The following is a 72,089-nucleotide window of genomic DNA, read 5'->3' as shown; positions in this document are numbered from 1 at the left end:
AGGACGCAGGCTCCCTGCCAAGCAGAGAGCCTGATGCAGGGCTCGATTCCAGGACCCTGGGATCATGACCCAAGCCAAAGGCAGAGGCTTTAACCCACTGAGCCACCCAGGCATCCCTTGAGTATCTTTTCATGTGGCTGTTGGTCATCTGGATGTCTTCTTTGGAGAAGTATTTATTTATGTTTTCTGCTCATTTTAATCAGATTATTTGTGTTTTTTCGGTGTTGAGTTTGTAAGTTCTTTTATATGCTTTGGATATTAATCCCTTATCAGATTTATCATTTGCAAATATATTCTCCCATTTTGTTTTCTTAATGGTTTCTTTTGCTGTGCAAAAGCTTTTTATTTTGGTGTAGTTCCAATAGTTTAATTTTGCTTTTGTTTCCTTTCCTCAAGGAGACATCTAGAAAAATGTTTCTACTACTAATGTTAAAGAAATTACTGCCTCTGCTTTCTTCTGAATGTTTTATGACTTCAGGTCTTGAATTTAGGTCTTTAATTAATTTTGAGTGTATTTGTGTGTATGATGTAAGAAAGCTATCAAGTTTCATTGTTTTGCATGTAGCTATCCAGTTTTCCCAGCACCATTTGTTGAAGAGACTATCTTTTCCCTATTGTATAGTCTTGCCTCCTTTGTCATAGATAAATTGACCATGAGAGTGAGTTTATTTCTGGGCTCTCTATTCTCTTCTATTGACCTGTGTGTCTGTTGTGCCAGTACCATGATTTTTTGGTTATTACAGCTTTGTAGTATGTCTTGAGATCTTGGAGTGTAATACATCCAGCTGTGTTCTTCTTTGTCAAAATTGCTTTGGCTGTTTGGAGTCTTTTGTGGTTCCATATAAATTTTATTATTCTTTGTTTTAGTTCTGTGCAAAATTGTTGTTTTGACTCTGTAGATTGCTTTGGGTATTATGGACATTTTATCAATATTGGTTCTTCTAATCTATGAACATAGTATATCTTTCTATTTGTTTGTATCCATCTTCATTGTCCTTCATCACTGTTTTATGATTTTTGGAGTACAGGTCTTTCCCTTCCTTGGATAAGTTTATTCCTAAGTATTTTATTATTTTTGGTACAGTTGTAAATGGGTTTGTTAATTTCTCTTTCTGCTCTGTTTAATAAAAGCCTTCTTAACTTCAAGGTGGAATGGCTTTTTTATATTTGGTTTTGCCATTAATGTCTAGTTTTTTTACATTGTGATTATTTTATGAGACTGATGCGCTACCTAATGCACTAACGAGGCACTTACATTGTGATTATTTTAAATCTCTTTTCAAATAGTATCCTTCTTTTTCTCCATTGATTTATTGGAGAAACCAGGTTATTTATCTCATATGATGTTACATATCTAGGATTTGGTTGCTCGCTGCCTCATATTGTCATTTAACCTACTTTCTTATATTCCATATTTTCTGTAAATTGCTAATTACACCTCAGTCTTGATTAGATTGGGTTCATTATTTTATGCAGTAATACTTCATGGGGATGCTATATACTTCCCATTGCAATAGATCATGAAACATGTAATGTCTTGTTCCACTTCAGTGATACAGACATTATTCTCTGGGTTTAGGTGAGTAAGCCTGGTCCTCCATTAGAAACCTATCAGGCTTTAGTGTAATAGTTTTAACATTCACTGATGTCGTACCCTTGACCTATTAATTTATTGGGTGTAGGAAAATGATGATTTTCTTCTCATTTCTTTTGCTATTTTTGGTCGTGATTATTTTTATTTTTTGATAACTTTATTGATGTCTAATTGGTATATCATAAAATGTACATTTTTGAGGTATACAATTTAATTAGTTTTGATGTACTTATATACTTACACTGATGATTATATAATGCATTATTGTATATTGATAACTAAATTGTTTTATAAAGAAGAATTTTTCAGTAACTATTTTTCACTAACTATTAGATTACCCTGAAATTCGGTTGGTTCATATAGGAAAAATCAGACTAAATGCTTGATTCTTTCCCTTAATTTATCAGTTAACAGATAATGATTTGAAGCCCTGGAAACTTCCACTGGTAACAATTAGTTTTTTTTTTTTCCAATGCCTTTTTTTGGGGGCGGAGGTTGAAGGGTATTATTATGAACTCATGCATTTTTATGTATCTGAAATGTTTCAGTCAGTAACCATCATTATCTTTTTATTGGTGCTTGTGTTATGCCACATATATCTTTTTGATGGAATTTCAGTAGTTTTTAATAGTTTCTTTGCTTTTTTGGCACAAAAAGATGTCATAGATTGATCTTGTATATTTTCTACCACAGACCTGGAATCAACTATTTTTCTATAAGTTTTTCTTTATGTTTTCATTTTTAATCTTTCTAAAATGATATATTGGTTCATTACTAATGGTATACATTAATGACCTACATTATTTAATTAATGTTTTTTATATTGTTTAAGTTAATGGTGTTTAATTAGGCTTGTTTTTTAAATATCAGAGCTAAGAAATAATCTATAGTTATTTAAAGTAACATTATTATATCTTGCCTATTATCTTCCTCATGTAGTCAGATTTTTAAAAAGATTTTATTTATCTATCTATCTATTTAGAGTGTGCAGGTGGAAGGAGCAGAGGGAGAGAGAAAATCCCAAACAGAGTGTAGAACCCTATGGGGTTCTTGCTCTCATGTCCTTGAGATCATGACTTGAGTTGAAATCAAGAGTTGGACGCTTAACCAACTGAGCCACTTAGGTACCCCTGTAGTCAGATTGTACTTACCACAAACTATATAAAAACTATATAAAAAGGGCCCTGGTACCAACAAGTTGGAAGACCTGGGGACTCATGCTCACTCTATGGGTCGTATGAACTTTAATGAATCACCGGCTCTCTTAAATTTCTGACTCCTCTTTACCTATGCAGGGGCAAAGACAATGGCCTGCCTCTGAGGACAGTTGATGGCTCTAAATGCTATTGGTATATATTATCCATTTATTGACATTGACAGTCACTTTAGCCAGATAAGTGAAGGCAGCCAAGAGAGGATGATATGAGTGGCCAGATAAGTTAGAGACACTTGTTACTTTTCACTTTTCAGATCAAGAAGAGGGAGAAGGGTAGGAGTGAAAGAACAGACCGTAGCTATTTCTCATTCTGAGTCTCTCAAGCCAAGGTTGGCCTGCTGATGGGATGAGGAAAATGTGTGATCATTAAATTGGATGTGAAATTCAAATTTTACTAATACTAGAATTTTTAATAAGTAAAAGTGACTGGAAATACAGATTCTGCCCAAAATGTTGTTAAGGGACGGGAAAAAAAGATTCAGCAAAGCCTGGTCAAAGATAGTGAGGGATGGGAGAAAAGCAAAGCTATTTGAGTATGTAGCCTATTGTGTTCAGAATGTGCAATAAACCAGGTCTATTTGGTAAACATAATGGGAGAAGTTAAATTTTTTTGTGCATCAGTATAAGAAACAGAGATTCTGGAATAGAAAATTTAGAAGGATTTTTCATGCTTTAAACTAGATATTGGTAATCTCCCCTACGTACTTATCGCAGGGTTTTCCTGTAATTCAGTCATTTCTCCACTAGGTGACAGCAGATATCTTGGTTATGCTATCCATGAGCTCAAATTTTAATTTTCTGCTCAGATTTCATTGTAGATTTTAGCTGTACATTTTTCAAATAAAAATCAACAACATCATGGGGCGCCTGGGTAGCTCAGTGGGTTAACGCCTCTGCCTTCGGCTCAGGTTGTGATCCCAGAGTTCTGGGATTGAGCCCCACGTCAGGCTCTCTGCTCAGCAGGGAGCCTGCTTCCCTTCCCCTCTCTCTGCCTGCTTCTCTGCCTACTTGTGATCTCTGTCAAATAAATAAATAAAATCTTTAAAAAAAATTAACAACATCATTTGAATATTTTTTTAAGGAAAGACTTTTTTTTTTTTTTTTTAAAGATTTTATTCATTTATTTGGAGAGAGAGAGAGCACACGTGAGAGAGCTGCAGAGGGAGAGGGAGAAGCAGACTCCCCAGAGAAGGGAGCTGGATATGGGGCTCGATCCCAGGACTCCGGGATCATGACCGGAGCCAAGCTGAAGGTAGCCATTTAACCAACTGAGCCATCCTGGTGCCCCTCATTTGAGAATTTCAATAAAAACTTTTATTGCTTTAATACAAATAGGAAATGTTTATCAATCGTATTTTTAAATAAAGTGTAAAAGACAAACTACATAGAAGTATTTTTCATTGTATTGCTAGCTAATCCTGTACTTATCTCTATACTAACTAGAATGGTATTTCTTAATTCTCTCTGATGTCGTTTTATAGTAATATGTCAATAGGAAATGGCTGGCACAGTTCTGAGACTTTAGTTAAATTGAATAACACAAATTTATTGTAGTTTCCCTCTGCTACTGGTTCTAGGATGTTGGGTTTAGGGAATAATTTTTGTGTTTGTCTTTTTTTTTTTTTTAACTTTCCATAAGTTTCCATTTCTTATTTTCAGAGTTTCATTTTTATCCCTTGTCTTGGCAAAAGCAAGAAATGAAAATCTCTGAACTGCTGAGACCAAAAATCCCCATTCTACCAGGTTGCTTTCTTCAATTACAGGGCAGTAATTTTCCACTGATTCATAGAATGACATCACTTTTTTCCCATCAGCTTTCTAACTGGAAACTCATTTAAACTACTTTACATATGATAGTACTTATCTTGCCATAGCCTAGCCACAAATCTAAGTTCCTACAAATAATTTTAGAAAGTTCTATACACAAAAGGCATATTAAGATAAAATGTAAAGTTTCTGAGCAATAGTTCAACAAACATTTAAAAGCAGTTCTAAAAAATAAATTTCAAAAAGCATTCCCAGCTTTTTATTGCAAAGTTGTTAAACATACAGGAAAATTGTGCAATAAATACCTGTATACCACCACTCAGATTAAATAATTAATATTTTGCCACATATTTAAATATATATCTCTTTTTGGTGAAACATTTTAAAATTACAGATACTGTGATCATTTACTTACCCCTAAAGAGTATCCCTAAAAAAGAGGACATTCTCTGACATAACTGTATTATTATCCCTGAGAAAATTAACAGTACTTCCTTAATTTTATCTTATAACCAGTCCATATTTATACTTCCCAAATTTCCCTCAAGTTCAAATTTAACATATTACTTTAGGCACTGTTTAGAATATTATATAATTATAATTTAGATTATAATTTAATTTTTTAATATAATTTAATTTTTAAAATCTTTCTAAATTATAATAATTTAGAAAGATTTAAAAAATTTGTGTGTGTGTGTGGAAGATAAAGTTTTATTTATTTATTTATTTATTTAATTATGTTATGTTAGTGACCATACAGTATAGTTTTTGATGCAATGTTCCATGGTTCATTGTTTGTGTATAACGCCCAGAGCTCCATGCAATATATGCCCTCCTTAATACCGCTCACCGGGCTAACCCATCCCCCACTCCTCCCCCTCTAAAACCCTCATTTTGTTTCTTGGAGCCCATAGTCTCTCATGGTTCCTCTCCCCCTCCGAATTCCTCCCCATCATTTTCCCCTTCCTTCTCCTAATGTCCTCCATGCTATTCCTTATGTTATACAAATAAGTGAAACCATATGATAATTGACTTTCTCTGCTTGACTTATTTCACTTAGCATAATCTCCTCCAGTCCCATTCATGTTGATGCAAAAGCTGGGTATTCATCCTTTCTAATGGCTGAGAAATATTCCATTGTATATATGGAACATATCTTTATCCATTCATCTGTTGAAGGACATCTTGGCTCTTTCCACAGTTTGGCTATTGTGGACATTGCTGCTGTGAACATTGGGGTGCATATGGCCCTTTTTACCACTACATCTGTATCTCTGGGGTTGATATCCAGTAGTGCAATTTCTGGGTCATAGGTTAGCTCCATTTTTAATTTTTTGAGGAACCTCCACATTGTTTTCCAAAGAAGCTATACCAACTTACATTCCCACTAGCAGTGTAAGAGGGTTCCTTTTCTCCACAGCTTCTCTAACATTTGTTGTTTCTTGCCTTGTCAATTTTTGCCATTCTAACTGGTATAAGGTGGCATCTCAATGTGGTTTTGCTTTGAATTTCCCTAATGGCTAATGATGATGAACATTTTTTCATACGTCTATCAGCCTTTTGTGTGTCTTCTTCGGAAAAGTGTCTGTTCATGTTTTCTGCCCATTTTTTTACTTGAATATTTGTTTTTTGGGTGTAGAGTTTGAGAAGTTCTTTATAGATCTTGGATATCAGCCCTTTGTAACATCAGTTGCAAATATCTTCTCCCATTCGGTGCGTTGCCTCTTTGTTTTGTTGATTGTTTCCTTTGCTGTGCAGAAGGTTTTTATCTTGATGAAGTCCTGAAAGTTCATTTTTGCTTTTGTTTCCCTTGCTTTTGGAGACGTGTCTTGAAAGAAGTTTCTGTGGCCAGTGTCAAAGAGGTTACTGCCTATGTTTTCCCCTAGGATTTTGATGGATTCCCTGTCTCACACTGAGGTCTTAAATCCATTTTGGGTTAATCTTTGAGTATGGTGTAAGAGAACGGTCCAGTTTCATTCTTCTGCATATAGCTGTCCAATTTTCCCAGCACCATTTATTGAAGAGACTGTCTTTTCCATTGGATATTTTTTCCCGCCTTGTCGAAGATTAGTTGACCAAAGGGTTGAGAGTCCATATCTGGGCTGTCTATTCTGTTCCACTGATGTATGTGTCTGTTTTTGTGCCAGTACCATGCAGTCTTGGTGATCATAGCTTTGTAATAGAGCTTGAAATCAGGCAATGTGATGCCCCCAACTTTGTTTTTCTTCTTCAACATTTCCTTGGCGATTCAGGGTCTTTTTTGGTTCCATACAAATTTTAAGATTGTTTGTTCCAGCACTTTGAAAAATGCCAGTGGTGTTTTGATCAGGGTGACGTTGAAAGTGTAGATTGTTCTGGGAAGCATAGACATTTTAACAATGTTTATTCTTCTGATCCATGAGCATGGAATATTTTTCCATCTTTTTTGTCTTCTTCCATTTCTTTCATGAGTGTTCTGTGGTTCCTAGAGTATGGATCCTTTACCTCTCTGGTTAGGTTTATTCTAGGGTATCTTATGGTTTTTGGTGCTATTGTAAGTGGAATCGATTCTCTAATTTCTCTTCCTATAGTTACATTGTTGGTGTATAAGAAAACAACTGATTTCTGTGCATTGAGTTTGTATCCTGCCACATTACTGAATTGCTGTATGAGGTCTAGTAATTTGGGGCTGGAGTCTTTTGGGTTTTCCACATAAACTATCATGTCACCTGTGAAGAGAAAAATTTGACTTCTTCTTTGCCAGTTTGAATACGTTTTATTTCTTTTTGTTGCCTGATTGCTGTTGCTAGGACTTGTAGTAATATGTTGAATAATAGTGGTGAGAGTGGGCATCCTTGTCGTGTTCCTGATCTTAAGAGAAAGGCTCTCAGCTTTTCCCCATTGAGAATGGTATTTGCTGTGTGTTTTTCATAGATGGATTTTATGAAATTGAGAATGTTCCTTCTATCCCTATACTCTGAAGAGTTTTAATCAGGAAAGGATGCTGTGTTTTTGTCTAATGCTTTTTCTGCATCAATTGAGAGGACCATGTGGTTCTTCTCTCTTCTCTTATTAATGTGTTCTACCACACTGATTGATTTGCAAATGTTGAATCACCCTTGCGTTCCAGGAATAAATCCCACCTGGTCGTGGTGGATAATCTTTTTAATGTACTGTTGGATCCTGTTAGCTAAGAACTTTTTGAGAATTTGACATCCATATTCACCAAGGAAATTATCCTTTTTGCTGGGGTCTTTGCCTGGTTTGGGGATCAAGGTAATGCAGACCTCATAGAAAGAGTCTGGAAGTTTTCCTTCTGTTTCTAATTTTTGAAACAGCTTCAGGAAAATAAGTATTATTTCTTCTTCGAATGTTTGGTAGAATTCCCCAGGGAATCCATCAGGCCCCGGACTTTGGTTTTTTGGGAGATTTTTTGTTGTTGTTGTTGTTGTTTTTAATCATTGCTTCAATCTCATTACTGGGTATTGGTCTATTCAGGTTGTCAATTTCTTCCTCTTTCAGACTTAGAAGTTTATAGGTTTCCAAGAAGGCATCCATTCCTTCTAGGCTGCTTAACTTATTGGCATATAATTGTTGATAATAATTTCTGATGATTGTTTCTGTATCCTTAATGTTAGTAGTTATTTCTCCACTTTCATTCATAATTTTATTAATTTGGGTCCTTTCTCTTTTCTATTGGGTAAGTCTAGCCAGTGGTTTATCGATCTTATTAATTCTTTCAAAGAACCAACTTCTAGTTTTGTTGATGTGTTCTACTGTATTTCTGGTTTCTTTCTTTCTTTCTTTTTTTTTTTTTTTGTATTTCTGGTTTCTAATTCTTTGATCTCTGCTCCAATCTTAATTATTTCCCTCCTCATGCTTGGGTTAGGCTTAATTTGTTGTTGATTCTCCAGTTCTTTAAGGTATAAAGTTAGTTAGTGTATTCGGGATTGTTCTATCTATTTGAGTGAGGCTTGGATGGCTATGTATTTCCCCCTTAGGACCACCTTTGCAGTATCCCATAGGTTTTGGACCAATGTGTTTTGGTTCTCATTGGTTTCCATGAATTGTTTAAGTTCATCTTTGATTTCCTGGTTGACCCAAACATTCTTGACCAGAACGGTCTTTAGATTCCAAGTGTTTGAATTTCTTCCAAACTTTTTCCTGTGATTGAGTTTTAGTTTCAAAGCATTGTGGTCTGAGAATATGCAGGGAATAATCTCAATCTTTTGGTATCAGTTGAAACCTGATTTGTGACCCAGTACATGGACTATTCTGGAGACAGTTCCATGTGCACTCGAGAAGAATGAGTATTCTATTGTTTTAGAGTGGAATGTTCTGTATATGTCTATGAGGTCCATCTGGTCTAGTGTGACATTCAAAGCTCTTGTTTCTTTGTTGATTTTCTGCTTAAGTGATCTGTCCATTGCTGAGAGTGGAGTGTTGAGGTCTCCTACAATTAATGTATTATTATCAATATGTCTCTATTTTGGTTAATATTGTTGGCTTATGTAGTTGGCTGCTCCCATGTTGGGGGCATAGTATTAATAATTGTTAGATCTTCTTGTTGGGTATACTCTTTAAGAATGATATAGTATCCAAAAAAAAAAAAAAAAGAATGATATAGTATCCTTCTGTATCTCTAACTACAATCTTTGGCTTAAAATCTAATTTGTCTGATATGAAAATTGCTACCCCAGCTTTCTTTTGTGGTCTGTTGGCACAAAAGATGGTTCTCCATCCCTTAACTTTCAGTCTGGATGTATCTTTAGGTTCAGAATGAGTCTCTTGTAGACAGTATATAGATGGGTTCAGTCTTTTTATCCAATCTGGAAACCTGTGTCCTTTTATGGGAGGATTTAGGTCATTGACATTGAAAGTGATTATTGAAAGATACGATTTTATTGTCATCATGTTGCTTGTAAAATCCTTGTTTCTATAGATTGTCTCTGTAAATTTCTGTTCAGCATCACTCTTGGGGTTTTTCTCCTTGTATAGAACCCCCCCCCCTTAATATTTCTTGCAGGGGTGTTTTAGTGGTCATATATTCTTTCAGTTTTTGCCAGTCTTGGAAGCTTTTTATCTCTGCCCATTCTAAATGAGAGTGTTGCCAATAAAGTATTCTTGGCTGCATGTTCTTCTCATTTAGTGCCCTGAATATGTCTTGCCAGCCCTTTCTGGCTTGCCAGGTCTCTGTGGACAGATCTGACATTATTCTGATGTTCGTCCCTCTGTACATAAGGAATCTCTTCCCCCTAACTGACCTTAAGATGGTTTCCTTGGTTTTAAAATTCACGAGTTTTACTACTACATGCTGGGGCATTGGTTTATTCTCCTTCATCTTGGGAGGGGTTCTCTCTGCCTCTAGGACACGAATGTTTGTTTCATTCCCCAGATTAGGGAAGTTCTCAGCTAGGATTTGCTCAAACATATATTCTAGACACCCCCACCCCCCGCCCCAGAGATCCCAACAATTCTGACATTGGATTATTTCATGGTGTCATTCATTTCTCTAATTCTGTTTTCATGGATTCTAAACTGTTTGTTTCAGGCCTCCTCCTGTTCCTTCTTTTCTATCAGTTTGTCTTCTGGATCCCTAATTTGTTCCTCTGCCTCATTTATCCTAGATGTTAGAGTAACTAGATTAGATTGGATCTCATTGATAGCATTTTTAAGGTCTGCTGGATCAGCTCTCTGCCCTTAGAGAATCTATGTTGCTGTTTATGGTTTTCTCCATCCTAGCTATTGTTGCTGCATAATGTTACCCTGAAGTCTATTTCTGACATCTTGTTTATATCCATATCTGTTAGTTCTGTGGCAGAGGTCACAGTCTCTGAATTTTTCCTGTGTTGGGGTTCCTCCATTTAGTCATTCTGTTGAGGGGTGGTTGAGGAAATGTACAGATTACAGATTACAAATTATTGACCACAACTTTTATAAGGACTTATAAAACTTTTATAAGTTTTATAAGGACCTTAGGGTTGTTGGCCTCTTATTCTTTCAGTCTGTCTTCTGGGGGAGGGGTTTGCCGTGCTGTTGCTCAGGCAACCTTGTTTGGGCAGAGTTGCCCTGCCCCTGTTGTAGGGGGGGAGATGAGCTCAGTGAAAATCGGTTTGGGGGGACTTTTGTTCTCTGGCAGCTTTTCCTGGTGGCTTTCCATATCTCTTCTGAGAGTCAGAGCAGAAATGACCATATCCAAACCTCTGTCTCAGAACAGAGAGATCACAGCCTGTTCTTCAGTAAGCACTACAAGCTGCACTGTCTCTGCTTTTGTCTGTGCTGCCAAAAACTGCAGTGTCCTGGGTTGTGCACCCCATGGCAGCACTCCCATCCCTTGCTTCTAGGTCCAGGCACATCTCTGCCTTTTGTGCTTCTAAAACCACCAGCTGCCCCCAGTTCACACACATACCCCTGCAGCTTCCAGTTTCAGTCTGGGGAGCTGCCCTAAAGTCCTTTCCCTGCTACTGCCCATCTGTGAGTCTGTTCCCAGTCCCCAGCATGGGAGACTTTGCCCTCCAGGAGTGCAGGATCCTAGAGGCTCTCTCCCCTTTCCATTTATCTTCCAATATCTGCCTTCAGAATTATGGCTCCCCGCTTCATACATCGAAACCAACTGCCGGAGATATTCTGTTTGTAGAGATCCAGATATACCTTCTTACATCTCAGGCTAATTTTGTGGGTGTTCAGAGTAGTCTGGTAGATATCCAGCTCAATTCAAGGGACCAGTTGAAATAGGGTCCCCTACTCCTTCTCCATCTTGTCCCATCCCTAAAATTTTTTTTTTAAATAATGATACTAATGTTTTGAAGAGACCAGGACAGTTGTGTTATAGAACGTCCAATATTTTCAATTTGTCTAACTTTTCTTTATAGTGTCACTTGAATTTAAGAGTATATAGTCAAATTAATTTGATGACAACCAATTCCTATTATCATGTGAAAGTTTTCAGAAGTTGCAGTGATTTGAAGCCACAAAATGATTTTACTGTTTCTTCTATCACTCTGGAAGCCTTGTAACCAGAGAATGTCAGAGCAGGAGAGCCAGTCCCAACTGACATGTTAAAAAGGCTAAATATAATAGACTTCTATTGCTCCTGTAACAAGTTACCACAAATATGGTGGCTTCAAACAGCACAGATTTGTTACCTTACAGTTCTGGAGGTCAGAAGTCCAACATGGGTCTTGGCTAAAATCAAGGTGTTGGCAGGACTGCATTCCTTTCTGAAGACTAAGGGAAGCTTTATTCCTCACTTTTTCCAGCTTCTCTAGGCTATCCCTTGGCTTCTGGTCCCTTCCTTCATCTTCAAGATGTTACCAGTAGTGTAACATCTTCAGATATCTCTCTGACACTGACCCTGACTTTCCTGCTTCCCTCTTCCATTTTTAAAAACTACTGTGATTACACTGGGTCCACCTGAATATAATCAAGGATAGTGTTCCTTTTTCAAGGTCAGCTAATAAGAATCTTAGTTCCATATATAACAATTCTTTCTTGCTATGTAATATAACATATTCAAAGGTTCCAGGGGTTAGGACGAAGACATTATTTGGGGCCACAATTCTGTGACAGGTGGTGACCTGACAAGAATTTTTAGTTACTCTCAAGAGTCTTTCCAATACACTGCAACCTTATATGTTTGTTTTGCATTGGAATTCAATAAAAGGTGATGCTGTATTGAACCCTGATATATCTGAAGTCAGATAGTTTCATTTGCTAGTTTTCTTTTATTTTGATAAGGAAATTAAGTGTTTTCTCTGATTATAATTGGAGGATCTAAATGGCTCAAATCTTGTAATTCACCTCAACTCAACCTCTTAAATTCTAGTTTTCTTTTTCTGTCACTTGAAGGTATGGTGAAAGAATCCTTAAACATAGGTGGGTCACACATACCTGGTTCTGGGTTATCTGTTCAAATGAGAACATCCAGACTCATGTAGTGTCAAGACTTCATACTTTACAAAAATGTGAAGTTCTGGTGTGGTGTACAGCCACTTAGCATCTACAGGCCCCTCTGGGTGCTGACTTCTTATTTTGATAATTTTTATAGCTCTTAATGCAATGGAAATTGTTTCTGGCTCAGCTATTTTTCTCAGACTTAAGAAAAATCAGACTTATTGGTGTCTCATTAAATACAATACAATCTGTCCCACTCATGTTGGTGGGGTTTTCTGAAATGGCAAATGAAAATTGTTGGATATTATTGATTAGGTAGGGAAATCTAGGGAAAGGAAAATGATGAGGTTTTAGTTAGTAGAGTGAAATGTTTTAAATTAGTGAGTTTAGGTGGATTTTGGGGGCAGTCAGACAAAATAAGAAGGAAAAAACTACAGAATCTTGGGTATACAACAGTTTGTTGAACCAAGAAAATATCTACAGTTGAACCAGGTGTATTAGAGGCTTCAGTTTAAGTCAAAATCTCTACTCTTGAGGCCTACTCTAAGTTAATGATGTTATAATGGGAAAATCTGCAACCTCCACCTTGGAGAAGGTCTGGAAGGAGATTGGGAGGGGCTTGTGCAGTAGACCAAGAAGTGATTTTGAAGGCATGGTCTTGAATTCCAAATAACAGTTATTATAGAAGCCTGTGAGCTTAAGAACATCTTGGGAACCTCAGCTATGTGGTTGTGCCAAGTTTTAGCAAACTAGTGTTTTTGTATATCCACACTATGTTATTTATTCTTCCCAGTGGCCATTGCTACTTAGGAAGGAATCTCAGGGCAATGGGAACCTAGAGCTTATCTTCAGCATGTTCTTAGATCCTGACTAAGAGGGCCACCTGCGTGAGCAAACAGAGAAACTAGAAATACTGTGGAATATTTGGGAGTGAGGAGAGTGCTCACTCTTCACCCACATTAAGGAACCTGCAGGAGAGGGGACCCCAGCAATGGAGGGGGTCTCTAAGGAACACATGGAAATACTCATGAGCAAGAGTAATCTGTAAACACCTGCTGGGTATGAATCAGTATGGGAACTTTCCTGCCCAGTTTACTTTTTCTTTCTCTCTGTGCCCCATCCTTGAGAGGATAGCCATATATGTAAGGAGGAGAGGGCAGAGCACTTGTGGGATAAATAGGGAAATGGCTGACCAGAGCCCCTTCCCTGACTAATGGCTTCTCTCTCTGCAGGAAGCTGGAGATGAGGAATGGGAGGGGGACTAAATTAAACCAAGAGTTTGACTATAACAAGAAACTAGACATTTGAATTACTGAATAGGATCTTGTATCACCTAACAGTTACCAGAAAAGTCATACCCAAGTTTTTCACTTAGGGAAAAGAGAATTAGGCCCATGGAGCAGATTTAGGTGGATAGGGAAACAAAAATAAAGTTACTTTAGGATTATAACCCCTGAGTTTTGCTTTTTTGATAGGTCTGTTAGAGTTGTGAAAGATCAGGACATAGATGTCTGGTGCCATAATTAGCATGCTGGGGGAGAAGGGAAAGGTCAAGAGACTAGAAAAGAGATTGAGAGATGCTAATAATATTTTGTTTGTTTTATATTTGGGTTAAATTTACTTACCACATCTTTGTAACAAAGATGTGTGTTTTAAAATTATTCTTTGATACAGAAATAAATTGAATGGAAAAGGCCATTCAAAAAAAATAAAATTATTTTTTGAATGTTTTATCTTCCACTTAAAACTTTTTTAAAAACTTAGAAGTTTTTTCTTTTCTTTTTTAAAAAAATTGTTTATTTATCTTTAGAGAGAGAGAGAGAGCACACATACAAGCAGGAGGGGCATAGGGAGAAGGAGAGAGGATGCCCAGCAGACTCTGCAGTGAACATGGAGCCTGACATGGGGCTTGATCCCATGACCCTGACATCATGACCCAAGCTGAAACCAAGAGTCAGGCGCTTAACAGACTGCACCACTCAGGCACTCTAACCTTTCACTTTATTTAAGGTCACTTAATATGGGCCAAGATGTAGGGAAATGGATTAACATGGTCCATAGCTTATCCAGTCAAGAATTCTGATGGATTTAGCTCAAGAACTCACAAATGGTTTCTTCTCATCTGCTGTCCACTATAATCTTGGCTTTATTCATCCTTAAATTGTAGATAAAATACTACATGTAGTCTCGTTTTTTTCTATTTCCCTCCTTCCTTTTTTCTTTCTGTCCCTCTTTTCAATGATGTTATATAACATTGAAAAAGAAAGAAGCAAGCAGACAATACTCTGTTTTCCTTCCCTGTATTTTCTCTTCTTCCTTTTCAATGAAACTTCATTTGTGTTATTCTGCTCTCCCCCCTAACCTTCTAAACTTGATGATGTGTTTTGATATAGTATACACGCTTGTCCTATCTGTTGTTTGTGGGCTCTCCCGCAATGGGATTATAGTGTAATTTCCTTAGCCATGCCCTGGATGTTGGGCATCTGGATTCTTTCTTCTTTGTATCCCAGAACCTCAGCAGTGTGTTAGTGCTCCCTTGGGTGCAGGCTCCGGGCATGTGGCTCAGGTGGGTTCTCATGTCGCTGGAATATGGTGCTGCTTAATTAATTGTTTCTTGTTGGATTATTTTCTTAGGGGTGTATACATAAAAGAGAAACTATTGGCACGAAGGCTGAGAAGGATCTTTATAAAAACTTTAAACCTTTTGCCAAAGGACAATCCAGAAAATGAAACCAGCCTGAAGTTAATTTACCTAAGGATAGATCCTAATAGAGGACGTCAGAAGATCCAGAGGGACTGGTCTTTATCAGCCTCCAAGAAGGCCTTTCTGATATGCTTCAAAGAATTACTTTTTGAAATTTGTTATAAATATCTTAATTTTATGTAAATATTTTTGCTTTTCAACTAACATTTCAGCTGCTTGGCAGACTTTCAGGTTCTTGTTTGTTTGATGGACTGACTTCTCTTGTGACAAACTGGGACCAGTCAAATCACTGAATTTCTATTGTGTGATCTTTTTGGCTGATGAATTCTCACTTTTTGGAATGATTTTTAAAAACATCTTCTATTATGGAAATTTTAAAAACGTAACAAAAGTAAAAGGAGTAGAAATATAGAGCCCCATGTACTCATTACCCAGCTTCACCAACCATTAACTTTCTGTTGTTCTTTCTTTTCTTCCTATATACTTATTTCTTCCTTACATTATGATATTTTATTTTATTTATTTATTTTTGAAGATTTATTTTGGAGAGAAAGTGCACATGAGTGTAGGGGCTGAGGAGGGGCAGAGGGAGAGAGAGTCTTAAGCAGACTCTGTGCTGAGTGCAGAGCCCAATGCAGGGGATTAATCTCATGACCTTGAGATCCAAACTGAGCTGCAACCAGTGGGTTGGATGCTTAATGAACTGCACCACCCAGGTGTCCCAACACATTATGATATTTTAAAGCAAATCCCAGACATCATATGATTTCACCCGTAAATACTTCACCCTACATCACATCTTATTAACTGACCGTAGTACATATGGCAAAGCCAATAGAGTAAAACATTAACAGTAAGTGAATCTGGGTAAAGGGTTATATGTAGTACTTGCTTTTACACATTTTCTCTAAGTTTAAAAAATTATTTCTAAATAAAAAGTAAAACAAATGAAAGAAAAAAAAAACCCAGCCAAACAAAAACATGACCATGATAATATCACATCTGATAATCTAAGAACACTTTTTTCTAGTTTTGCTACAAACTATGATTTTAGAAAGAAATTAATGGAAAAACCCAGATAAATATTAAAAGGAAAATAAGAATCACTCATAATTCTAACACCCAGCATAATCACTATTTAACGATTATGTATTTTTCTCCAGGCTATTAAACAGACACAGATACACACAGACAGATACACACAAAATATGCCTATCATTTAGAAAGTCAAATTGTACTAATGGGCTTAGGATCCAGCACATAATTCCCTCATCCCATCCCCTCCAGTATCCCCGCCTGAAGTACTTCCCACGTGCTCTCTCTTATCTGCTGGCAGCCTCTAATGGCAAAATGCCAGCTGCAGCTCTATTTTCAGGGTAGTAACTTTTTATCTATCATAGCTGTTAAGATGAAAGGGAATCCTATTTTTCTTGCTTTTTCTCAGAAGAATGTGTTTTTCATTTTCTGTTTGATCTTAAAAATGCCTTGTTTGTGAGCATGGTGTACTGCAAATTGGCTTGTCCATCATCCTCTTGACCTTGTCCTAGCAGGTCTTCCTATACTGTAGAGGCTGGACAGCAAAAGCCACATTTCCAGACTCCCAGAGCCAGTGGGAGGCCTGGAAGGTTGAGGTGAATGGGGCCAAGCACAGTGGTAGAAAAGTTTGGTTCCTCCAACTGCAATGAAGAGTCCAGTGTCCACTTCCCTGTGCCATGGGTGCTAAGTGGAAGGCAGGGGAAATAGGCTTTTGCTAAAAGAACCCCGTGGAGGGATTAGGTATTTCTCCTGGCTGCATTGTTCCTGACTGTGTAGCATCCAAGCTTGGATGATCATAATTTTATAAGCATTTTAATATCCTATAACAGATTTTTTTTTTTTTGCTTAGACTAGCTAGAATGAATTTTATTGTGTCCAACTAAGAAACCTGATAGAAGACATTATTGAACTCTTTGAGATTCTGAAAGCAAAACTTCTAAACTTCAGTCATCTGTGGTTTTAATGATTTTCTGTCTTTTTCCTATACTCCTGAAGGGGGGAGGGATACTTTTATGTCAGTTATTTTATTTGCCAAATAAACAATTATGGCAGGTAATATTGTATCCTCTTTACATAAGAAACTGAGACAAATGAATTGGATACTTTGCCTAAGGACATATATAGTTTATCTGTAACGCTGTTTAGAATTCCACTCCTGGTGTTTCACTACTCCAGTATTCGACCTATTCATGACTAACAATAAAAAACAGTCCTGACAATGAGAGACTATGGACTCTGAAAAACAATCTGAAGGGTTTGAAGAGGTGGGGGGTGGGAGGTTGGGGGAACCAGGTGGTGGGTATTAAGAGAGGGCACGGATTGCATGGAGCACTGGGTGTGGTACAAAAACAATGAATACTGTTATGTTGAAAATAAATTTAAAAAATGATTTAAAAAAAAATAGTCCTGAAGAGTACTTGAACTAATTATAGCTTGAGCAAAACTTTATAGGGTGACAATTGACCTAATTGGATAATTCTTATCTAATATAGTTTGCTTATCTGCTTTAAACTTCACTCATGGCAATTTTAAATTCTTTTCTTAATTTTTCTGATACAATTTTGTGCTTAATATACAAAACTTGAGAACTATAGATAATTCTAAAGAGGTAGAAATGATCGGTCCACCACAAGCAACAATGTCTAAAAACATCTGAATATTTTTATAGGTCAGATAGAAACAAAACATTTAAAGAAAATTGGGAGATTTTGAGCAATAACCACATCTTTGGGTTGATATCAAGAATCACATTCTTCCAGAAACGCTTCCTGATAATTCTATCAGGGATCAAATCCTGTTCCAACCCTGAGGGTTATTCTTGGGCTTTGATCCATTATACTCACAAATATTTGAACTCCATCTGCTGGGAAATCAGTTGTAGAGTTAATTGTTGTATTAGTTCTAGCCTCCTACTCTAGGTAGTTATCCAGGTAGCTAATGTCCCAGTTTCAGAGGGAGATTGCTGGTAATAATTTCTATTGCTCCCCCACCCACTTCCTCTAATTCAGCTCTTGTTATAAACAGGTATCCTTACCTCCATTCCAAACTCTCCCCACTCTTGTGCATGATTCAGGGGAGGGGACAAATATGGTGGTCATTTCAGCACAGGAGGTGGTCCCCCTTGCCCACTTGATGCCTGGGTCACAGTTGTCCCGCTAGTCCCAAAATACACTTTCTGCTTGTTCTGCCCAGTCTCCTGCCCCTATTTGGTCTTTTCTAATTGTTCTCCACTTATACCATTAGCTGAGCAGCTCCTCTCAAGGCTAAAATTCTTCTCTCTGTCCTTGGAATTCACCTTTGTTCCGTGACTCATCCAACCCTGTACTTGTTGTATTCCTGACCCCTACCTCATTCTTTGCAATGATAGCAAACTTCTCATGGAAGGGGGAGGCCTCTGAATCGATTCAGAAAACTCTGAAGTTACTGAGAAAACCCCAATTTAATTAAGATAAATTGGGCTGTCACTAGGCTGAATGGGAATTTGAGATAGAAACTAGGTTGTTACAGAAAAATAAAGTTCATGTTTTACCCCACTGATTTTGTCTGAGAGTTGTGCCTGCGGCATGTAAATGAGGACAATGATGTCGAGTCTACCATTCTGACAAGAATATTGGGAAATACTGTTTTATTTGTAAGCACTTGGTGAAATGGAGCTTAATGTAAATGTTGCATGTTTTCTTGATGAGCCCCCTCCAGATCAGCAACATGGGTGAGCTGCATGTTGAAGGATGAAGGGGTGACATTTTGCACAGCGAAGTGTGTTTCTCCGTGGCTATTTTGATCCATAAAAGCCAAGGCCTCAAGCTTTTCAGTTACCTTTGTTTGTTTGTTTTTGTTTTTGTTTTAAGGTGAAGTAAAATGTTGAATGTAAATCTTCACGCAGCTCTGTGCCTTGCTCAGTGGTATGATGAGGGCAGGAGCAGCAGGTGGGGCCTGTGGCTGGTGCCCTTCCTGGCTTGGGGAGCAGATACCTCACCAACATGTTCCAGACATGCACCCACACGGTGCCCTAGAATGTGTCAGAGGAAGAAGTCATCAAGAGCTGTGAAGTTGAGGCCTCACATAGATTTAGTTGCTATGTTTTGGCTTTCCTTAAGAGCAGCATTTAGAGTGATCTAAGAAACTACTGCCAAACTGGTGACAGTCTTCCCTTGGTGCTGGAACCAGAGAAGCAGAGCATGGGGACCTCTGGGGGTCTGACTGACTTTTTGGCTTTGCCACCCAGAGCCAGTGTTGCTAGGACTGACCCAATCCCTTGAACCAGGTCCCAGAATTCTTGGGGGTTATTATGAAGGAAGTTTTTGTCATCAGTGGACTTGTCATTAAAATCTGAATGGTAAACAAATAAAGTTTGTTTTATATTCTAAGCAAGTGAAAAAAATAATTGCGATATCAGTAATAATATTAACTAATATTTATTGAGTGTTTATTATGTGCTAGGCACCATGCTAAAGTACTTTACATACATTATCTCATTTAATTCACATAAGCGCTCTGTGGGGAAAGAATGATTATTACCTTTATTTTAGAGACAAAGAAATTGGGGCTTAGTGAAATTAAGGTTCCCTGCCTGTGGTCACCCAACTTGTAAGTGACTGGCTTGAACCCAGGTCTCTCTGGCTCCAGAGTCTGAATGCTCAGAAGAAGCTGTGCCATTCAATCACTTTAACCACCCATAGGCAGATCCCCATTTCTGGAGGGGATACAGGTATGGTATTTGGTGTGTGTGTGGAGGGGGAGTGCCAGGCTAAGCTTCTATGAGAGATCTCTTGGAATCACACTTTCTTACCCCAGCAACTGGTAGAGGCTAATGATTGGAAGCTTATTCTCCACAGGGTCAGGTGTGGATCCGGCTTCAGAAAGCCTTGGGGGCAAGATGGGGGGAATTTCTGGATCCCTGGGACTCACTTGGTCTTAGCTCATGGAGGTGAAGGTGGTGGGGTGGGCAAGGGTGGGCAAGGAGTTCAATAATACTGCCTTTTATTAACCAGACTGTGACATTTTTTTTTCAGTTTATATTGTCCATGAACTATTATAACAGAAGCATTTTCTTAAAGGTAAAACTAGATGTTAGGAATATTAATTACAGATACAGCTCATTGGATTCATGCAATCTGAGTCCCTTCCCAGCAATCTGAGGTGATTCTTGTGATCCTGGAATCTAAACATGGCATCATTATCATATTCTTGACCAAATGCAGTTCGTACAGGAGGGATGCTAACCTTCTAGATGTTACATGATAGCAGCAGCAAGTAGGAGACCAAATATCTTACAGTTTTCATAAATAGGAGGGGACATGTTCACCTTATGGTTTTGAACATTTGAAGTTCTTCCCATTGTCGAGGTGCTGGATAGCACTGGTGACGTTCTGTCTTTCAGACTCTTAAATTTAATGGTGGCCAGCCTGATGTTTTGTCACTCTGCACACTTTTGTCTCTGGGCCAGGGTGTCTGCAATGTTCAGAGTAGGCATTTCAGTGTTAAGGAAAAAAGAAGGGAATAGGTGGGTTGTTTACAGCCTTTGTTTCATCTCTCGACTTTTGGGTGTGATAGAACAGAGGACAAGAGCAGAGAAGAGACGTGAAGAGCAAATCTGATTATGGTGTTCTCTCTGACATACCCAACCACAGAGTCACGTGGCTCCTCTTCTTTTTTTTAATTTTAAAGGGAACATGAGTCAATTCACTGTTATTTCAAACAGTTCGACAGAGTTTGAGGTGTTTGGTGTGTTTTATTCCTCCTTCCACAAAAGAAAGGAGTCTGGGGTGATTCCTCGTTCCTGTCAGAGAATGTGTTCCCAGGAAACCCCTCTGGATCCTTCCTGACTGGCCACCTTCTTCCATTTTACGAATGCAGTATGTTTTCTGTGACAGTGCTGCCTCCACTGCTGATGACAAAGCTTTGTGAACTGGACACTACAAGTGCCGGGGACATCTCCTCGGGGTCTTCTCTCTCTGGTCGGTGGTCCCCACCCACAGGCCCTTGCAGGCCTGTCTCCTGAGAAGTTAGTTCTGAGTCTGTCTCTCCACACTGCAGCGGGAGCAATGCCTGGTGTCTGCTCAGGGTCTCGTTGCTTCTCCGGGCCTCCAGGGAGTTCTGGTGCGTGGAATTCCTGTGAGCCATGGCACTCTTCTGAGGCTCGTCAAAGCTCAGTGAGAAGGTGACGGTGCCACTGCCAAAGATGACCTTCTGCTTGCACCTGGGCTGTGGCTGCGGCTGCGGCTGCGGCTGTGGCCGTGGCTGCTGCTGGAGGGTCAAGGGTTGCTGTGGCTGCTGCTCTTGCTGGGTCAGGGCCAGTGGCTGCTGCTGCTGCTTCTGCCTCTCAGGTTGTGGGAAGGGGTCTTCACTGTTGCTCTTGCTGCTGATGGAGGATGAGGGCGTGGAGCCCGTGGAGCCCCCGAGGCTGCTGGACCGCTTGCGGGAGACGTTGCTGCGGCGCAGTGTGGCCCGGGCTGCCACCTTGAAAGCATGAGCAGCAGTGCTGCAGCGCACCTCCTCAATGGTGTTACGTGATGGCTTGAAGAGGATGATGTAGACCTTGTTGAAGAAGATGCAGGCCAGCAAGCCAAAGCTGGCTGCCAGGATAGCAATCACTTCCACGGCAGAGACAAACTTGCCGTAGGTGCTGGCGTAGGCTGGAATGAAGGAGATCCAGACGATGAAGAAGATGAGCATGCTGAAGGTGATGAACTTGGCTTCATTGAAGTTCTCTGGCAGCTTCCGGGACTTGAAGGCAAAGAAGAAGCAGATGGCAGCCAGCAGGCAGGTGTAGCCAATCAAGAAGCCCAGTGCCATAAGTGAGCCCTCATGGCATGTGATAAAAATGATCTCATCCTCCAGCTCATGGTTGCGGTAGCTTGAGGGTGGGGCGGTATAGAGCCAGATGACGCAGATGACAATCTGCATGAAAGTGCAGAGGAAGACCAGCAGGAACTGCAGGTTGAGCCCCCACCACTTGCGGTGGAAGCTCGTGGGGATTTTGGCTTCGAACACCAGCAGGACACGGTTGGTTTTCACCAGGATGCATGATATGCAGAGGACGAAGCTGATGCCAAAGGCTGGCTGGCGCAGGCGGCATGTCCAGTCCTGGGGCTCACCAATGAAGAACAGGGAGCTAGAGAAGCAGCAGAGCAAGGAGAAGAGGAGGAGGTAGGAGAGCTCTCGGTTGGTGGCCTTGACGATGGGTGTGTTACGGAACTTGATGAAGACACCCAGCACGAAGGCTGTCAGGAAAATCCCCAGCACAGCAAAGAGAGTGAGTGCAATCCCAAAGGGCTCTGTCCAGGACAGAAACTCAATCTCTTTGGCAATGCAGGAAGTGTGGTTTTCATTGGACCAGAAGTCATCGGGGCACTTGTCACAGGCACTTGCATCTATAATTATTCCAGGAAAGAGTTAGATACTGTATGGCATAGACTGTAATTTGTGAGTTTGAGTGTGGTGGTAAGGGTATACAGGTTATTGGATGTGGTCACTTTAAATTTTCTTTGTTGATGAAATAATTGTGATTTTTACATTAGAAACACACTGAACTCTGACTTATGTTTAATAATATACTTATTTAATTTCATGTATTTATAATAGTTCTGTTATTTTTTCCTTTATACACAGTGGGGGGTCATGCCACATGTTTTCTTTAGCACCACCTGCTGATGGCTTATAGCAGGGAATGATCCATCTTTCCGGACAGGTGGCTACCTACACACTAGGTGTCTAGCATAGTTCATCAACTTTCTATAGTGATATGCACTCAGCCTGACTCATTTTGCATATATGGATGGGCTCTGTGGACATGTCAGAATAGACTTCCTCTTAGAGCAAGGGAGAGTATCCCACACAAAAGACCTTGCCTTCCTTAATCCATATCTATGCCTTTCCAGTGAGGGAGACTGCAGACTCATTGAGACAATAGACATTTATTAAGTCTCCTCTATGTCTCAAACAGCATGCAGTTTTGGGGAGTAAAGGGAGCATGGGCTTTCAGTCAGAGATTTGGATGGGAATCCTGGCTCTGCCATTTACTAGCTGTGTAGCTTTGGTCAGGCTCCTTAACCTCCCTGAGTCTCAGTTTCATCTCTGAGTCAACTCTGTAATGGAAAAAATAATCCCATTATTGTGGTGAGGATGAAATGAAATAATAACAATAAAAATAATTATAGTTAATATTTACAGGGTGCCTCTGATATGTCAGGTAAGGTTTTTATTTAATATTTATCTAGAACTTACCTTTTGCTAAACTAACATTAACTCATTTGATTTCCCAAACTCTATAAAATGGGCTTATTTTTCCCATGTTATAGATGAAGAAACTGAGGCACAGGAAATGCATAAGTAGATAGCAAATGCAATGCCAGACACCCAGCAGGCAATATATCATGGCCTATGAACTCTGTAGTCTGGAACAGACAGAACTTTGTCTGTTCAGGGCTCCTGAGCTGTAAGAAAAGGAATACAATGTTGAAGAGTGGTATCAAAGTAAAAGAAAGATGTCTAAGCTTTTTTGTATTACAAGACATCTAATATTTCTTTTCTATCCCCCTCAATGCTCGGCCCAATGTGACTTTCAGACATACCTTGTTCAGTGAGACACTGTGCTAAGTACCTGCTCAGTGTAGCCCTTTCAGGGACATCACTGACCCCAGGGCCCCAAAGTGGACAAAGCTTTGCATGGTGTCCATGAAGGCATGTCCCTTTACCTGTTTCATCGCTATATTCCCCATCAGGACACTCCACACACTCAAAGCAGCAAGTGGGCTCCCCCTCAATGATGCCTTTCCTGGTCCCTGCCAGGCAGTCTCGACTGCAGTTGGAAAATGGCACCTGGAGAACGGAGAGCACAAAAGTGAAGGGCTGCAGCTGTGGGATCAGGTTCACAGCTCCTTTGACGTAAGTACGGGGGAGGAGTTTGTGCACAAGGACCAGTACAACAGACTTCAGGCCCATTCCAGACAGAGGAAGCCCCAGAGACCCTTGTTCCTGTTATCTATGAAAAGGAGAGATGTCCATGGGCAAGTGCCTGCACATGGGCACACACTCACTCACACACACTCACTCACTCATGGGATTCTGGAAAGATTAGTTGTTGAGACTCCACACAGTGACCAAAATCCACTTTAAATAATCCCCTGTTCCATTCCCTCCAAGTCTCAGAATGGGACACCTGTTTACTTTCCATGGAAACAGTAGTTTAAGACAAACTAAAAGATACAGGGATATGGACCTACACACAATAGGACAATTACAAGGGGAGATGCTGAGATGAGAAATTTGTTTGAAAATGAGACTTTGAATTTTGTAGTGAATTGTAATTCCTGCAATATTACTTTAGGCTTTATAGGGAGACTTATGAGATACTTGTAACCATTCAGCAAGGAAGGCAGGACAGGCATAGAGGGGTCAAAAGTAAATGGATCAGAAAGATATGTCAGGCAATTACTATCCAAAAGAAATCTGCAATAGCTATATTAATTTCAGGTAACAGAGATTTTATTTATTTGTTTATTTCCCTAGTGGACTAAGGGTGCATGGAATTTGATTGACCATAATCCTTGTTTTTTTTCTCCATCATTATTTATTCATGTTTCAATCTCTTTTAATCATTTTTAGTGATTACCACCCAAAACAAAAGCTTGGACCAGGACAATAACCTACACCTAACTGTATGGTTTCCTCTACCCCTTGCTTCCTCCCCCACCACATATTCATAACCGAGATGACCACTCGGTTTCTATGTTTACCACAGGCAAATAACACTAAACTTTCAAGGAACAGATGAATTTAATCTTATGTAAACTCTACCAAAGGTTTAAAAAAAAAAAAAAGAAAGGAACATCTAACTCATTCTTATAAGGGCAGTGTAACCCTGATTCCAAAACTGGACAAGAGCAGTATGAAAACAAAAAAAAAAAAAAAGAAATTACAGGCTCATCTCACTACTTTGTCTTCAGAAGCATACCTGAGTTGAGAATCTGTGTACAAGTAGTTTATAAAGAAAGTTCTCTCAGGGGAACCAGGAAGAGAATGGAGCAAGTCAGACACAGAAGGGAAGAAGACAACAAGGGTGTTATCTTGAGCAAAGACCCTCAAAGATTAGCTTCTGCCTGATCCCACAGGAGAACCCTGGACTCTAAGTTATTCCTCAGAGCTCTCCTGACCTGAGGAAAAGGGAGCCAGGGCTTTCATACTTCCACACCACTCATTTTTAAAGGTCATCTTAGGGAAATGTAAATTCCTAGGCTCTTCTACCTCTCTGAGCCTGTGGGCAAAGTGGGTTCCATTAGCCTGCTGGTTGTCTCCTGAAAAAGAGTGGTGAGTTCTGGTTATTGGAAGGAAAAATACACAGAAGTCTGGAGCTATATACTAAGTATAAGGAATCTGAAAGGATCTGGAAAGAATGTAACTGTTTTTCACCACTTGAAAAAAGATGAAAAGTACCGAAACAATTAACAAACTCAAAGGACATAAGAAACAATATATATCATGATCATGTTGGGTTTATGCCAGGAATGCAAACAAGTTTATCCTTAGAAAATCTATAAATGTCATCCCCTGCCTTAATAAGTTAATGCAGAAAAATCATATGATCATCAATAGATGAAGAAAAAACATTTGATGAAATTCAACATGAACTCATGATTAGAAACTTAGCTGAGAAAGGAGTTAGGAAAAAACATCTTTAACTTGTAAAGGGTAATATAGAAAATTCTTAGGTAATCATTCTATATGAGAAAATATTAGAAGCATTTCTTTTAAAACAAGAATGCCCACTATCACCACTATTATTAAACATTGTGGAGTTCATAGCTAGTGGAATAAGACAAGAAAAATAAGGGCATAAATATTGGAAATAACTCAATAAAACTTATTATTTGCAGATGATATGATTGTCCACATAGAAAACTTAAAAGAAACAGCAACCAGATTGTTAGAAATAATTGGGGAGCTGCCCAAAACTAAAATGCTAGACTTCTCATATCCGAATTTCGTTAGTTTTTCTTAAAAAGACACTTCACCTTTTGTTTGATTTTGGTTGACTGCCAGATCCTTAAATGGTTGTTTTTGACAGTTTTGTCTAATTTGTTGCTTCACCATTTCAGAAGCTCTACTTCTGCCTCATTCCATATGATCATGTCAGATAACATGGAAGAGCTCATGCTATTTTCAGTGTCTCTTTAGTAAGACTCTTCCCTTCTCTTCCCACCTCTCTGCCTGGTTTGGAGACATCTTAGAAAGTTAAACACAGGGAAAACAATAAAATAATTTTTTTGTTCTAACAGAAAAGAAATAACTGGTTTGACAAGAAGTTTTTTTTAAAAACTCAAATAGAAGATGATTGGCATTATCTTCTAATGAAAGAGGGATAGAAAGGGCAGTATTGGACCTGAGGATTTCTAAGTTTCCTGGGACCCTGGGGAGGGAAAGAAAGGAAAAGAAATAGTGAAGGATGGTACACATTAGCACTCTCAAACATAGTAACACAGTACTCTCAGAGATTTTCTCTTTCCCAAGTCACCAACCCATATATCTTCTAAGAAATTGTCCTTTTGATTTATAAGTCCATCTTGAGCTATTTGGATGACAGGGAACTAACTCTGAATAGTCCAGGCTCTGCCTTGAATGATGTTTATATTTGCTTAAATATTTTGCACTAGTTGGGGAAAGTTTTAGGCAAGAAAATTGTTAGCTATTTAGCCAAGGAGTCAGATCTATAAAGAATAACAAATTTTCCAATATAGTAGGTATGGGGCTCAGGTTCTGAGGATTCTCCTCTTTAGTGTACTAGACACTGATAGATTTCACAGAGAACCTTGGCAGTGCACAGTTAGTGAGTTGAAGGAAGTAGACTTACCATTTTTCAAGTCTAGTGGTGAAGCCCAACCCTCTTCCCCCCAAGGCCGAGCACAATTTCCTGCCCATAGTAGAGCCATCTGTTGTTCTGATGGAGAGCACATACCTCCCTGGAGAACCCACTCCACAGGATTTTCTCCTCATTGATGAAGAGCCTTTCTCCTTTCTTGGCATAGACGTTGTAATAGCCGACTTCCTTAAACACTATGGAACCATCCTCTGGGGAGAGGTGCCAGTTGATGATGGAATAGTTCCCCATCAGGTCACCACATTCATCGAAAGTCACTTGCTCCCCCATATTGTTGGTAAAGTTTAGGTGCCGTAGGTGCTTCAGGACCTAAAGAGGAATGAAGATTCTGAGTACAAGCCACAAGGCTGCCATGTATGGTTAAATATTTTGGGAAGAGACACTTTTTCTAATTTACACTAAGGTACTTATATGTGTTAGCAACAGCCCTGGTAAGCCATGGGCTTTACTTGGTATTCAAATTGTAACTGGGGTAGGAAACACTTTCTTGAAGTCAGGTAAATAGTACTGTCACCCCCATTTTTTTGATGGGGAAAGTGAGGCATAGAAAAGGAAGTATCTTGTTTAGGGTCACACAGTTAGCAAATGGTGCAAAGCCTGCGTTCTTAACAGCTGTGCTCTGTTGTAGCATCATTAGGCTTCTGGCTTTGCTTCCCGTATGCCCCTGACATGGCTTGGAGGAGGCAGTGGACACTCAGCCCCTTTCATGTGGGACATGCCAGGGGTCACTGAGCCACCAAGAGAGATTAAGACACAGTCCTGCTTATGAATGTAGGGATGCTTGCTTCTGCTGCACCTCACAAGTCACTGGGCTTTATCATTCTCTAACTCTGAGCATGTTTCTTCACTTTTGTAAGGAGAGTGCTGGGCCAGAGAGGCTACAGGGTCTCTACAAACCTTGGTATGGACTTCTTCTATTCTGTGGTTTGGTGGTCCCAGAAGTACATCTAGAGGCACTTCTCCCTTTTTTCATAAAAACCAGCATCTAATTTGACACTGGGAAAAAATTTTGGGTTGAATTTGTCTAGTGGATAGTCTGACTGGGGCCTAGCACCCATTATCCATATTAATGTGCATGACAAACTGAGCTGATTGAGCTAGACCTTGAGTGTTCCACTACTTGAGGGCCGCTTTAATGTTCCATTCCATTCCAGAGTTGACACTGCTTTTTAATACATCGGTAATGAGATTATTTTCAAATAAACACTTATTATAAGGAAAATTAAATGGGGAAAAGGAGTTACCTGAATTTTCTCAAAACAACTCTGGGACAAGTCTGGGGACAGAGTCTATGGCAGACCACATATGCACACAAACATAGCACCCTGGGTGCCTCACCTAACCTTCTCTGTGTGATTTACTCCTTTAGTGTCCTCATTGCTCCTGCTAGACTCTGGCTGCCCTGACTTTTGTCCAGACCTATGGAGGAAAGGGGGTACCTCACTCCTTGCTACCTGTTCTTCTGTTCTGCATCCAGAACTGCTTAGCTATCTCAAAAAGATGGAGAATGAATCCTACTAAGGATTCATACCACCTGTGTTCTCCAGAGCTTTCCTCAATGGTCATCAATCTTATATTTTTTCCTTCATTTTTACTGAGCTCTTAATCCTGTCTGCAGAGAGGTACCCCAGATTTGCTCCTTTTTTATACGTTCAGCTCTCCTTCTTTTTCCCACAACCTGCTGGGGATCTCTCAGGTCTCAGATGAAATATGCTTCAAACTTCTCTAAGTAGCTTCCAAAACCTATACTTTCATCCCACATACCCACCATTACTTTTCAGTGCAAGGGTTTTATCCTAATTGTACAGGGTTCATGGTCATTTCCACAATTGTGCTAACTCTGTCTTTGCTCTGTTGTGTGTAAAAGGAGATGAAAAGAGTGGAGAGGCAGGGAACTACCTCTTGTTTATACTTCCTATGTGTCAGGCACTGTACTAATGCTTTACACAATATCTCTTTTAATCCTCAAAACAACTCTATTATTACCTTTATCTTATAGATGAGGAAACAGGCATAGAGAGGTCAAGAAACTTGCCAGTCAGAAGCTAGGAAATTCTTGAGCTATGATTGAAATATGAGCTTTTCCTACCACATCATCCTGCCTCCGATATAAATTGTTTAGAGGGTCCATGGCAAGTATTTGTCAGTAATATTTCCTCATTAAATGTATTTTTTAAAAAGCATCACTCTTATTTGAAGAATAATCTTAAAAACATATATAGTGGTAAAGCTAGAATATTTAGTATAAATTTACTCTCTATTCAGGTTTAATTCCTTGGTTCTCAATTATGCCAGGCATCAAGCTGCCTTTATCCTTTTTTCTGTCTATAGATTCTCTGCAGTGAAACTCTCCAGGCATCAGTGGGTGAATAGGAAAAGGAACAGGGACAATCATTTTATAATTAAATGGTTTTCTTCTACATTGGTCAAATTGGGCAGAAAAGTGACTCAAAGATCATCACTGGCTATAACCCTTTTGCATTTCTATTGGCCTGGGATGGAGATTTCTACCATAATCTTAATTTGAATGAAGAAGGAGCTAATAAAAAACCATTTTCTTAAAGTTTCCACTAAAAACCTCATTTTAAATATAAGGGGAGATTTGTATGCTGTTAGGATGAATCAACAATAAATATTTATAGAGTATCTACTATGTATTCTGAACTAGGCTGCAGTAGTATAAGGCTTAGTAATATAGTCCTCTTGGAGTTTACAAATGGGTTAGAGAGATAAGGAATAAGACATAAATATTGGAAGAAATAACAAACCACGTGAGATAAAATATAGTTAAGCTCTAACTTATGGGGTATCAGCTCTAAATACAGTTATATTCAGGAGAGATGGAAATTAAAAAGGGCTACTAAAAATCTCAATGCAGGCTTGAGACATGGTAGAAATTTGGATTGGCAGAGGACAGAAGGAAGGATGGTGTTAAGAACAGTGGGAAAAGCATGGACAAAGATCAAGTTAGGAATAAATATGAAGTGGTATGGGGGCAATAAAGAAACCAGCTTCTTAAAATTTGTGTATGTGCTAGAGAACAAAGGGAAATAAAGTAGATAGGTAAAGAGGAGCTAAGGCACAGAGGCTAGATTTAATAATAAAAGGCATAGGACTAGATAATAATGGGTTGATGAGAATGTAGAGAAATCAGAATCCTCCATACACTGCTGGTGGGGATGTAAAATGGTGCAGACACTTTGGAAAACATTCTGACACTTCTTCAAAAAGTTAAAAATAGAGTTACCACTCAACTCGGAAATTCTACTCTTATGTGCCATCCCAAGAAAAATGAAAACCTATATCCACACAAAAACTTGAACTCAGCTGCAGCAACTTCTTGCAAGACACATCTCTAAAGACAAGGGGAACAAAAGCAAAAATGAACTATTGGGTTCATTGATGAACATTATCAAGATAAAAACTTCTGCACAGTAAAGGAAGCAGTCAACAAAGCTAAAAGGCAACCTATGGAATGAGAGAAGATATTTGCAAATGACATATCAGATAAAAGGCTGGTATCCAAGATCTATAAAGAACTTATCAAACTCAACACCCAGAAAAACCCAAATAACCCAATCAAGAAATGAGCAGAAAACACGAACATTCTTCCAAAGAAGACATACAAATTGCCAATAGACACATGAAAAAATGCTCCACATCTCTTGTCATCAGAAATACAAATTAAAACCACAATGAGATACCACCTTAAACCAGTTAGAATGGCTAACTAGTGTTAGCCATTAAGTTAGAATGAACAAGACAGGAAACAACAAATGGTGAGGATGTGGAGAAAGGGGAACCCCCTTACACTGTTGGTGGGAGTGCAAGCTAATATAGCCACTCTGGAAAACAGTATGGAGGTTCCTCAAGAAGTTAAAAATAGAACTAGCCTATAACCCAGCAATTGAATTATTAGTACTTACCCCAAAGATACAGATGCAGTGTTCTGAAGGGTACCTGCACCCCAATGTTCATAGTAGCAATGTCCACAATAGTCAAACTGCAGAAGGAGCCAAGATGTCCTTCAGCAGATGAACAGATGTAGTTTATATATGCAATGGAATATTACTCAGCCATCAGAAAGGATGAATACCTACCATTTACACTGATGTGGATGGAACTGCAGGGTATTAAATGCTAAGTGAAATAAGTCAAAGGATGACAATATTCATATGGTTTCACTCATATGCAGAATATAAGAAATCATGCAGAGGATCAGAGGGGAAGGGAGGGAAAATTGAATGAGAAGAAACCAGAGAGAGAGAGAGAAACTATGAGAGACTCTTGACCCTGAGAAACCAGCTGAGGGTTGTGGTAGGAGAATTGGGTGGTGGGCATTAAGAAGGGCATGGAATGTGATGAGCACTAGGTGTTATATGCAAGTGATGAATCATTGAACACTACATCTGAAAATGATGATGTGCTATATGTTGGATAATTGAATTAAAAAAAACTTGAACACAATTGTTTATAGTAGCACTATTCATAATAATCAAAAAGTGGAAACAATCTAAATGTCCTTCAGTTGGATTAATGGACAAATTATTATATCCATATAATGGTATACTATTCAGCCATAAAAAGGAATGAAGTACTAATATATGCTACAACATGGATGAACCTTGAAAACATGATAAGTGGAAGAAGTCAGTCACACAGACCACATATTTTATGATTCCATTTATATGAAGTGTCCAGAAATATCCAAATATATAGAGACAGAAAGTAGATTTGTTGTTATTTACTAATGGGGGAGTGAAGGGGGTGGAGTGATAGCTAAAGATATGAAGTTTTTTTTTTAATGTGGTGAAAATGTTCTAAATTGATTATGGTTATGGTTGTACAACTCTGCAGATATATTAAAAACCACTTTAATAGGTGAACTGTATGGTATGTGAATTATATCTTTAAAAAGCTGTTTAAAAGAGGACCTATCAGAAGGGATTTCACATATCCAAATATGACTTTCCCGGTGGAGCTGGTATCTAGCAGCAGGTAGAGACCTTGACAACAAGGTAACCTTGAGCATACTTGATGTTGAGAATTTACGAATGAGACATTGCAATTCTAACCTCAAATGGAACAGAGAAAAAATGGTAGGCAGAAGGTAAGAGCAGTACAAACATCTTATCCAGAAAAGGAAGCATTTTAGCCAGAATTTTTGTGGCTAGACATTTTATACCTAAGATTAGACACATTTCCTCTAAAGAAGATTTATTCCTTTCTCTATCCCCAGTGTTTTGTAGAAGGCCTGAATTTTAATGGATACTCAAACTATGTCTGTTGAATGTTTGGTTAATAGTATGGGCATTAAACTAATACTGTTGCATTTGTCAGGTAATGTCAAACCATGATGAGGTTTTCACTAGTCTGAGAATAAATAAGAAAAGGTCAACATAGTTTCTGTATTAGTTAAAAGAGCAAGTAGGTAGAAAATCAATAAGGATATAAAAGACTTGAATAATACTTGATCAACAGACTTGATCTAATTGAGATTTATAGAACACCGAAGCCAATAACAGTAGAATACACATTCTTTTTAAGGGCACATAGAGTATTTACCAAGATAAACCATATTCTGGGTCATAAAGCAAGTTTCCATAAATTTAAAAATATTCAAACCAAGTATATTTTTTGACTCCAGAGGATTTAAATTAGAAATGAACACAGAAAGATATTTGGAAAATCTAGATACTCAGATACCAGTAACACTCTTCTAAATAACCTATGCATTTGAGAAGGAATGAAAGGAAAGTTAGAATATATTTCTGAATTAAATGAAAATGAAAACATAGTGTATAAAAATTGGGGGGGCTACAGCTAATGCAACGTTTAGAGGGAAATTTGTAACACTAAAATTACTATGTTAGAAGAGAAGAAGGGTCTCAAAACAATGACCCCACTTTCCAAGTTAAGAAACTAGAAAAAGAAAAGCAAGGTAGATTCAAATAAAGCAGGAAAAAGGGAATAATAAAGATCAGAGCAAAAATCAGTGAAACAGAAAACAGGAAAATAGAGAGAAAGTCATTAAAACATAAACTGGTTCTTTGGAAGATCTGTAAAATCAGTTGATCTCTACCCAGATAGACCAGAAAAAAAGGAGAAGATGCATAATTCCAAAAAAATAATGAGAGGAGTGAGATCACTAAAGATCTTGCAGATAGTCTGAGAATATTAATAACAATTTCATCACAATAATCTAAATAAATTTATGTCAATATATTTAACAATTGAGATACAGTCTTTGGAAGACACAAACTATCAAAGCTATCTTCAGAGGTAACCAGAATAGCCCTATAAGTGTTGTTTTATTTTAGGAGAGAGCGAGTATGCGTGTGTACATGGAGAGCTGTGGGGGAGGGACAGAGAGAGAGGGGGAGAGAGAGAATTTAAGCAGGATCCACACCTAATGAGATCCTAAAACAGGGCTTATCTCATGACCCTGAGATCATGACCTGAGACAAAATCAAGAGTCAGACGCTTAACTGACTGAGCCAGCCAAGTGCCCCAGCATTATAAGTTTTAAAGAAATTGAATTTACAGTTCAGAATTTTTCCCACAAAGAAAATTGGCCCAAGCTGGCTTCGCTAACTCATTCTTTGAAGCCAGTATTACTCAGATACCAAAACCAGATAAAGATATTACTCAAAAATAAAACTATTGACCAATATCTCTCATGAATGTAGAAGCAAAATTTCTTAACCAAATGTTAACTATCTGCAAAAAGGAAAATACACTGTGACCAAGTAGAGCTTATCATAGGAATGCAAGGTTGGTTTAACATTTGACTACATTAACATACTACAAAAGGGAAACCATCTGATCATCTCAATAAATATAGAAAAAGAAGTTGATAACATCCAATCTCTATTCCTGATAAACACTCTCCATAATCTAGGAGTAAAAAGGAGCTTTTTGAATCCTATAAAGGACATCTATGAAAAACCTGCAGTTAACATTATGCTTAGTGGTGAGAGAATGAATGTTTTTCCTCTAAGATCAGGATCAAAACAAGAATGTGCATTCTCACTGTGGCTATACATTGTAGCTATAGAATGGAGGTTCTAGCCAGTATAGTTGGCTGAATTCTGCTGATTCAGACTGAAAAGATAAAGTTCTAAGTTCTATATATAAACAAAAACAAATAAGCAAACAAAAGGACTTTCAAATAAGGTGAAAAGACTTAGGATTCACTTTTTGAAAAACTTCATTGAAGACCATAAAAATTAAGGCTTTTATATAAACAGTTGTAACTTAAACTTGTTTTTAAAAGCAAAATACTTAAAATTATACTATAGGATTAAAAACCAACACAATTTTTCCCTTTGAGATATAGCTGTAACTTAAGTTCATACATTCTGAATTAAAAAGAAAAACATCCTGGATTTAAAAAAGGGTAAGTCCCCCAAACAACTGTTCCATGTAAGATTGATGACAGAGTATGCCAGAAGGTGAAGGGAGCGGCCAACACCTAAAATGTAGGACTGGCAGTCCCTTAATAGAGAAACAGAATTATTCAATTAGCTGTGGTAAATTAATTCAAACTAATTGCAGGAAGGACAACCCCCCCTTTAAAAATTTAAAAGAAAATGCGAAAATGGATTTTTTCAAAAAGTGTCTTTTCTCCTTTTAAGGAGATTCATTGGTACAAATCAGGCTAAAAATTGTTCCCGATTCTTAGGACGCCTGTGTCAATTAAAAATAAGAATAAAATTTAATTGTTTCTGTATCTTCATGTATCAATAATCCTGTTTGTACTTTTTTTTTTAATACTCTTAAAATCCTTACTGAAGTGGTATTTTTCCCATCATTTATCTCATTGATAATGAAGAGGTAAATTTCAGCACAAATTTATGAAGTCCGAGTTATTGTGGGGTTTTTTGCAAGAGCATTTTCTGCTAACTTCTTTCAGACCACTCACTTTCTTTTTTCTGTGCCTGTGTCTCTATACTGTTTTGTAGTTATCCATTTAACCGCTGTCTTCTCTCAGTGTTTACCATTGTCCCATTCTCTTTCTTTCCTTATTTGTTCATTCAACAAGTATTTATTAAGCACCTAATATGGGCCAAACAGGGACTTTTTTAGTGATAAGAGATACAGTTATATTCAAGATGGACAAAGGGATGTTTGGCATTCTCTAATTTGGTCCGTTGTGTCCACTCTTACTTATTTGCACACTGTAATTTGTCTTTGTGTCTCTATATGAATCAGTTTCAGGATGGTGATCTGCTGATCATCCAGGTTTAAAGTATGGACCACTGTCTTCATTGCGAAGCCATTGGCTGACCCAGCAGTCACTTAGAAGCTAGAAAGCCTGTGCCTAGAGGGACAGTTGGGTACATGGTTCTTTTAAGAGTGGCGATATTGGTGTTATCAGGGGAACAGACTGCCTAGGGCAGATATGGGCTTTCTTATTGGCTAGACATATGACTTTGGGCAAATCATTTTGGTTTCTTTGGGTCTTACTTTCCTCACCTCCTCACCTCCAAAAGAATAATACTCAAGACTAATATTTAATACTAACATGAACACTTATGTATAGGTAGTATCCTAAGCACTTTTTATGTATTAACTAGTGTCATCCTTATAATGAACTTATACATTTCATTATCTCCATTTTTCAGGTGAGGAAGATGAGACACAGGCACATTAAGTGACTGCCCAAGGTCATACAACTGTTAAGTAGCAATTGGGATTTAGATCTAGTTAGTTTGGCTCTAGTGTCCAAACTGTCAACTAGATACTCAATCTATTACATTGTCTATTGCTAGTTACAACAGGTTAACTAGTATAAAATTTAAGTTGAGAAGATGGGCTTATTTTTAAAATGGGATCATGGAGACAAGTATAATGCTTGTGGCAATGTAAAAGGCCTTAACCGGGAAAGGGGTCTATACCGAATAACATCCATCTCCATGCATGGCATGAGCTTGCCCACTCCAGGGACTTTTCATTGTTTTATATTTTTAATGAACTATATTGAAGTATAGTTTACATAGGATAAAATATGCCTATTTTAAAAGTAGAGTTCTGGGTTTTGGTAAATATGCCTGTATAACCACCACTACTATCATCCCCAAAGTTTCCCGGATGTCGCTTTACAGTTAGTCCCCATCTCCACTTGGAGCCCTAGGCCACTGTAGATCTGTTTTCTTTCTATCATTAGAGAAAGTGGTTCTTTTTTTCTATCGTTAGAGAAAGGATATCATATAAGTGTAGTAATAAAAAGAGTATGACTCCTTTTAAGTCTGGATTTTTTCACTCAACATGATGTTTTGGGGATTTACCTATGTGGTTGTACATTTGCCTTTGAATTTGACATTTTCTCCAAGGAATAGACCCTTTCCAAAAAATCTGGTCCATCCTTCAAGGCCTATCTCAGATGATATCTTTTGTTTTTGTCCTTATTTCAAATCCTAACCAGTATGGTATTGTAGTTTCATCCTCATAGGTGGTGTATAAATAAAATCAAGAGTATTGAATTTTTCTAGTCAAAATTGGTACCTTGTCCATTAAGAGTCAATTATTTGTTTTCTAAGTCATATGTCTAAGTCATCTTTTTAGACATCTTTAATGTTTCTTTTAACATGTTGACTTTCAAGTTTTGCCTTTGAACACCTAATTTTCTACATTAATACCTTTGCATAATAGGGAAGATTGAGATGGAAACTGTTTCACCCTTAAAAGCAATATAGGGGATCTTTAAAGTGATATTCATTGACCCACAAAAGAGAATATACATTACAAAATAATTTAGGTATTTTCCTCAGAGCACTTTTCTTCTGGAATTTTAAAAGAAAGGACTAATAATTCCATTAAAAAAGAAAATATAAAATTTTACTTGAGATTATAATCGAGTATAATATGCTTCTAAATTATTTTACTTGGGGAGAAATATGAGGAAAATAAGAATAAATGTAGGGGAAGAGAAAGGAAAACAGCTAGTGGGAAGACTTAAACATAGAAGATAATATCCAGACGAAATTGATGGGCTCATAAAACTAAACACATCGAAAAGGACAAAGTACAACGTGTAAACACTGAGATGGTCATATACTGTCTTTTATGTGGTACTATTTCCATCTTGTGGCCTTTTAGGGTATTTCCTCTCAAGGATTTTAAAGTCAAACTTGCTCATTATAAGCATAAATGGGAACCACCTCTTGGCACATACTCTAATGTTTAATTGAACTAAACCAAAGACTAGAGACTAGAAACCCCCCACTGTCATCTAGGATTTCCAGCTCTTACACTTGGCATCAGAGCACAGAGGGAAAATGGGATGAGATGGTACAAAGCACCCCATCCACACAGGGGTGAATGGGGGATGGTTTACACAGATAAAGAGACTATTGTTTCTTGCCCACTTCTTGTACTAAGAGTGTTGGGAAGATCCAGGACCAGTTCCCTTCTCTACTCTCAACCATATTTCCTTATATCCCCCATCTTTTCTGGTTAAAATTCACCCCCCTCTCCAAATCCCAGTAGTACTAGCAATTCCTGGAATGATCAATTCCATTTGACTTCTGTTATCACCGTGGTTCTGTCATTATGCATACCTATTATTTGACTAGTGAGCGGTTGGTTTAAGGTGGGGGGAAAGTATGCCTTATGTACAATCATCCTGAGAGAAAGAAGAAGGTGGTTCCATATTTCCTTACATAATGTTCCATACAAATTTGATTGTTGGGCAATGTCACACAGGCTTATCCAATCAGAGTCTAGAGTACTTGGACTAGAGTGATTGATTCAAGGATGGGTTGTTGGATTGAACAGTTTTCTGCAAGGCCAAATTAACTAGATTTCTGTTCTTTCTTTCATTTATTCTACACATACTCAGGTGTCAGGTGTTCTGGCCATAGTTCTGAGCAGTACATTAGAGGAGTCAGAGTGAAGAGAGAGAGGAGCAGTGGAGAAGGGCTTGGCATCTCCAAGGAGGTCAGGAGGGAATTGTATATTGTATGTTCATAAATTATCTGTTAGTGATACTTTAAGGCATATGAATTGATTGACAAATTTTAGGGGGAGCAAAGATCAACAAAAGAAAAAACTTGTGATTGACCCAATTTAATGAGAAATTTAATTAATAAGAATTTATTTCAGTCAACTGAAGAGTTATAGAAGCTTAAGTTGAGTATATAAATGGCAAAAATGAGGAAGAAGGAGTGGCCATAAAGAGTGTGTGTGGGAGTATGACTTGCAAAGACTTCTAGGAGAAAGTTTTGAAAAAGGGTTAAAAGTTTGTGGTGGACAGTGGATACAGGAAATGAAAATTGATGGCCTTCAGGTGTGGGATATGATCTAAGCAAAAATGCTATAACAAAACCTTGTAGATGCTTTTGTGGGGATGTGTCAGGCTGGTTGGCTTATAAGAGAATTGAGAGAGATGGGAGTGGAATTCCAGGCTGAGATCTTTGGATGAGATTATGTATACTGATCAGGTGATAGGTTTTCATGTAGGTCTTCATAATGAGAGTGAATAATTGTGAGTCCATCTCTTGATAGATACAGACATGGCCAATATCTTAAATTCCAGAATGCCCACCAACTGCGTGGGTTCCCGAGGCTTAAAGGAGACTTACAACAAGTACATGAACGTTTTGGCCAATGACCACATTATTCCTCCCTAGAGCTGTGCCCCTATTTTCCTATCTGTCTTCTCTGCTGGATGAATTGTGCCAGGCTGTGTGTGAGCCAGGAGTGCACATCTTAACCTGTACTTAACCTGTTGGCCAAGGTGTCTGTGTGATGGCTCTTTATTTTGCCTACTTTGCCTCTCTTTTTTCTTTCCTTTTGGTAACAGCATCCTGATTTCCCCTTGGGGATCCACTCCCCCTCTTACTCTGTTTATATAATTTGAAAGGATTCCACTCCTAGCTTCAGGGATGGATGTGTGATCCTGGACTGTTCAATCAACGTGGGAAATTCTGGGAATTTTACAAGAGATCCTGGGAAGTAAGAGCCTAACAGTAAAGACTTTATGAGCCTGAAGCTACTGTAGAGACTGAAAACTGCTAACCATGGGGAATAAGGAACATAGATAGAGATGAAAACATCTCCTTGTATCTGGAATACTTCTCCAGTTTTCAGTATTATGAGCCTCTAATAATATGAGTTTCTTCTGATTAAGCCAATTTGGTTTGGGTTTTCTACTGTATGGAACTAAAACTCTTGACTGTAACCTCCTTCTTACAATTTTTTTTTCACATATGCCTAAGCTTTGATTTTAACTATCTGGATCTTCCTTGTTTGGAGAGGAGCCATTGAAGAACAGAACTGTCAAATTACTTACTGGAAGCCTCTTCCCCCTTCAACCTCACCTTTGTCCTATAGGCTTTTCAAGGACTGGAGTCTTCCTTTTAGGGGACATGGAAGGGAAGGGAGGAAAGACAACAGTATTTAGTAAAATATTGTCCCTTTATTCCTCCTTTTTAAAACTCCACTCCTTATCATTATGGCTCCTCAAGTCTTTTTTGTTTTTGACTGTCATTAGAATTCCTCCTGGCTTTTTTTTTCTTTTTTCTTTTTTTTTTGGCCAGAGTACAGGAAGGGGGTGGTGCAGTGTAAGGAAAGAAACTTTTAAGTATCTCATAGAGATGACAAAGTTTAGCCAACAATGACATCTGAGTGAGATTTTCTCTATATAAGAAGGACTAAGAAGTACTTGCAATCCTGGCTCATTCTGTCACCCTAGAGAGTCACTCCTGATCCCATGAGAGCTCTAAAATGACTGACATAGGTTATACATTCTTTGTTTCTTGGTATCTTTTTCCAAGGGTCTGTGGTAGTTGGTAGTTGGTTTCTACATACACAGTTGTTTTAGTTACCATTTAACCTAACTGATAGCTTAATTAGAGGCATAATACTACTATAATAATCACCATCCATTTAGAGCTTGAAAATTTATAAATTGCTTTCACATATGTCGTCACATTTCACCTTCAAAAGAACCTTGAGTGGAAAGTAGGCTAAATATTAGGGCCATCTTACAGATGAAGAGACTGACTTAAAGCATGGCTTGCTAGGGATGATACAGCTAGTAGATTGGGGAGCTGGAGCTGAAGCCGGAGGCTGGGTGATTCAACTCATGTTCAGGAATGTCCCCTTCCCTTCCCCTTAATGATCATGCACTCTCTGATAGGTCAGTCTGGAACTGAGGAAAATACAAAAAGAGTGTAAAATGAGGTTTGGTTGAAAAATCAAGGTATGCAATACATAACAGCTATGTAGGATTTAAGTCAGCCAAACTTTTATCTTCAGAATTTCCATGAAATGAAAAAGATTATGATGTCTCTTTATGTGTAATTCAAATAAAAAATACAAAACAAGACTAAACCATAAAATAAGTATAGAAATTCCACCTTCATCTAATCATTTTCTATGATAACTACTTCAGTGTTTCTTTTTGAAATATCCAATATCAAATCTTTTTAAGAAGAATTTTTTTCCCTATGCCCTTGATTTGCTAGCTTCCTAAACTTAGTTGGCTTACTGGGTGTTCCAGCACATTATATTGTGAATAATATTACGGTAAAAGTAGTGGCTAAACACAGTAACACTAGTTTTATGTCCCTTAGTACATGGAATATAATAGGTACTCAATAAATACTTGCTAAAAGGGAACAATATTTGTAATTTAAGCATTTAAAAAATACTTGACACAGTATTAAATCTGTTCCAGGATATTTAAAAACTTTTAGAGGCCATATTCTAGGTATTCTGAACTGCTGGACTAAAGAACAGTTGAGTCAAGTCTTTAAACAGATAGTCAAATTAAATGACTATTAATTTTGTGGAAGTCAGTTGCTCAGATGTTTGAAAAGGCAATTTGAATCCAAAGCTATGTATAGCAATGTCATTTAAATACTGCCTTTCTGAGGTAACCACTTTATCTGTCTTGCCTGGATCCACCCAACTCTGCCTTAATACACAGTGAACTGCTATCTGAGTGAAGGATGTACCTGCCAAGCCTCCACCTTCTTGATATCAGCACATGAACCATTGGTGAAGAGCCCTCTTCCAGGTAAGCATGTGTATATATCTTGTAGGGCATGAGCAATGGAATAGACTGCTAAGTAGACATTGTAGGATATCCGTAAGTGTGTATAATCCATGTAAGGGGTCTCCACACTGCTGATGTTCTCATCCCCTGTGCAAAGAGGTCGGAAGGCAGTGGAACTGTTACTTATCCTGCCACCACCTTCTTCATGACCTCTCATAAAAGTGTCCATGGACAAAGGCCCTTTAGCACCTTCCTGGAGGTGGCAGTTAAATGTTTCTTCCCAAAACTCCTTGGCAAAACCATTGTGGACAGACTTTCTGGGATGGACTTTCTGCAGGAATTCCCGGAAACCTGGGATCTGCCCAGCCTTCAGAGCGAATCCAATGGTGCCTCCAACCACATGGAAGTACTCAGGCATGGCTATCAAGGAAGAGCTGGCCCAGGCCTCACTGGCCAGCCAGATCCTCCCTGTGATATTACGCCGGACAATCTCCTTGATGAGGGGTTCAAGGTCTGGGCCACTGGAGAAAACAACAATGACTTTGGCTGTGGAATTCTGGATCACCTCTACCACTTGCTGGATCTCTTCCTCATCAGAATACTGGGAGATGAGTTCACTGAAGTCGATGCAGATGTCCCTCTCCTCCGCTTCCTCTCGAAACTTCTCAATCCCTGGCCGGCCATAGTCATCATCAGCCGCAATTGTGCCCACCCAGTTCCAGCGGAAATACTCAATAATGTCTGCCATGGCGGTGGCCTGGTGTTCATCATTGGGGATGGTACGGAGGAAGGACTTGAACTGATTCTTGTTGCTGAGGAGTCTGCTGGAGGAGGCATAGCTGACCTGGAAAGAACATATAAGTGAGTGAGGTACCAGTGAATGAGGCTGTGCAGAGGTGGTTTTTTGAACATTCATTAATTTATCAAAGATGCTGTTCATGGTAGACAGGATGAAAGGGTGAAGACAGCCAGTATCTGTTCCTCTCCAGTGTAAGCCCTCAAACATCTGTCTTTCAGGGAGCATTCTAATTCCCAGTGGGTGATTGTTTAGAGCTACCTTCAGAAATGGGTCTGGTCATAAAGTCAACCCAGCAGTAGTGGAATCTACTTATCCTATCAAGGAAAGTCTTCTATACACTGTTTTGTAGTTGCTCCTAACTTCCTCTGTGCTGCCTCATTGGTTATAATATATCCATGTTCTGATCTAAACGTTTTAACTACCCCTTCACTATGACGAACATTTTGTCCATGACTCACTTCTGGAAGGAATGAGGTTCCCTGTGGGTTATAAACCCACAGCTCTTCAGAGGAGCTCCAAGGAAGCTCCTCTTTCCTATTCTGCCTAGTTTCTCTCTCCCTCCATTTGTTCTCTTTTGGTAATGAAAGAGTGTTTAATATCTCTTGTTCTCTAGTTTTCTAGAGAGGTTTTAAAGGAAGCCAAGTTGAAAAAATTGGGGGGAATGTCCTTTTAATAATTCTCACCAGTTGAAACAATTAGTTTTCTATGTTCAATGTTTTAAAGTGAATTTTCCTTTTTTGAGATCTTTTTTAAAAATTTAAATTCAATTAGCCAACATCTAGTACACCATTAATTTTTGATGTGGTGTTCAGTGATTTATTAGTTGCATATAACATCCAGTGCTTATCATGTCATGTGCCCTCCTTGAATTTCCCAATATATACCTTCTTGTCAATGAATAGTTTCTACATCAAAAATATGAAAGACATTGGTGTATGAAAGATCAGAGCCAGGGCACCTGGGTGGCTCAGTCAGTTGAGCGTCCCGCTCGTTTTTTGCTAAGGTCACGATCTCAGGGTGGTGAGGTTGAGTCCTGTGTCAGGCTCTGTGCTGGACATAGCACCTGCTTAAGATTCTCACTCACCCTCTCCCTCTGCCCAGTCCAGGGCCATCTTTACTAAGGGGGCATGATTTTTCTGATAAGAGCTTTGATTATGGAAGTTATAATAGGAAATCAACATTTTTTCCTTTTATCGGAATAAGTTCCTTCTTGCTGTTACGAGAGTTCATGACGTATGGGTAGTTAGGTTAAGTAATTTGTTGAGACGTTACTGTTTTTACAGAGCTCTACTTGCAGACATAAACAGCAAGCTTCTGAATCAGATATTTGCAGATGAAAAACCTACTCAGGCATTTTGTAAATTCCTCCATTATTGTTTACTTCTTCTTTTGAAAAGTGGATTGATAAGCACTTTAAAAGGATTAAAATTACAAACAAATATATCTACTATGGATAGGTTTCTCTTAAAATTAAGAGTTATAATATTTGTCCAGTTTTTTAAAAGGAACCAGAAAAGTGGGCAAAAATACTAGTTCATTACTTGTTCTCCCCACCAAAATACAAAACAAAACAGAACAGAGCAAAAAACCCTTAAAAACACAAAAAACTTTTTTTCATTGTCAGAGGGGAAAAGTTCATGAATGATTCAGAAAACTTCTAACCACAACTGGTCCAGCTGGTCTGCCCTATTGTATCCACTTGGTGGCATGAGTGGCGTAAGAATTACCCCTGGGCCTCTGTCCCCGCCCTGCAGAGAAGCGGTTCCCAACTTGGCTGCAGAGAAGGATTACCTTGGGAGCTTTCAAAATTCCTGCCGCCCGGGCTGCTTCTCCTGTCACCTAAGCCCGGACCTCTGGGGTGTGAGACCCAAGCATCAGCATTTTTAAAGCTTCCCGTGTGATTCCAACATGCAGTCACAGCAGAGAACCACTGCTGTGGATACACTTAACATTGTTTTGACTGAGAATTATTATAGTTTTCACTTTAATAATTCCAATTTAGCTTAAAGTCATCTTTCATCCAGGCCACAAAGAATTCAAACCTTTACTTTGGGTTCTTTATTTATTCGGTGGTGATTATATCTTATGCCTTGTTGGCTACAAGAACTCATTTTGTGTATTTAAAAAAGATTCTGTACAATATGCCAAAATTATAAGATGCATATTTGCATGTTGCCCAGCACATTTACTGATAAGGGCATTGTTAGATCATTTTGCGCAAAAGTTATAGTCAGGGCTTCCCCATGGGAAGCACCTTTAATTCCCTGAAGTAAGGATTTGGGAAATGATGACAAGACTTTTTGAGTTGCCACATGTATATAAAAGGATAATGTCTATCACCAAAGAAATGGAGACTCCCAACATATAAATGTGAATTTATGAAAGGTACTCTTACAAATTTTGTATATTAGACATTGAAAATGATAAATTCAATTATCATTTATAATTTGATTTAAAAATTGTCATAAATGATGTTACATTTGAGTTGATTCTCCCATCCATGGACATTTAGGTTGTTTCCAATTTTTCACTCTTATAAAATGATATCATAGATCTGTGAATATTAACATGCAAAAAGGTGTACTTCACAGGGGGAAAATATGCAACTTTGAATAAATGTTTATGATAGCACTTGTTTCAGTGAACTGTTTACTAGTATTTCAAAATACAGACATCTCTCCACCTAGGCTGAGTTCTTGCAGGATGGATACTATTTATTCATATATGTTCTATAAATATTTGTTGAATGAAATAGAATATTTTCCATTTCTAGAATGTGCAAGGTAATGAATAAGTTCCTGTTCTGTGAGGAAGTATACTCTTCTTCCCCCTGAGCTAAACCCTCAACCAGAAGATAGAGAGGTAGACTTTTAAGGGAATAGGATTAGGGACAGATATTTTGAGTTTGAAAAGTGGGATTTACATCACATGGTCTCATTCCTTTTAGTAAAATCAGAACAGTGGGCATTCACTGAAGGAAGGGAGTGAAAAGGAAATAACTGAACACTCTGATAAAAAAAAAAAGACAAAGTTTCATACACGGTATTTTTAAAAGAATTTTGGAAGAGTTGTGAAGGTTTAGTTGACATGATTGATGTTAGGGTCTCAGAAATCCCAAATGGTCATGGTACAGTGCCCTGACTAATTAAAAGGCCTTCTGTGCTAATGTAAACCAGAGGTAGGAAAATAGCAAGCTGTATGGACAGTGGGCATGGCAGCTCTTTGAGTCCCGATGACAGCTTACCCTGCTGCCCCACCTGAGGGCAGCTTACCCTGCTGCCCCACAGCTTACCCTGCAGCACTACATGTACCTGGGGGATGTAGAAGAGGCCCAGCAGGTTTGCCACCGCTGTGGAGATGCCCGAGCCAGTTGCTCCCACTACAGCAATAGTAGAGGGGATGTGCTCTGAGCAGTTGCAGAACTCGTCAAGGTTCAGAGAATCAATTTTATTCTGTGCCACAAAACTCAGGGTAGCCTCCAAGGCTTTAGAAACAGTGTTGCAGGTGTCAAATATTCTGTATCCCAGTGTCATGTTGGGAAGAAGGGCTGGGCTGCTGTTGATTTCCTCAATGGCAAATATCATTGCTTGTAACCAACGAAACCCGCGGAAATTGTACCTGGAAGAAAGAAGAAATGGAAGAAAATGGGAGGCTTTCTGGTCAATGCCTTGAGAGTAGGGACTGGGCAAAGCTGCGCTTGAATCATGCATGGCTCTGTTACCCTTTTGTTTCGTGATGTGTTCTTTGAGACTCAGAGACCTCTCTGTAAAATGGGGACAGTGCCTACCTTTTATATGGTGGCTGTGAACATGAGATAATTATGTAAAATTCTCACTCTGGTCTTTACACAGAGGGAGTAATGATAACAAAGATTGTAGTAATAGAATGAATAATTTGTTTCTGCTTCATCCAGCAAAGAATTTGAAGTTGATAATGTGAAGTATTAAAAAATAATACAGATTAAAGAAAGATTAGAGAAAATATAAATAAGATTAGGATTTTAATAGGTTGGAGCCTAAAAATCACTTGAGGTTTGCAGGGTCACAAATTTAGGTTATGACATTATTAGAGGTTAAAGGGGAAGGGGAAATGATGAGTCTCATCTTTGTAAACTAACAAACATATCTAGAAGGGCTGTTTACAAACTGGTTATTTCTGGGTGGTGGAGGGATGGTTTTAAAAATTGTGGCTTTTCCTTTATTTATATATTCTGTTTTTAAAAATAAGGGTGCATTGCTTTTCAAAGAACATTATTTTAAATAAATATCAAGCAGATTTAACAAAGAGAAGTAGGGTCAGTGACATAGTTTTCATCTCTCAGGATTTGGCCCAGAGTAAGAGCTAGAAGTTTATGTGGAATCAGTGTATCCGTGCCCAAAGGAAGAAATGTAACAACTCCTCAGGTTCTTTCTTTACCTGGTAGATTACAGGAACTCAATGACAGGTGGTAAAAAATACAATTTGCTATATACTCCGCTGTATTGTTTAGGTTCCTAACTTTTAATGTGACATTTTCTCCTAGTTATTTTCTTTATGTTTCCATCATTTATTTTTTTAGTTATTTGTTTTAAACCTGCAAAATTAGAGAGGTTATAGACTATTTCTTTACATAAAACAGTTATACTGCTTTTATTGTCTTTCTTAAATATAATTTAAAAAATATAGTATTTCAGGGTTTCTTACTTGATCTTAAGTATGTATGTAGCACACACAAAACTCTGTCCAGTAGGGCACAACAAAGAGGGTATATGTCCACATAGGTTATGTGAGGTATATAATCAGCATAATTGAAATTCTGTACTTAGTTTTTCTGTATTCATGAGAAAAATGTGAAAATTTTATCTAATTTTCCAGCTTTCATTAGAAACATGAACAGAAATCCGGTTTTGTTGGAGCAATTGTAGATTTCATTTTCATTTTCCCGCAAACAGGAAGAGTAGGAAAAAATGCAGGATCCCTTTTGAGCATTGCAAGTCTTAGAGAGAAAGTGGTATTTTCTCTTAAAAGCTGGGTAAAAACTTGGGGTGCATTCCTGGTCTCTGATACCCTTGTGAAGGGAAGTGATACACAGTCCATTCTACTCTGCAGAAGTCAGATCTTGTTTGAAAGAATTGTGCCTAATTCTAGATGCCGTATCATAGTCATGATAAATTAGGGAACATTAGATGGAGGGCAATGAAAATGGTGAGGGGTCTGGAAATCATGTCATGAAGTAATTTTTCAGAAAACCAAGACTCAGGCGCAGAAAAGAAGTGATTCAATGGGACATGATAGCTGTCTTCCAATAACCGAAGAGAGAGTTCAGTGAGACACTTAGATAGACTCTGTGTTTTCTCCATTGGCGTTAGGTGTATTCTGTGTTAAGCAGCAGGATTGCAGCCTTCTATAAGAAGGACTTCCAAAATCCTGCGGTCTGCATTTTGAAGATGCCTGTATCATATCAACCACTGAAGTTTCTTTCAACTTTAAAATCCTTTTTAATAAAAAATGAGAGTGAGGCAGCCAACACTCAGGTATTACTGACTTTCATACCTGGGGCACTTAAGGTAAATGGGAGATTTTACTACTCAGGTTTGCAAGACCTGTAATAAATTTCCATCTAGGTACTTAGTCTTTCATTCAGCAACACTGCTGCTAGATGAACAATGATGATTCATTTACGACGTGACTGGACACATATCCCCAACAGGCCATGGATTTTTTTTACTCAATATTTTTGACATTCTACTTTTTGAAAAATTTCTTTCAAAAAGGGAATGGAGTGATTTCAGCATGACTACCAATCACCATCTTTAAAAAGAGAGAACCAAGTTTCAAAAAAATTACTTTGGGTTTGGTACAGTTTTTCTACAATAGAAGAGAGTCTTTGACTTGGCTCATTTCCTTACCTTATACATTCCACAGACTCCGGCCTTGATTTTAGATCTTGATCTTTGGCTGCTACTCCAAAATGAATAGGAAAGAGCCCCCCGAGGATAATGTCCCCTTTCTTCTGGGCTCGTTGGTCAGGCCCATAGGCAGAAGTGCACCAGGTACTTGCCAAGAGGATGAAACAGCAGCTATAAAACGCCATAGTTCTGCTTTCTCTCCAGGGGGAAAACAAGAGTGCTGGTGGTTTGGGGGCCCCTGGAACTTTCCCCCTTGGTGCAGTTCACTCCCTACAGTGTGGGCACATGTCTACAGAGTAATTAATAACAGAACGGAGGCTGTGGTGTTTGAATATCCATTTCTGCCTTTGCCTTTGCAGACTACTAGGTGGGTGGTCCTTGAGTCTTTAGAAGCCACATCACGTAAAGGGTGTCTGTGAGGCTTTCTAAAAGAAAAGAGATAAAATGAATTCAGCTAAGCCTAAATCCCGTCTTGTTATGATGACTGCAACTAACATGGCTTAGAATTTCCATTTAGAGAGGCTGGTGGGTAACAGGAGGGTAAGGCATGACTGAGAGTCTCATTTTTATAGCACTCTGTGTAAGATACAGAAAACTTTACTTGCCCATATTGGAGAAGGACTGTGTTCAGTTGTGAGGCCGCATTTTAAAGAGGTAATTGATAAGCTAAGGCCTCCACTGATGTCATTGCTGGATTTTAATTCATTCATTCTTCTGCGTGAATAATGCATAGAATTTTCTTAGTAGAAGTAGTTCCTTGCATTATTGTTATATAAATGATATTTTATTCAGCACCTATGTTCTTACAGAAAATACAGAATAGTCATATTTAATTTTAAATTTGGCTTTAAATCAATCAAAAATGTCAGAAAAGGCCATTTTTTTATTCTTTCTTTATTATAGTAGATTCTCATTTTTGTACCTTATCATAGATTTCTGGTTTCAGTTTATAATATAATACTCTGTAAACTTTTGAGGAATGATTCTTGTAGAAGATGCCCATAAATCAAAGGTCAGATTATGTTGATAAGGCTTAACAGCTGGGGAACATCTAGGGAAAAGTCCTTCTGCTAGGAAATCTTTGTTCTTCTCTACACCCTATCACCCACTTTCTGGGTCAATTACCAATTATATGTTCATGTTGGGTAACTATACAGCTTCTCCTGAGGTTCAGGGCCAGTACTGAACTGTCATGTGGCCATCTCCACCTGGATGACAGGTGCCTCCAACTTGGCAGGCTCTAAACTCACCTTTCTCCCAAGGTTGCTGGTTGCTACTTCATTGTTTTTTTTTTTTTTTAATACAATATTTTTTTAAATTTATTCATTTATTTTCATTTAAATTTTAGGTAGTTAATATACAGTGCAATATTGGTTTCTGGAGTAGCACTCAGTGATTCATCACTTGGAAACGATACTCAGTGCTCATCACAATTGCATTCCTTAATACCCATCACCCATCTAGCCCATCCCCAACCCCCCTCCTTCCATCAACCCTAAGTTTGTTCTCTATCATTAAGAGTCTCTTATGGCTTGTTTCCCTCTCCCCTTTTTTCCTTTTCCACCTACCCATATGTTCACGTGTTTTCTTTCTTTCTTTTTTAAAAAAATTTTTATTTATTTATTTGAAAGAGAGATCACAAGTAGGAAGAGAGGCAGGCAAAGAGAGAGGGAGAAACAGGCTCCCCGCCAAACAGAGAGTCTGATGTGAGCCTTGATCCCAGGACCCTGAGATTATGACCTGAGCTGAAGGCAGAGGATTAACCCACTGAGCCTGCCAGGTGCCCCATACTTCATTGTTTTTTAATCTCAGCAAATGGTGTACCATCCACAAAGACAAAATAAGGAGTCATCCTAGCCTCCTCTCTCTTCTCATCATTGCCTTTCATATTCAAACAACCACCAAGTCCTGTGGATTGTGCTTCCTAAATCTCTGAAATCATCTACTCCTTTCTATTTCCAAGGCCATCTTAAGTCTGCCAGCTTTTCGTATCTGGATTTCTGCAACTATTTCCTCATAGACTTTCCTGCCTCCAGTTTCATTCCTTTGCAGTCGGCTTTTGCAAATCTTTGGATGCCATGGAACGTGTGGTTTGGAGCACAGGGTCTGAAGTTAAACCTGGCTTTGAATCATAGTTTCACTGTTTTCTAACGTACGACTTTGGTAAAGTCATTTTCTGTGATCTGAATAAATATGCATGAAGGGTCATTAACACAGTGTAACTAGTAAACTCACGGAAAATGCTAGCTGTGATCCAGTTTCACTCTTGGTGGTCTTCTCTTTGAACTCCATGCCCCAGTCATCCCCAAATGCCTTCAGTTCCTCAAGTACACCAGGCTTTTTGTAAAATTCTCAGACCTCACACATGCCATTCCCCCTCTTTGGTCCCTCTGGCCTAAACTTTGCCTGGAAAACATCTAATCTTTCAGTTTTTAGGTGCTCATATCCACAGGGTGTAGCTTGGCAAACTGGGACCTTTGCGTGAATGGAGAAAAGAACTCCTCTGGGCCAGACACAGCCCCACACTGAGGCATCCAGCTTAGGGGTGGAGCACAGCCTGGATTTCCCATGTCACATGCTACCTCTTGCCCTTTAGGAACCCTACCTCCTCCAATAGCCATTCTAGCAGATGCTGGGCCCCATGTGGAAGGAGTACCCCCACGGACACTCAGCATTCATGGAATTGTCTCCCATAATGTCTGAACTTTTCCATGACCTCATGTCTGAACATCCACGATCCATCCAGAACTACCATAGTTCTCTGACTCCAGTCCTGCATTTAGATTTTTGGCTTCATTTCTTGGACCTTGGTCATGCATTCATTCATACATTTAATAAGTACATGTGTTAAGGACTGGGAATATAAAGGTAACAAATGTATGCATGTTCCCGGCCCTCAGGAACTCCCAGTCCAGTAGGCAGGCACATTGGTATAGGGGATCAGAATTTATCTCAACATTCAGAAGTGAAAAAAAAATGATAACTTTGGTTTCAAGAACTAAATTCAGCTGTGTTCCCTAGCATTTAGCCATGTCTGCAATAGTAAGTGCTGAATAAATGTTGAATGAATGCATTAAAAAAAAAAAAGCACTTTGGAAGGAGACAAAAACTAGCATTTATTGAACCAGGCATTGTGTCACGTCCTTTAAACATCCAGTGTATTTTAAATTTCACAACTGCAGTACCAACTTTATTTTCTAGATGGGGGAATAGATTCTCCATATATTCAACTTACTCAAGTGAGAAATTAGGGCACTTGAATTAAGAATACCTCAAGAACTAAGAATTTTAAGGAGTCCGGAGTAGTGTACTGAATTAGGAGAGTGAACATTATTACTGATTAAGGTAGGTCACTAAGACCTGTTAAATTTTCCCTGTGAAAGATTAACTACTTGGAGAAGTTTATTAACTTCATTAGTCCGTTCAAAAGAAAATTCATGGTGAGAAGTAATAGATCAAGGAGAGATTTCGGGTCAATTTGTAGCCGTTAACTCCACCAGTCCAATGCAGTCTCCAAACTGCCCTTTTTAGTCCAATTACTAGGGTCTAATTTGTTTGAAAGCTAAATCATTCTAAATCCTCCCTCTTTCTTTCCTCCAATATCCAACCACTTTGTCCCGCTGACTCTACCATCTTTCTCCACCCTATCTTCCCCTTTCGATTGCTATTGCCACTGCTGTTGCTGCCGCCTTTCCCAGACTCCCACTGCCCCCCCAGTTTCCTTACTGCAAAAGGTTTCTTTTCCTTCTCCCTCAGTCCTGCTGTCATTGATAGTGACAATCAGAGCAGTATCAACTGTGATCATAGCACAGTGAATTAACACTTGGAGTTCATTGTGACTTCAGCTTGCAGGAATCAAAGTACATAAGTCCTTAGTCACTAACACTTCAGTTGCAGTATCTGCAGTAAAGACATCTGATTGTATCCCTCCTGTCTGTACTCCTTTTATGCCACACTAAAATCGTTTTTAGCTTGACATGTGGTTACCTGACATAAAAACCACTTCCCTCAACTTCCTTTATGACCAGTGGGATGTCAGCTGAGGTGCCTGTGGCAGCCTCCAAGAAACTGCTTAAGAGTTCGTATTTGTCCTTTGTCTTTTCACCCATCTTCCTTCCTTCTGCTGCATTGGAGGTCTAGGTGACAGCTGGAGCCCATCTTGACCCAGGCACCCTATCTTAGGGAATGATGGTGCCATGAGCTGATGATTTCATGGAGCAGAACCTCTGTATGAGACTGTTCCCAGACTTTTACATGACAGATAGAAAATGCTTCTAGCTCATTTAAGCCATTGTTATTATATTTCTTCTTTCTGTAGCTATATTAACAGTATCTATCCAAGAGTCGCAAGTGAACCCATTTGTTTTCCTTACTATAAGTTCATTTCATTTAAATCATATATAATCATGTTTGTCCTCCTGTAAAAAAGTATTGTAAACACAAGCTGAAGCTAGTATTTGTTCTTTATCTCAAAGGCAAATATATTTGGAAGAGGAAATGACCCGTGTACCAGCTTGTTTTATGTTTAGAAGGTCCTTGAAATCATGATGAGTGTTTCAGTACTAACAGATGACTGATAGGTGAGTTCCTAATCCAAGAGATGTGGGATGGGAGATCAGGAAAATTGGTCTATGGCTCCATAGGTTCATTAATTTGTAAATTATTGATTCATTCAAAAACAGTTATTGAGCCCTGCCACAATGTGTTAAACACTAGGGGATGTGAGGAACCTAGGAGAGAAAGTTGAGATTGTTGCCTTCAAGGTACTCATGGTTTAAAAGGAGATAAAGATACGTATTATAAGTAGTGATGCAAATGCTAGAAAGAGGCATGAAGTAGATGTTGAGAAAGTACAGAGGCAGAAGTTACTTCAAGGAGAATTAATTCAAAGTGGAGACCAGAAACTTCTTGAGGATATGGCCTATCTCTTCTCATCCCTGTAGCTTGGCACCAAGTATAATGCCTAGAATTTAATATGTGCCCCACAAATATTTGCTGAAAGAATGAACGAAACATGACCAGTAAAAACGAACAGTTGTCTGGGGGGAATAGTAGGACAGAATAGAGAAGGGTCATCCCACAAGACCAAAGGTTCCTGAGGGGAGGATCTTCATCATGATCACAGTTGCCTTCTCAGTACTGAACATGGTACCTGATACTGAAAAGTGTCAATATCTCTTGAACTTGAATTTGTCCAAAAAGTTCCAGAGTCAGGAGTGAATGAATAGAGGATAGAAGGGCAAGGTTAGAAGACAACATTGCAACATTTCGATTTCCATCAAAGTAAAAACCACTTTGGTTCTTGACCCCTTGGCTTTAACATTTCCAGAAATTGTTTAACTCTAGAGAAGAATGATTTTGTCTACATTTCAGCTAGACAAAACCAAAGCATAGACCTCTAAACATAGAACGACTCAGAAATAAATAAATAAATAAAACAATAAATAAATAAAACCACTCAGTAAATTAGAGGCACGACAAGCTCAAAAACTATAATTTGTTGATTCCTAACATGCAGACATAAAAATTCTAGGTTGCCTAGAGAAAAGGTGGTTATGAAACCAAAATTGATTTCCAGTAGAAATCATTTATCTACATACAGTGAATACATTGATTTGTCTGTGATTTATTATACTATAATCTTTGGCCTCTTTTGTCATACTGATCATAAAGAACAGTAACAGTAAGGTGTGAAGCCACCATTGCAGAAAAGGTGAAATGTGTACACTTTAATGAGGGGTGAATAGGGAAAAACCTGAGAAAGTTCAACCAATAATCACAAAACCCATGTACCTGGCTCTGGTTACAGCTTTCTTTACCTCTATCTAGCTGAGGACACATCCACAATGTGGGTTTTTATACGCACCAGGGGTGCATTTGTTAAAAAATTAGAGACATCTTATCTGTCATCATTAATGTGACCATCCTCAGGTCTGTGTCAGACTTCATTCCTTCTGTATTAAAGCAAGGGACATCTTGTTTTAAAATGAGGGCCCTCTTTCAGCACTGGGGGAACACAAGCTGCCGAGTCACACTCGGCTGCCTCCCTCCAGCCTGGCTTGCTGTTCGCCCGCCAGCTGCACAGGTTCTTACCCTCCATCTCCCTGACAACAGGTGTGACTTTTGGAGAGTCCATGCCTCATTTAGTCTTGGTAATGGCTTAATTGAGTTGGAAAAATGCAAGGACAGGAGCGTGATAAAAACCAGCTGAGCTGGGTTCCTGTTAGTCATTGGAAAAAGCTATCAAGGAAGGGAGGAGAAAGGATGAACAAGAGTGGGGAGGAACAGCATAGAGTGTCAAGCAAAATGGGGAGAAAGAGCCAAGGCAAAGCAAATAAAGGAGATAAGTAGGAGAGGAAATGAACATTCATTAATGTTGTACTATGAGCTCTGTGACAACATGGCCTGGTCTTTCCCATTCGTGGCCCTGAATCCAGAAGGACACCATAAATGATTAGGTGAATGAATATATATGTAGGCTGCCCACATCACAGTAAACCATCTTAGGAGTTTATAAGGCTATTTGAAGAAGAAGGAAAAATACAAAAAAGGAAATGGAATGGGAGTTGAGGGAAGGTGAAAATGTCAAGGTTAAAAAATGATGAGAAATGCTCATTCTCTGCTGTAGTCTTAGAAGTTGAAATGTGTGCTGGCTTTGGGCTTTGACATTGCCGATGCCTGGTTTCCACAACAGGACAGAGTGAGTTCCTGGGGACACAGGCTATGAGTTAGGAAATTTCTTGTCCTAAAATGATTCCCTTCATGCCTTAAGTAAGCTCTGCTGATGGATGTGTGGACACCTATGGGCATAATTAAATGGTTCAGGTGAAAAGCAAAGATATGCAACTCATGTCTTTATAAAGAAAAATGTCAGAGCTTCAAGTCCTATATGAAAAAAATATTTCTGTGGAATAATGTCCTGGTACTACTTTTCAAAACTGCAAGGAACCCTGATGAGCCAGGTGTATTTTTAGCCTGGTGTCCCAAGATATGCTACTACAGTGTCCTCGGGTAAAGTAAGTTTGGGAATTGATGTACACTCTGTGCCACAAGGACACATTTGCCTCCCAAAGGCTTTGAGAAGTCCTGCATTAAAGATAACTTTAACCCACTCATTCTGAAATTTATTTCAACATGGGACTCTTATTAACAATGCTGTGAAACACAGTCTTGGGAAATGTTAACCTCATGAAAAGCATCATATCCTTCCCTGGGACCTCCCCAGTCTTTCTGGATGCATTTTTGAATGGGGAGGTATGTCCATCCCTCCTGGGCATAGTATTTCTTGTAATCCCGGGAATGAAATTCCAAAGGGTGGTATTGGAAAGAGGGGGTGGGGTCCAGTCATTCTCTGATCTTGGGCATAGATGTTCCTCCTCTCTTTTCCTGCAGGATGTTTCCATGGCATTCAACAAGCTTGTACACCAAACCTTTCTCCCTCCCACTTGCAGCAACTCTGACCTAGAATGGTGTTCCCCTACAAGGACCTTTGGAAAATGCAGGGTGTGCTGGTAAACTGGCTCTCTGGAGGCAAAAATAGGGAAAGAAAAGGAAAAAAATAAATGAAAGAGAAAATGACCTGATTTGTAGTGTTTGCTGAATGTTCCCACCTTGGCAGATTTCAAGCTACTAATGATTTAACAACCAACTTGGAAAAATCCTTGCTATTTAGCTGTTGGCTCTCACGGGCTGATAGCAGAAGCCTGTTGAAACATACTGCTGGGACACAGCTCTAAGCGAATGGAAATGCGGTCTTTGGAAAAACTGGCTCCAATTTTATGGGCATTATCAAATCTTCTCTTTCCTCCTGTTTGCTTCTCTGCTCTGCCTGCTAGGAAGCTGAAGCCAAATTTGAGTTCCAGCTCTAGAGAATATAGAAATCAAAGAGTGCATTTTTGTGTTCTAACATTACTCAACATATTGCGTTTTCCTTCTGTGCTTATTTCATCCCATTTCCTCACCCTATTAAATCTTTCATTTTTATAAGCAATGATAGGGATATAAACACAGAAACAAATATATATCGGGGGTTCTGCTATGGGGAATAAGAAGTGCCCCCGGGGACGACTGCAGTTAGGAGGAGGGAGTCTGGGAAAGCCATTCTTGCCTCAGTAACTGAGTGGGTAGATTTAAGCGGCTGTTTTGGGAGACCAGGTCATTAATCAACACTGGGTGTTGTGATCACTAGTGAACACTAGTGAATCACTGAACACTACTTCAAAAACAAATAATGCACTATATTTTGGCTCACTGAACATAATAAAAAAATTAAAAATGGTATACAGAATTTTAGAGGTGGAAGGGACCTGGGAAGAATAACTGGTTCACCCTGAAACCTTCTGACACCTCAATGTTTGGATCATGGTGGCCACTCTTACCTAGTGTGGGAGTTGGAATTCAGAACCCATGGGGAAAACTGTGAGATTCAGCAACAAAAGGGAAGGGAAGTCATTTTCTTTTTTCCCCTGTTTATCTGGGCACCCAAATGTATCTTAGTAATAGCATTTTAGGTTTTTAGGAGACTAAGCTACTTTCATTTTCAGCATAAAATCTATTATGGGGATTCCTAGAGTTTTGACTGGCCCCTAGGTACATAGAGTTGGATTAAGCATAATCCTTAGTTGGTGATACACCCTCACCACTGGTCCATACCTGCTCTGTTTTTATTTATTAAATTATTTTTATTTTTATTCATGGAAAAATTTTTCTGTTCATTTATCTTTCCCATTATTCTATCAGAGTTTTGGGTTTTTCCCCTCAAAATTTGAGAGTTCTTTATATATTATGGATATTAGTCCTTAAGCTAATATAATACCTTAAGTTGTGGGATATGCTACAGATATTTTCTTTTTTTAAGATTTTATTTATTCATTTGACAGACGGAGAGAGGCAGCGAGAGAGGGAACACAAGCAGGGGGAGTGGGAGAGGGAGAAGCAGGCTTCCCACTGAGTAGGGAGCCCAATGTGAGGCTCGATCCCAGGACTCTGAGATCATGACCTGAGCCAAAGGCAGATGCTTAACTACTGAGCCACTCAGGTCCCCGTTACAAATATTTTCATCTAATTTGGCAGTTCTTTGACTTTATTTTACCATGCAACTTTAAAATACATTTTATGTGGTCAAATTTATGAATTATTTCCCTTATTGTCTCTGGATTTTGAATTAATATTAGAAAGATTTTCCCTACACTGAGTTTATAGAGGAGCTCACCATATTTTTTTCCACTCTAATTTGTTAATTTATTTTTTATCTAATTTTTTTATTTTACATTTAGTTTCCTGATCAGTGTGGAGTTTATTTCTGTGTATAATATGAGATATGGGTCTGATTTTACCTTTGTTTCCAAGTGACTACCTAGTTGTGCCAGCAACATTTATTAAAAAAATTATCTAAAATAAATAAGTAAATAAATAGCCCATCTTTGCTCTGTGGTTGAAGATACCACTTTTATCTATTCTATCCTTGTCTGTATGGCTATTCTTATGGCAGTGGCAGTAGCTGTTTTTGTTTTTGTTTTTAAGTAGGCTCGTGCCCAGCATGAAGCCCAACGTGGGGCTTGAACTCTTGTACCCTGAGATCAAGACCTACGCTGAGACAAGAGTCGCAGTCTTAACCTACTGAACCACACAGGTGCCACAGTGGCACCTTGTTTTAATTAGGGTTATTCATAGTACAGTTTGTTACCTGGTAGGACTAGTCTACATTTATAGCTTTTATTTCTTAGTGTGTTCTAGGCTATTCCTGCATGCTTGTTCTTCCTTACAAACTTTGGCATCAACTTGTCCAGCTTCATAAAAAAAGCTTGTAGATATTTTTATGGGGATTGTATTACATTGACATCTTTATGGTGTTGAGTTGTCTCATCCAAGAACTTCAAGGATGCCTTTCCTTTTATTTCAAGAGTAATTTCATGTCTTTCAAGAGTGTTTCCTTTCATTGGTTTTGCACATTTTTCTTAAATTTATTCCTAAGTATTTAATTATTTTTGTTGCTATTATAAATGGCGCTTTCTTTACCATTATGTTCTCTAGCTATTATTTGTGTTTATGGAAGCTGTTGACTTTTGTATGTTAATTACATATGTTGATAACTAACTGAATTCTTTTATTATTTAAATTACTTCCATTGTTCATTGATTCTCTAGTATTGTTTGGAGATTTTTTTATTGAGATAGAATCGACATATAACATTATGTTAGTTTCAGGTGCACAGCATAATGATTCAATATTTGTGTATATTGTGAAATGATCACCACAAAAAGTCTAGTTGACATCCACCACCACACATAGTTATAAATTTTTTTTCTTGTGATGAAAATTTTTAAAATTTAATCTCTTAGCAACTTTCAAATACACAATGTGGTATTATTAACTATATAGTCAGCATGTTGTACATTACATCTGATGACTTACTTTTTTTGTAACTGGAAGTTTATATCCTTTGATCACCTTTACTCACTTTTATTTCTTTATTTTTAAGTTATTTTTAATAATAAATAAGCATCCCAAAGAACATTAGTAGTACCCTCCCTATAGGTTCCCCTCCTGCATCCTGTGCTCCTATGTCTTTCCCACCAAATAAACCATCATCCTGAACCACACATCCATCATTTCTTTGCTTTCCCCTCCACCCCACCAACCCTGGCTTTAAAAGTTTTTTTTTTTAATCATAATGAAGACTGGGAAGATATACATCAAAATGTTGAGTGACTTGTTCTCAGGTAGAATTATGGATTTTTCCCATTTTGCTTTTTGTTTTTGAAACTTAAAAAAATGTATAATTTTTAAAATCAGAAAACATGTTACTGTAAAATGTTATTTAAAAGGTTGGGATAGGCATATTTGAGTTTTCCTTATCCCACATAAATTCATAATAAAAATAGGTTGAATAAAAATTTTTAAAAAAAGGTTGCCTAAGGAAAAAAAAGATGGCTATGTAAATAGATATAAACATTAAATATGAAAGAAAAACACTGCAAAAATGATTTTACTATCTAGTCATACTATATATACTTTGAAATATATTTTGAAAAATATGCTTAACCCATAAGCATACTACTTCTTCATTCTTTTTACTTCCATTTTACTTCTTTTTATTTCCATTTTTACATCCATTCCACTTTTTACTTCATATCTCCCATTCTTTTTAAATAAAATTTTTACCTTCCTTTTCTCTCTTCTCTGTCTCTCAAACTTCTAATTGAAATATAAGACATCAAGACATATACACCAATCATAAGTGAATTTTCACAATGTAACACATCCATGAAACCAGAATCCAAGAAACTAGATTGAGAAATAGAACCAGAACCCCAGAGACCTCACTCATGCTTCTTCCTAGTCATTATTCTCATCCAAAGTAACCAGTAGCCTGACCTTTACCATCACAAATCAGTTTTTCATGTTTTTGAACTTTATACACATGGAATTATGTAGTATATACTCTTTTGTGTCTGGCTTCTTTTTTCCAATGTTATGTTTGCAAGATTCATCTATACTGTTTTGTGTAACCATGGTTTGTTTTCTTCTCATTGTCATATAGCATTTTTATATGACTATATTGCACATAATATCCATTCCCCTGTTATGAACAGTTTTATTTAAAGATTTTATTTATTCATTTTGAGAGAGAGAGCACGCAAGCAGGGGGAGGGGCCGAGAAAGAGAGAGAGAGAGAGAGAGAGAGAATCAAGCTGACTCCATGCTGAGCACAGAGCCCTATGCAGGGCTCCATCCCACAACCCTGAGTTTGTGACCTGACCTGAAATCAAGAGCTGGACGTTTAACAGACTGAGCCACCCAGATGTCCCACAGTTTGGGGTTTTAGTGAGTAGTGCTGCTGTGAACATTATTGAATATGTCTTTTTGAGAAATAGGTTGAGTATATGCCTGAAGTGGAATTGCTGGGTCATAGAGTTTGTGTATGTTTAAATTAGTAGGTAATACCAAAAAGTTTTTCAAATGGTTGTAACCAGTTTATCTTCCCATCAGCAGTAAATGAGAATTTCCACTGACCCATATCCTTGCCCACCGGTGATATTGCCAGTCTTTCTCACTGTAGCCATCTCTCTTGTTTTCCTTTTATATGGTTATGTTGTATTTACATGTATTCCTAAGAAGCACTAAAATTATTTTAATTGTTTTAAACATTTTAAAAGGGCATCATGCTACATGTAATCTTCTGAGACTTTTTTCACTTAATGTTATATTAATAAGATTCAATTATTATGTGTTACTATATAGTTCATCGTTTTGACTGCTTTATAATAGCCCATTGTGTGAATATACACAATTTATTCATGCACTTTCCCACTGGTGGGCGTTTGGGCTGTTTCAGTGATAATGACAATTACTTCCTTCAGGTTTGCTCTTGTCTGTGCAGGAATCATGGAAGAGTTCTGTGAAAATCCCAGCTTCTGTTAGCTTCTTGCAAAATCTAAGGCCCAAAATGACATACTCCCATCATCCTATTTTAAAGAACATTTTGCCTTAAAGTTAACCAAAATCACATATATTTTAAAAATTAGGGCTACTTCCTTTAGCTTACATTATCACTGCAGCAAAAGTCCAGAGGCAGAAAACTCTAATTCATTTAAAGGTGCAATAGAGTTGCCTTCCTTTTTTTCCAGGCTTAACAATCCACATTTCTTTCAAACCTTTCTGCTTAGGGCTATTTCATATTTTTCTAGAGATATATGTTAATATCCTGTGAACTTTTTCTAACCTCTTCATGTCAGTCTTTAGAGTATGCTAATAAAAATGGAACCATGCTTGAGACTGATTTGAGGTTGACAGGCATTGTGTCCCTGCCCTTTTGTGACAGATCTCAGGACATGTTTGCTGCCTTTTGTCCACACACTATAATTTGGGTGACTCGCATCAACATTCTGGTCATCTGGGTTCTCCTTGTTTTTCTAATATACATTTGTTTCACAGTCCTGTCAGAATCTATACTGGTATTTTAAAAAATCTCCAGATATATCACATTGCAGTTGTTCAAACTGAATTTTATTTCTGAAGAACTATCGCCCCCTGTTACATTCATTTTGAATTTTGTTTCTATTTTTTGAAGAAACGTCCCCCTGGTAAGAAATGCCAGGAAATAACTGGCATCTCTAAATCTGTACTTGTTGGAGGATCATGAGTTGTCATTTAAAAACATGGTACATTAAAAACATGGAACATGCTACATTCATTTGCCCCCATGAGAAGACTGTCCACTAGACACCTGAAGCTGTTTTGGAGAAGACAATCTCAAAGTATAGTAACACTTTCCCCAAATAAGGCCACATATGTTTCCATAAGCCTGACTTTGAAGCTGGATTATCCAGCATACCCTCACATGTGGTGGAAACCCATCTAACTGATTTCCTGCAATGTGGTAAATCTCAGGCAGAAATGTAATATTGAATAGATTCTCATATCTGTCAGGCACTGGGCTGGGGGCAGGACAGTGGGTCTCAAAGTAAAGTCCCTGGACTACCACATCAGCCACAGCATCACCTGGGAAGTTGTTAGAAACAGAAATTCCTGCATTCCACCCCAACCTAGTGAGTTAGATACTCTGGGAGGGGGTCCAGCAATCTGGTTTTAATAAGCTCTATATCCAGTGTATACTCAAGTTTGAGAACTGCTGCTAGACTATTTTAAACAATTCTTTTTTATCTGCATTAGCATAGGTTAGTAGTCTGTTCTTGGCTCTGGAAAATCTGGTTCCTAAGAATAATTTCAAAATGAACCTTTTTTCCCCAATGTTATAACTTTTTTTTCTAAGCATAACGTAACAAGGCAGAAATGCATTGGCGTGCACACACACAGTAGTTTCCTGTCAGTGTCAATTTATTCTTCAGTTTCTCTGAAATTTTTCTCATGTAATAATTGTTAACATCTTACAACACCAGTATTCCAGGAAACATACTTCATAAATCACCGCTCAGTAGCTAGGGTGACTTTCTGCATCTATAAGAAGTATGCATGATTTGTGAACTATAGAAAATGGCCATTAACCACAGATTGGCCACTTCTTGCCTTCTCTCCCAGCCAGGGGATTTACCTATCTAGTGATCCTTCTCTTCTACCTTTCTCTGGCAGAATCTTGGGAGCTCTAATTTTAAACTTTTTTTTTTTTTTTTTTTTTACAGATTTTATTTATTTATTTGACAGAGATCACATGGAGGCAGAGAGGAAGGCAGAGAGAGAGGAAGGGAAGCAGGCTCCCTGCTGAGCAGAGAGCCCGATGTGGGGCTCGATCCCAGTACCCTGGGATCATGACCCGAGCCGAAAGCAGAGGCTTTAACCCACTGAGCTACCCAGGCACCCTGGGAGCTCTAATTTTAAACTTAATTCTTTCATTATTAAATTCCTCTTTCAGATTTGCCAAATGGATATATATTCCTCACAACTGGTGGATTAGCTCCAGATAGGAAGGCCCAGGATCCTGTGTACATGTGGCCATTAGAAGTCACTTTCACAGGGACACCAGGGTGGCTCAGTCTGTTAAGTGTCTGCCTCCGGCTCAGGTCACGATCTCAGCATCCTGGGATTGAGCCCTACCTTGGGCTCCCTGCTCAGCAGGGAGTCTGCTTCTCCCTCTGCCTCTGGCTCTCCCCCTCCTCCTGCTTGCATGCTCTCTCTCTCAAATAAATAAAATCTTAAAAGAAGAAAAGTCACTTTCACAAATCCCCTCTGTCCCGTACCCCCTGTTGTCTTCTGCTCACTCTGTCAGCCCTTCTGGGGGCTCAGAAAGACCTCTCCTTCAGAAGCTGTAATGGTCCTGAACATTCAACAGCCTGTGGCTATCCAGTGCACTATCAGAGTCTCTCTGCTTGCTCCTGAGCCTGTGAAAGGCTCCCGAAGACCTGTTGGGGTAAGAGGGGCCACAGAGGCCTTACAAAGATCTCCTTCCACTTTGATGCCTCCATTCCTCTTTTGAAGTGAAATCCTATTTTATTTTTATTTTCTTCTCTCTTCTTTGTCTCTTTTGCTTCCTTTTGTCTTTCTGAAGTCTCCAAAGTGGGTTATAAGACTTCTCCCAATCTCTCTGATGAGAAATAAGCTCTTTTAAAAGTAATGGCAAAGGTTATTATTTCTGTTCCTATTCAGCTATGCCCATGGGCTGACTATATTAGACCAAGGGGCCAACCGTGGCCAGATTTGGCCCACCTCTTTTTGTAAACATTTTATTTAAATATATGCAGGCCTATTCACTTGCATATTATCTATGGTTGGTTTGGTGCTACAAGGGCAGATTTGAGTGGTTACAACAGACATTGGCCCACAAAGCCTAAAATATTTACTCTTTGGTCCTTTACACAGAGAGTTTGCTGCCCCCTGAAGTAAACTGAACACAGGGAAGACTTCATCTTTGCTATGACTGTAGGCTGACAGTGTTGGAAATAGTTATGTGCCTGCTATGCACGATGGTTTCTGCAAGTTCAAAGGAGCTGATTCCATTAGCCTTTTCAATTAGGGCAATGAGTCCAACAGCCTGTTTTGTGACCAGAGAAACAGGGCACTTCTTCTCCCTGGTTGCCATCTGACTCACTCAGGAGACATCAGGGGTCTTGTTTGTTTGACATTTTCTCACATGAAGAGAATGGAGTGGGTTGTGTGGTGGGGACTCCCCCCAGTGAAAAAACTGTAGCTAAAGATGGGAAGTCCAAGCTGAGACACTGAATCACCAGCAGCAACAATTTTTATCCCCTTTGATGCTGCCAAATGAGTCAGTTCCCTGGGAACCAGCTACCTTCCTATGAAGATGACCTTAAGGGAGGGTATGATTGGTGTGGTTTGGTTGGGAAACAGAAATACTACTACCTCCCATGAAGTCCATGCCTGGTCTTTGCAGGGTGGAGGCCTGAAAGGAGGAGGCCCAGCACTTCAAGTGAGGGAAGAAGTGTTTGCTTTGAGATCACTTTCATTCTGCTTTTATCATTGATGGATGCAAATTCCTTTGTGAAGCTGTCCTCTTGCATTTCTCTCATTTTCTTCTCCTCCTCATCACAGCCCCACTTCCCAAGACCCTGAAGCTCAGAGTAGGGTTCTTGATGGGAGATTAGAGAACATTGGAAGGGGAGGGGACTTACGTCAATGCCCTGCAGCCAGGCACCACCAGGGCAAGAGGGAAGGGAGGCACCTATGATGCAGAATGGGAGAGGCACTGGTTGTGATGGCTGGCCCTCGTCCTGGCCCTTTTGGAGGCACAGCCCTATGGTTGGACAAGTGTGGTTTGTTACTCACTGCGGAGAAGCAGAACTGTGGGTCATCTCAGAGAAGGTAGTAGGAAGAACTACAGGGCTGAGGCTTGTGTGAGGGGAATTTGGGGAGGGCATCTTAGTGACTCTTGTCTAAAGGGAAGGAAGACTAGAGTGAGGCTGAAGCTGCAGTTGTAAAGATGCAGTAGTCATCTGAGCCAGGATAGGGGGATATTTGGTTGTTTTTGTGGTTTGGATAATGTTAACTTTTTTTTTTTTTTTTTTAATCTGCACTCAGACATGATTGTGGAGTGCTTTTTTTTCTGTCTCTGTCCTTCACAGTCACAGACTGGTCTTGTTTGATGGTGATGTTCTATGAAGTTGCTTATGTTTGGCAGGAAAACATCAAGGACTTACTGATAGTGCCTCCCATCTCCACAGTATCAGGGGCCAGTTTTCTCTTTCTCACTGACCAGTTAGTCTCACTGACTCACTCTTTTTCACTTCCTTAAAGTCACAAAAGTCACAGGATAGTGGAGCCAGAAAGGACTTTAAGAAGCTATCTATTTCGGGGGCACCTGGGTGGCTCAGTGGGTTAAGCCTCTGCCTTCAGCTCAGGTCATGGTCCCAGGGTCCTGAGATCGAGCCCCGCATCAGGCTCCCTGCTTAGTGGGGAGCCTGCTTTCCCCCTCTCTCTGCCTGCCTCTCTGCCTAGTTGTGATCTCTCTCTGTCAAATAAATAAATAAATAAATAAATAAATAAATAAATAAATAAAAAAGAAGCTATCTAATTCGAACCTTGCATGTTTAAGTTAAGGAAATGGAAGATCAGAGATGTCGCCTGCCTTGCTAACATGACACAGCCAGTTAGGACTGTCTCTTTCTCTCTTTCTCACACACACACAGCATCACACAGCTGGTTCTGGGACCCATGTTTCTTGACTCCAGGAGCTCTGCATACGCTGGTCCTGCCTCCTTCAGCAGCCTCATTATAGATGTGGGGACAGCCTATACCACTCTCCTTCCTGTGCTCTAGTCGGCCCAGCCCTTCACTTCCTCCAACGGGCCAGGTTCTTTATTGTCTCAGGTCCTTCCCACAAACTGTTTCCTCTGCTTTGGGTGCTCTTCCCCCACTCCTCTGACTTGTATATCTGGCTTAATTCATTCCTACTCATCCTTCAGGGTTGGCTCAAATTCCATCACCTCTCAAGGAAGCCCCTCCTGCCTCTCTAGGCCTCACTCTTCCTAGTGCTCTCCATCTTCCTAGCATTTCCCTGCTAGTCCCTCTGAATCTCCAGGCAGTCAGGGATCTGGTCTTTCACTGCCCTATGCTCTGGACAGTGCAGGTCGTCAATAATGAATGGACAATTTACCCCAAGCCTGGTGGAGTTTCCACCACTAAAATTCTTTTTATAGTATAATTAAAAAGGATTCTGAAATCTTTTCTTTGTGCCTCTATACAAACTTAGAGTCTGGTTGCAAGTAACGAATACAACAGGCTAAAGCAAAAATGCTGAGGTGTTGCAAATAGGTAGAGGATGAATTTGATGATCCCATCCCAATGTCGTCCTTCCTGTGATCACTATCTGGACATGCGGGTGTGCTGGAAAGGCCAGCATGAAGCCAGGAGCCCTTCACATCCCTGAACCAGAGAGGTGTCCTGGAGTCTGAAGCTGCTATTGCATCATTATTTAAAATGTTAGAAGACAGTGTAGAGTAGGCTGTTTGGCAAGAAAAAGGCTATAAAGATGAGGTAGTCCAGACCACTTTTTTATATGCCTCTTTCTGAAATGCCGATGCAACTATGTCTGCTCTTCCCAGAAAAAATGCACATCTGCACATAATTCTGTATGTTTCAGGTGTTTCATATACCCTAAAAGCAAGGTTATATGATTGGAGGTTTTTCTTCCTGTGGAGAGGTACTACTCTCTTACCTCTGTGAAGAGGCAGGGCAAGAATGGAAGCTAAATTTCCTTATTCCCCATCTGCTATCCTTTCCCTTAAAATCAAAATGTTCATTCCATCATGAGAGACAACAGGGCATAACAGTTGAAGGCACAGGCTCTGAATGAACCCAGGGTTCTCATCTCTGCTTTGACAATGACTAGTTGGTGACTTGGAGCAAGCTGTATAATTTTTGTGCTTTTGTTTGCTCTTTTGTAACACAGGAATGATGGTGGGGTTGCTGTAAGGATTACATTAAAATAATCTTGTAAGAACTTATCACAGAGCCTAGCACGCAGTCGATACTTGATAAATGTTACGTCTTAACATGATGATAGCAATGCCGCCCCCCCCCACCCCGCCCCTCGCCTTACTTTAATTGAGCAGAGAGGTCACTTTGCTGTTTCTCTCTGGTCCCAGAATACACCGGGTTGAGCTCACCCACCGTACAGCTACCTTCAGATAGCAAGTGTATGATGATGAGACAGGACTGGAGCAGAAAGTCAGACGTGCCACCCAGCAGCTGGGTTAGAGATGCAGTTAGCATCCTGTCCACAGGGTGGATATTAGCTGTGTGACACACTCTTACAGTGGGATCATGATCAGGACGTTTTCTCATGTCTCCCAGGGTGACCATAGGCCAGAAGATGACAGTGTGAAAGCTGCAGAAGTTCTGAGCTAATGGCAAGTAGAACAAGCAAGGAAGGTTCGCTGTAGATCCCAAAGGGAGAGATGGGTTTCAGGTTTCAACTGCGCAAATCTCTGATGCTTTATGTATCAGTCTGATAGGTCAGTGCAGCAACTTGGAAGTATGTTTGTGGAGAAACCAAGAAAAAGCCTTTTGGCTGGGAAACCCTGCTGGTGACAGAGAACTAGAAGGGGTCAGGAGACCCTGGTTCTAGTCTCGGCTCTGCCACTCCCCCTGATTGAGTTGGGACAGCACCGATTTGGTGAGTCCTGCGGGGCGGAGCCTTAGCAGAGGGCTGGCCACTCTGCCTGTCCCCACCCCTCGCCTTCCACGGGTGAGAGGGTCTCCCTCCTCCCTTCGCCCAGCCCCCTGGGCTCAGCAACCGTCCTGGGTTGGGGGGATAGTGGGCTGGAGAGGATGCCCCTCGCGGAAGCCGGCTCCTTTCTCCGCGGTCAGCAGCCCCCGCCCGTCGCTCCGGCGCAGCTCCCAGCCGTTTCGCCTGCGCGTCCACGCGCCCGCATGGGCCAGGGGCCCGGCTGTGCTGGAGCAGAAAGATCGCAGATCGATTTCCAGCCTCAGCCTGGCCGTGGCGTCAGCAAGGAAGTGAGGTTGTTTTGACTTGTAATGCGTGGAGCTGGGGGAGAGGTCTTCTATGGCCTTGCGCGCCGGCCCCACGGCGAGAGGTGACACTGCCTTTGCACTTTCCTGCTCCTGGCAGGGGACTCACGTAAACGGTCGCCCCTAAGCGCCTCGGGCCAGTTTGGGGGATCGCCTCCCCAGGCCTTAGGCTCCTTTAGGAGTCATTGATAATTTAAGACCAGAGACACACTCTGAGCAAAATGAATACATAGTCGGAATCCAGTAAAATCCAGGCGGCATGTCTATGTTTAGTCTGAATCTGTCATTTACAAACGGGTTAACTGAGGCTCAGGGAGGGGAGACAACTTGCCAAAGGCACATGGCCAGACTTTGGCAGTGCCAGGAATAGAATGTGAATGTTCATTCTGTCACTTCATTGCTTAGGTAAGGAATGGAAGCCGAAATGCAAACAAACCTTATAAACGCACTCCAGTAGGGAAGTAGGAAATTTTGGTTCTAGTGTGCATCCTGATTTTGAGGGTGGGATGGAACTGGGAGAGAGAAATAGAGAGGCTGGTAAAAAATGTTTAGCAGACTTAAAGTGTATATTTTAAATTTAAGACTGTTCACAATAAAACAAGCATTTTGCATAGATTATCTTCACTGTATTGTGGGATTATTAAATTTTAACAATACTTTCAGAAAAACAGGAGTTTTTCTATCTTGTAGGCCCTTTATTGCACACAGGCAAGGCTGTGTTAATCAACTGTGGTAACCCAAAGGATCTGAAAGTTAGATCATTTATAATAAAATGCTAAATATGTGATTGGGAATTCCAGATAGGATAAGTCAGTGGGTATCTGGGGGGGGTGTACCAGAGAGGAGTAGGGCATTGGGGGATGGAACATGTAGATGGGGGAGGGAAGGGAGGATACCTGCTGGGGAGTAGAGAGGGTAAAGGCACAGGAGCAGGTAGTTGTGGTCCCCTCTTAGCTTCCCCTCTAACGCTGGTAGCCAGGAGCGCACATTCAGTTCACCCTTGCTAGGGCGGCCTAGCTAATGTCCCTAGATAATGGGGGACAACCCTTATCTCATAGGGTTGTTCTAACAGACATACAAGTGTCTGGTACCTCAATTCCCAATAAACAGATGGTATACAGCTCCTGCCATGTTCTCCTGAGCCTCTTCCTCTCCTCTAAGTGACCAGTCCTTTAGTCCTTTCTGTCCTTGAGATCTCAATTCCTGCCAGAGATAGATGAGTCTGTATAAGTAGCCCATGAGAGATCCGATCTCTATTCGAGAAGACCAGATTCTTTCCTTTACTCTGCACTTGGCAATACTATTCCTTTTTTTCTTTCCTTCTTCCTCCCTTCCTCTCCTCAATTCATCCTCCCCTCCCTCCCCACTGAGTGAGGAGCCCAATGTGGGACTCAATCCCAGGATGCTGGGATCATGACTTGAGCCAAAGGCAGACGCTCAACTGATTGAGCCACGCAGGTATCCCAATACTATTTATTTCTAATAGCAAAAATGGAACTCCATGTCCCACAAGTGAGGATTGGCATGCCAAGATGGTACAATCTCAGAAGACTGTGCAGTCCTTAAAAACAGGTAATAAAACCACCTAAAGGCATATTATAATTCTCATAATATGCTGTTAAATAAATTAAAAACAAATTTACAGAACAGCATGTACGGTGAAACTAACTGGTTTTAAAAATATGCATAGACATAGAAAGAAAAAATGGAGCATTATTAACATCTCTGTGAGCTAGACAGGGAAGGGATTCCTAGTGTTAGGCCCATAATGCTGAAAACAAACAAACAACCAGAGCCACAACAAGATTACCCGAGATTGAGGGGGTTTAAGTGATTTGCCCAATATCACACAGCTGGTAACTAGCAAAGCTTCAGCTGGAACCAGATTCCAGATTCCTGATTCAGTGTTTTTCCAGGGGACCATTCTAATCCACTCCTTCCTCAGACTGCTGGTGTCCCTTGTAGGTATGTACATTTCAGGAAGGACTTGTTACTTTGAAGTGGTCATATTAACCTGGCCAGAGAGTCATTTAGATGCCAATAGAAAACTGTTTTGTTTTTGTTTGCTTTAAGAAATGATACAGTAATGTGCTCAACAGACATCCTCCTTGCTTCCTGAGCCTCTCATGGACAAGTGGTGCGGGCAAGCTGCCAGGCACCTATGCACACACCCTGGGTACGTGGACTATCAGCGCTGGTAAGAACTTTGGGAATCACTTAGCAAATGAGAAAACCAAGGGTCTAGACAAAGTGAATTGTCTTTACCTCCAGCTGGGCATGGATCCTCCCAAGGGCCTCCATTACCTCTCTGTAGAATCTGTTCTGAAATAATGATGCTGTCTTTTAAAGGACTTCTCAGAGAAAGCCCAACCCCACTTCAGTCCTAGAAGAAAGTAGCCAGCCCCATTCTCCCTTTCTGGGAGAATTCTCAGCTAATGTGTCTGTGGCAGGAAGCAGGGGTCTAAATCACTGTGGATTCAGGTGTTTGTGTGGAAAATGTGCTAGCTTCATGGATCTAAAAGGAGGTGGGAGAAGATGGGAGTTAAATGACAGATAAGACAGATGTGAGTAGAAGGTATTTTATACTTGCCATAGTTGTTCATTAAGATTCATTGAGTTCAGGGTTCAGTTCTCAAGGTGGCTTAATAAAAACTGCAGAAATAGAGCCTTTTCATACCACCAGCTTCATTCTTCATATTCATTGAATGAAAGGTTAATGAATTCAGAGTTCCCTCTGAACTCCTTTTAGATCTCCATTCTGTACCATGTAGACCATCTAGGTAAAAATTTGCTATGGGCTGAGATGTCCTAAAGCTATAGGGAGAGGCTGGAGATGTGCTCAACAGACATCCTCCTTGCTTTATAAGACAAGAGAGACGTTATAGCACCAAGATGGCAGCTGGAATGGTGAACTTTGATGATTCTCCAAGGAAGAATATGAGGGGAAAAAATAAATGATAACCTTAGATTCCCAAAATGTTCTTGATCAAATATATAAGGAAACACTGTGTAAAATAAGAGTAAATATGTCTGCTGATTATAGGGCTTATCAGTGCCTTCAATAGCCTAATGTGAATTGTAGAATCTTCAAGAAAAGGACACAGTAAATAAAGTTGAAAGGCAAGACAAATATAATTTCATTCTGTTAATTTTCTTGTTCTTATTGTTTTTCTTCTCCAGGATTTCAAGTTAATAGCGCTGTAAATCCTTGGTATTCTATGATTGTTCTGTTTATTTGTATTTAACTGTGATCATCAGGGATACTGATGATGACTAACAGGGATGCTGCTTTGGATTTGTCTAGAAATTTTCAGTCTGTGTCTCGCTGAATTCCCGATAGTTGGAAATAATCATTACTGTCCGACACTTCACTGGACCTGACTTATTGGCATAAATTGCCAACCTTTCTATATGTGGCTGGGTAGCATTAACATTGGCTGGGGATTGAGACTGGAAGCAAGGTAGGAAGGAGAGGTCAGATCCTAGCAAGCTCTGAGAGGAGACACACTGCTACTCCTTTGGATTGTTACTAGGATGGACCATCCTTTTGTCTTATGTGCTTTGGGTTCAGGTATCTCTTCTATTTCTCTCTCTAATAAAAACATTTTTATTGAGCATAACTTAATGAAGTTCACAAATTATAAAACTACAACTTGGTGAATTTTTACAAAGGTACAACAGCCATATAAACACCATCTAGATCAAGACATAGAATATTCCCAGCATACCAGAAGACTCCCTCATGCCTTCTCCCAATTACACCCTCAAATTCTATTCTGATTTCTATCACTCTAGATTAGTTTTGCTTATTCTTTAACTTCGTAGCAAGCATGGAGATGCTTGTTGCTCTGCAGGTTAATGCACCTGGATGTAGCTATTCCTCACGCCACAACTTCCACACATGCTTATCATGGTTGACCCAATGTGTGTATATACATATGTACATGCAGACAGAGCAGTATGGCAATACTGAACTGAAACTTCTCACAGAATTCTGAATATTTTACGTTATGTGCACAACGTTGAGATGGAGAGAAACAGAATGGGATCAGAAAGGCAAGTAGATTCTTAGGAAGGCTACCCTAAGGCCTCACACTCTAGAGCAAACCAAGTCTTTAAGGTAGAAGCTCCTCTTGTCTAAATCACAAGAAGCTAAACAACATTGAGTTCATAGTATTTGGTATTCTACAATAGAGCTCACATGTCTGCATCATCCACTAAATGTCTCATCAAACTGGTATCATAGATGGTACCTCTTCATCCCTCTAACCTTGAACTGGTGGGTTTGCCACTCTAACCTTCATTGCTGGCCTAGCCCTGACCAAGGTTTTGAACCAGTTCCCACTCCGGCTCCAGGAAGGCACCGCTTGTACGCATAAGTATTTGTTTGTGCTTGTTGCCTTCATTGTAAGCTCCATGGGGATGAGAATGTTGTTTCTTTGGTTCACTGTTGTATCTCCAATGGATGGCACAATGCCTTATATGTAGTAAATACTCAATAAATACATGTTGAATGAATAAAATATAAATTGTAAAACAATCCAAATGGTGAAATTAAATCTGTATATATAAGTAACATTAGCTCATTATTGCTGAGGTATTCTTTTACGTGCCAAAATTTGCTGATAGCATGTCCTGACGTCTTTATAACTTAAGAGTCTATAAATTCAAATCTTTGTATTAATAATAACACCAAAAATACTAGCTAACATTGAGCACTTTTTATGTGTCAGACTGTACTGGCTACATAAATAGTGCTTAAAATTTAGTCCTCCAGGGGTGCCTGGGTGGCTCAGTGGGTTAATCCCCTGCCTTCTGCTCAGGCCATGATCTCAGGGTCCTGGGATAGAGCTCTGCATTGGGCTCTCTGTTCAGCGGGGAGCTTGCTTC

The 72,089-nt window shown here is 39.3% G+C and overlaps 1 protein-coding gene across 2 annotated transcripts; it reads right to left on the bottom strand.

Annotated features, from left to right (window-relative positions):
- Positions 1-19,588: 19,588 nt before the first annotated feature.
- LOC111155111 (calcium sensing receptor) lies at positions 19,589-48,181 on the bottom strand. Of its 2 annotated transcripts, none has more exons than XM_022515171.1 (6): positions 47,757-48,181; positions 45,180-45,486; positions 41,029-41,913; positions 27,143-27,373; positions 23,886-24,009; positions 19,589-22,562 (listed from the first exon to the last, which is right to left on the bottom strand). In XM_022515171.1, the coding sequence occupies exons 1-6, from the start codon at positions 47,939-47,941 to the stop codon at positions 21,034-21,036; spliced, it is 3,261 nt and encodes a 1,086-aa protein (XP_022370879.1). In that variant the 5' UTR covers positions 47,942-48,181; the 3' UTR covers positions 19,589-21,033. The 2 variants fall into 2 exon arrangements, with proteins under 2 accessions (XP_022370879.1, XP_022370878.1); XM_022515170.1 differs by having other exon boundaries at positions 21,034-22,562; positions 23,886-24,039.
- Between the last annotated feature and the right edge of the window lie 23,908 nt (positions 48,182-72,089).

The sequence above is a fragment of the Enhydra lutris genome, unplaced genomic scaffold, assembly GCF_002288905.1.
Source record: "Enhydra lutris kenyoni isolate GAN:26980312 unplaced genomic scaffold, ASM228890v2 scaffoldscaffold39, whole genome shotgun sequence".
Taxonomy (NCBI): Eukaryota; Metazoa; Chordata; class Mammalia; order Carnivora; family Mustelidae; genus Enhydra; species Enhydra lutris.
The sequence above is the reverse complement of the archived record's forward strand: the minus strand, read 5'-3'. Positions and strand labels throughout refer to the sequence as shown.

Bases quoted from the DNA above. Each gene is read 5' to 3' on its own strand.
- LOC111155111 (XM_022515170.1), bottom strand. From the start codon at position 47,941: ATGGCGTTTTATAGCTGCTGTTTCATCCTCTTGGCAAGTACCTGGTGC. The intron at 24,040-27,142 runs GTATGTGCTCTC...CCACAGCTGCAG, and splicing joins GGAGTGGGTTCTCCAGGGAG to CCCTTCACTTTTGTGCTCTC. The intron at 22,563-23,885 runs GTAAAGGGACAT...GAATAATTATAG, and splicing joins GGAATATAGCGATGAAACAG to ATGCAAGTGCCTGTGACAAG.